Here is a 71,619-nt window from a genome sequence, read left to right on the forward strand (position 1 = left end):
AGCTTGAAGAGATGGGGACACTGTGGAACTGAACTGAAAGAGAAAACACGTAGCATCTGAAGCTTTAATTCTGCTCTTAGCTCTGGGTTCTATCATTTGTAAGACTCAGGTTCCCAAAATATAAAGTGGCCATTAAAAAAAAAAAAATCCCTTCCCCAAATACTTCGCAGCGACTTTTGGATGGTAGAGACTTGGTGGATGGAAAGGGCTTTGTAGAGGAAGGAGGTGTCATTTTAAAGCTAGCAAGGGGTGAGAGTCCCTGATCAGATTTTCTCCCCACCTGGGGAGGATTTAATCAGGTGAGAACTCTGAATGTTGAATATCCCTTTTAAAGTAAGTTGTGAGCTTCTCTTAATTAAATTCCTCTTTTTCCCCCTATCTAGAGGATTTTAGCTGCAATTTAGAAGAGTAGCCATTCCATATGTCCGCGTAGAAGAGGCTAGGGGCAGCAATTTGGTTGGCAAGTGGAACTGGGAATTTTGTTTTAAAGATGCTATTTACACAGCAAGGGTTGGGGGCGATGAAAAGATTGTGGGGATGGAGATGTCCCACCCCTCCCCCAAAGCCACCCCTCCCTGGCTTAGTGCAGCCTTGAGTTTCCTCTCCTTGCTTTCGCTTGACAATTTTCAGCACGTGGTCTACGGGCCTGTGGCCCACCACTCATCGTCTGCCAGATATTTTTCATTGCTTCCCATGACCAAAACCAGCACTGCATTTCTCCTCTGGCTTCTCCAGGAAAATGTGTGCACCGGGAGATTTCTTATAGAGACGAAAGTTTCCTGACCCTCATTTAAATTTGTGCTGTCTTTGGCGGGGCGGGGGGCGGGGGAGCCATCTCTGACTCTTCCTGCCCAAGGATTTAAATGCTGATTTCTAGAATCCTCAAAACCACTGATCAATTTTTAGTACCAATTGTATGTTTATTCTCAACCGTTGGATATAAGACTCTGCAGTTCTTCAGGGGGTGGAGTGGAGTCACTGTTCCTGGGAGGTTCTATAAATAGCCAGGGCATTGAAAGATTTGAGATTTAAGACCTAAGATTTAAGACTTGGGTAGGTGAGGTGAAGTGTCCTTCAGTTAGAGGTTGAGGTATTGACCCCATACGGAGCGGTGGAAGGGCCTGGGCGGGCCGAGATGCTATCAGCGTGTACTGAGGGTTGTTTGTCACATACGGGACCCCTGGGAAGGTCACAAAGGACCACAGCCTATTCTGAAGTCCCTGGGGTTGGATGTGCTTCAGGATTCAGAATTATGGGGATGTTTGAACAGCCGGCTTAGCTAGAGGCATAGGGTCCTGTGCATCCATTATAGAACACCCCCAAGCTGGGTGTGGCCATACCGTTGTCGCACACACTGGTCATTCTGTACCAACTGCATCAGCACATAAAGGAGGTTAAGACCCCAAACACCCTCACTTTACCTGAGATCAGCAGTGGCCACCAAGCAAATTAAGACCAAAGAAGCTAACCTTTGGGGATGCTGAGTTTCTGGTAAAGGATTTGTGGCCGATGGCAGGTGTCATGAGTAGAAGATAGTCTGGGTGGAGAGGTGACACGGGGTGCGTGCTGACACCAGAGAATGTGTCCTTCCTGCACTTAGATCACACACACACGCTCGGTAGACATGGTGCGCCGTATGTCCATTCCTGTCCCTCAAGTTAACACTCTCTCTGCATTGAAGCTTCTTAAGAGGATTGCAGCATCTCGGAAGCCCTTGTGTTAAGCCACCAGACTCTGGGCTTGTCTTAATTATTTCCTCTAGACCCGCAGCTCTTGACTTGTGCTTGCAAACTTCATAACCTGCAGACGCAGACAAAAAAGGACTGTTTTGTCCATACTTTTTTTTTTTTAAGTGAATAGGCTCCCCCAAATGGGGAGACTTCCCATATAAAGCAAGATTTCCAACTTCCCCTAAGAGTGGGTGCTCTGTCAAACTTGGTGCACATTTTCATGTGACTACACAGCCCCAAGGCTGAATGCAGGAGTCTCTCCTGGGAGGGTGTCTATTCACCTGCCTTTCCCTCCTTGCTGGGGTCCCCCAGCCACTTGGGTCTGGCTCTTCTTCCTTCATTCCACTGTTCACTGTTAGCTTAATGACGAGAGTGGCTAGTGTCAGGCAGAGAACTCAGAACTCTCAATTATATTAGTAGTTAGCACCTCCATGAACAGAGGTTAAAACAAAGCCTCTGCATGTATTAGATATTTCATACATCCATAGTCATGAGAAGCAAGGTTAATAAAAATGAGTCTTTGGTATATTAATTAGAGTGAAAGGGAATATTACTGAATTAATGGAATAAATGGGAAGTCTGATTGATAGAATTTTTTAACAACAATCTACTTTGTTTAAAAGTCAGATTTATTAAGATATAATTTGCATACAGTAAAATTCACCCTTTTGGGTACAGCTGTATATTTTGACAAATGCATGCAGTCACGCAAACAGCACCACACTTAAGGTAGAGGACATTTCTATCACTCCCCCAAATTCTTCTGTGTCGCCGGGTCGCCTCCCCACAGCCCCTGACAACCACTGATCCCTTTTCTGTCCTTGTAGTTTTGCCTTGTTCATAATTCCATAAAAATGGGATCCTGCAGCATGCAGCTTTTGAGTCTGATAGCTTTCGCTTAGCACAAGGCATTTAATAAATATTCACCTGTATACAATACAGGAGACTCTTCCGTTTTCATGATGCATGACATCCCATCAGACGACTGTGTCGCACTCTTTCATCCGTTTCCTAGTTGAGGGACATTTGGATTACTTCTAGCTTTGGTAATTAGGAGAAGTGTCACTATAAATATTCACAGACACGTTCTCACATGGACGCAGTGCTTTCATTCCTTTGGGGAAATGCCTCGAGCCGGGATCGCTAGGTGGTATGGTAACTGTGTGGGCAACTTCTCAGACTGCAAACTCTTTTCACTCATACGATTGTTTTGCGTTCCCACCATAAAGGTGTAAGAGTGCCAGTTGATTTTTATCTCCAGCACTGCTTACTGGTCACCATTTTTTTCTTCTTTGACATTCACAGTTTTAATAGGTGTGCAGTGGTATTTCTTTGAGGTTTTAGTTTTCACCCTTATGACCAATGATGTTGAGCATTCTTTTTTGTGCTTATTTGCCATCTTCTGTCTTCTTCAGTAAAGTGTCTTTTTCAAATCTCTGCCTGTTTTTTTTAATTGGTTGTTAATTTTCCCATTATTGATCCTTGAGGGTACTTTGTATATTATGGATGTGAGTCCTTCATCAGAGGCATGTTGACCAGAGATTTTCTCCCAGTCTGTAACTTTGGAAGAGCAAAGATGTTTAATTTTAATTAAGTTTGAGGGTAATTTTTCTCATAGTAATTTGGTGTCATGTGGAAGACGTATTTGCCTAGCCCGAGGTCATGAGGATTCTTCATGTGTTTACAGTGTTGTTCGGGTCCTTCATATTCCTGCTGATTTTCTATTTTTTCCTTCTGTTAGTTACTCAGAGGAGTGTTGAGATCTCCAACTAAGCTTTGCATTTGTCAATTTTTCATTGAAGTTCTGCCAGCTTTTCCTTCATGTATTGTTTGAAGACAGCGTATAGTTGAGTTTTGCCTGTTTATTCAATCTGACAGTCTCTGTCTTTTAATCATTATGTTTAGAGCATTTATATTTAATGTGATTATTGATATGTTTGTGTGGAAATCTACCACCTTGCTCTTTGTTTTCATTATATTACAACTGTTCTTTACCTTTTTTCTTCTTTTCCACGTTTTTATCTTGGATTTATGTTTTATGAATCCATCTATCTCCATATTCGCTCACTATTTATACCTCCTTACATATTAGTCATTGCTCTCAGGTTTACAATATACATCTTTAATCAAAGCCTACTTTCAAAATATGTTATGCTGCTTTATTTGTTGTGTAAGAAACTTAAAACGGCGTATCTCTGCTACTTTCCCCCTCTATGTATAATCCTTTTCAAGTGTATGCATCGTAGATATGGTAAGAGAATTTTTAATTAGAGATTCTTTGTATATACTCCGAGGAAGGATAAAAATTATGTTTCATTGGCTTGCCTTGGTTTCCAGGTGGGTACTTCTGGTACCCTTGAAACTGTTTTCTCTGCAAGACTTTGTTCTCTCTCCTGCGTGTGTGCTGAGAGGAACAAAAGTGTTTAAACACCTTGGGGATTTAGAAGTTAACTGCCTTTAAGGAGAGAACAAAGGTGAAATACAGCCCAGCCAAGTCTGAATTAGCAAAATTTCCAGGACAGTGGTTCTAGATACTCTCCCAGAGTGACTGATTCCTTGTCTTTTGCAGTGTGTACGTTTCTTTTTTACTGATTAAGTGGTATGAGACGAGGTAAGGGTCACACTTGCAAACGTCTGGGATACTGAGGCGGTTCAAAGTCTCTGTGTAGAAGACCATGTTTTCTTCATGTAAAATGCCTTCTCTTTCTTCCCCAGCACCCTTCACTTTGCAACACGCAGAGCTATCACTTATGGATTAATTCGGGAGGCTTAGCATCCTGGAAGCAGAAGCTTAAATCTGAGCCTTTGCTCTGCCATTCCCTAGATGCATTGGTCAGAAGCCTCTGTCGGCAGCAGAAACCTATCAGGGCCACCTGAGAAATAGGGCTCTGGAGCTCGTGATCGTGAAGGTAAAAGACCCGGCTTCCGAGGGGCCAAAGTTGCCTGTTCAAGAGTGTCTGTTGTTATCAAGGATGCCTTGCGTCAGGGTGTTCCGACCATTTTATTTGTTTTTATCCCTTTGCTCATGTTGTAAATTCTAGGGAGAAAGAAGCCCAGAACCCTGGCTGAACTGTAGAATCACCTGGGAAGCTTTCGAAAATGCTAACCGCCCCCAGGCCCCACCCCACGCTGACTGAATCAGTATCTTTGCTAGTGGCAGACCAGAGGTGGGCAGAGAGGCAAGGCTGATCATTTTTATTGTTGAGAAGTTCTTCTGGTGATTCTACAGGGTATCCAGGAATGAGGACAGGTTGCCTAGGCCCATCTCTGCCTAGATAAGGTAAAGGCAATCTGATGGGCATTTCTACCATTCCGTATTCAAGGGGAAAGGGCATTTCTCCCAGGGAAAAACTGAAGAGCTGTTACAAAGGATGGTGGGATGGGTGCAGGATGCAAAATCAACAAATGTCCATCTAACCTCAGTTTTATTAAGTGGAAATAACAATTCCCACTTTGTAGGATTATTGAGAATGTTGCGCGAAGGGCTGAGCAGGAGACCACTGAGGCCACTCTCACGGATGACCACAGACTGGGCAGCTCGATACAACAGAAACTTATTCTCTCTCAGTTCAGCCAGGAGTCTGAACTCAAATGTGAGCAGGGCCCGCCTTCTCTGAAGACTGGGGGAGGCTTCTTTGTTCTTCCAGCTTCCGTGACCCCAGGCGCTCCCTGGCCGCAGAGGTATCCCCCCAGTCTCTGCCCCCGGCCTCACGTGGCTTTCTCTGCCTGCCTTTTCCCTTCTGACTTAGAAGGACACCTGTCACTGATTTTGGCCCCCAAACCCAGGGTGATGTCATCCTGAGATCTTTGACTGACTTATACCAGAAAAGACCCGTTTTCCAATTGGGTCACGTTCACAGGTTCTAAGTGGACGTATCTCTTGGTGGCCACCATTCCACCTGTTACACATGGTAAGATTAGGCACATAGAAAAATTCAGTAACTCATAACTGGTCTTACATGCCAACTTACCAAAGCTGCAGAGAAGAATCACACAATATGACCCAATAGAAACTACACGTGGATATTTTTTAAATAACGGGGCATCACGTAAAAGAAAGAAGAACCACAGTGGACCTGACAATATCAGGGAATAGGAAAGTCCGGGCAAGGGCGAGGACGGCATTTTTTATCAGGCTTATATTTGGAGACACCCCGTGATGTACTTCATGCTTAAATGCAGCTTAGACCTAACTCCTTCTGGCTTGGTTTCCTAATACTCGCAAGGCAGCCCTTCTCGCCTGGGTTCGCGGAGCCCTCAGCACCATCTAGAGCAGCTGTGATGTCGTCTTGGCTTAATTTTTTCATCCACTGACTTTCCATCTTCCTTGTTCAGGGTGCCTGTCTGGCCCCTTAATTATACTGTGTGCTTTCCTCCATGTTTCCTCGCAGTCTGTGTGGGACTCAGATGCGTAGACGTGTGGATCTAACACTACCTGCTTTGGCTTATGGGGATCTACCAGCGGCTCTTTGAGGCAATAAAAGATTTCTTATTCTCAAAATAAACAAAGGCACTTTAAAAGCAGTAACCCCCACCCCCACCCCCACCACACACACAAAACTGAAGGCTCATTCTGCTCTTACCTTGGAGTAACCGTTTAGTGATGATTCGAAGCCGCCCCCAAACCTCAAACCATAAACAGGATGTGACCCGGGGAGCAGGTTTTTGTCTCCATTGGAAACAATAAGGTTGTGTTTGAAGCCCTGGGGCAAGTTTTCCCCACTTGCCTGAGGAAAGTGGTCTTTGAATATGCCCTGAATCACTCATGAAGTACTCAGGGACTCCTTTAGTTGAAATGGTGAAAAACCCAGCTTAAGCAAATGGTATCAAAGCCACACAATTAAAAAAAAAAAAAAAGCAAAAGAAAAAGGTGGGTAGAATAAATGTAGTTGCTCAGGTAGCTGAAGAGCCTGGGTGGGCTTCAGGCACTGCTGGATCCAGGTGTCAGTCAGTGCCACTAGACATTGCTTCTCCCCATCTCTTCTCTCCTGTGCTCTCTGTGTTGGCTGCATTTTTGGGTGGTCATCGTGGCCACTGGAGGCCTCAGCTTTACCTTCTGTTCACACAGCACACTCAGCAAACAGAAAGTGACTTCCCTAATGATTCTAGAAAAAGTTGATGGAGTGTATCTCATGTCGCTCACTGGCATCCCTGGCCCAACCCTGAGCCTGTCACTGTGACCAAAGAGAGTGGACCTGAGGATTGACCAGGCGTGGGACACGCTGGTCTCGGGAGCCTGAGGTCATCTCCGCCCCAGTGACAAGGGCAGAGAGTACAGAGGGCCTGGTGGTCCGGAGATGATTCGGGCAGTAACAGACACAGGGCAGGCAAGAGTCTAGCCAACCCACCAAATGAAGGACCCAAAGGAAAGCAAAGGTCAGTCGTAGGGCTGCCTGTCACAGGCATAGTGGGAGTCAGAGGAGCAGCCCACCCCCCGGGCAGTCACCCCCTTCCTCCAGCTGTAGGCTCACACGGCTAAGTGCAGGGCCCCACGGCCTGCCCAGCTCCCCAGGCACCTGCAGTGCAGAGCGGCCTTCCCTTCCTTTGTGTTTGCTTTGACTCTGCGTCTTCCGTCATTCCTCCCTCTGATGGACTTCCCTTCCGGGCTGGGCATGGACCAGGCACCCAGCAGTCCTCCTCGCAGACTAGGGGCCCTGCTCCCCCCCGTGACGTGCTCCCCGGGACTGTAAGGGGCTCCGGGCCGGGTTCCTGCAGGCTGCCAGACCAGACTGCATCAGCTGTGGAGGGCAGCCCTGAGGCTTCCGCTCTGCCGTCCTCGTTTATGGGGACAACTGTCCTGGGGGACGTCTCCCTTTTGGGGCAATTTGTTCTTCTCCAGTTCTGTTTCCCCTTTCCTGCTTCCTGAGCAGTGATGAGCTGTTTTCTTCAATTTTTTATAAATCTTTTGGCTCAGTACACGGCCTCGGTTGAGCATTTTCTTTACTTTTCCCCTTTTTAATTGTAGGCAATGACTTGACTCCGAGAGCAGACTCCTCACGTTTTGCCTTGAAACTCAGTGTTTTCATCGATAGCGCCGATGTCCTGATAACAAATTCCATTTTCTTGCTGGAGTCTGTCATTCCCAGCTCCTGGTCGGCTGTCTCCCTGGCCATGGCATGGCCCTTGGACACCCGCCCCCACCATCCGTGCCGTGGGTCTGCCAGCAGTAGCCTTGGTAGGGAGGTGGCCTGTTGGTTCTGGGGGGTCACTTTCTCATTCACAGGCAGGAAGTCTGCAGACATTAGCTTCTTACCAACCCTTGGGGTCGGAGACTTCTCGGTCAGGGGGATTTTTTTTTTTTTTAATTTTCTCTCAGATGTCTTAACTTCCTGTTCTCCAAGCACACACATTGCTAACGATTTGGTCCTGTCACTTCCTTATTCAGTCACTGCTGGTCCTGTAGAGACTACTTTACTTTAATAACTCTAAAGGAAGACCAAAATGTCCACTGTCTGCAGCACATAGCCGCTGCATCTTGGTTGGGGAGGCCCCCTTCAGACCCTTCTTGATAGGCAGCCTCTGTTCAGAATCCTGTGGAGACCCTCGTCACCTTCAGAGGCCGCCTTCTGGCCTTATCTCAACCCCCATGCCCTCATGTACACACTCTGTTCCAGTCCCATTAGCCTCCTTGCTGGTGGTCACCACCCCCAGATAGGCTCCGACCTCAGGGCCTTTGCACGTGACTGCTGTGGGTTCACATGCAGATATCCATGGAGACACTGGAAGACCACTTCATGTCTCTGATCACAGGTCTTTTTCTCATAGAGAAGTCCCCCTTTGTCTGTGCCGTCTGCCCTTATCCATTCTGGCACTTTCTGGGCCCCTTCTCTATTTTGTTGTTTTTCTTTGACTTACCATCACCTGGTCATCCACAGATGGGACTTCCTTGTTTATGCATCTTCCTCTCCCGTGGAATTTAAGCTGTGTGAGCAAAGAAAGTGTTTTCTGTCTCGCTCACTGTTGTATATATCTGTTTTGCTCAGCGGCCCCGGAGTCTGCCGCATAGCAGGCTTTCACTGCTTGGTGAATGAATGACTCAGTTCTATCTTTGGCTTCCCGTAAGGTCTTTCACACTGAGGGAATCTCTTAGATCTTGGTAAAGGTCAGAAGAATGGGGAGGTGTGTTTTTATGTGCTGGCCATCTCTAGATGGCCACCATTTTATCAAGGGTCTCTCGCTGAGCACAGAGCCCACCCTTAATCCTTCTCTCCACGGTCACTCCGGAGAAGTGACCCTGGCAGATTCAAGGTGAGAACGTTCGTGCAGGAGTGTGGTGCTCAGATGTGCTGGCCAGAGGCGACATTTTCAAGTCACCAACTTTCTTTCTATGTGGCCTCCTTTTCTGCACGTTTCTGCCTCTTCCTTTCTGGTGAGATTCGAGAGGGGCTCCTTTACAGATAATGCTTCCCAGAGATGGCCTCATGAAAGGAATCAACTTAAAACAGAGACCAGAATTTCACTGTAAACAGTGAAAAACATCCTTGATTAGGACTTTCTCTGAACAACTGAGTGGATTACTGAAATAATGGCAAGTGATTGCAAATGGATACGAGATATCTTTTGGGGGATGATGAAATTATGCTAAAATTAGTCATCAGATATAGCTTGATCCAGGTGTTCAGACATGACATCAGTTTTTGTTTTTTGTTTGTTTGTTTGCTTGTTTTGGTTCTTCTCTTCTCCTGTTATGGTGCGGGCTTCATTTTTGGGTTCTGTGGGGTGGCTCTTGGCAGTTCCAGGTTCTCCCCTTGCTGAGGTGAGGCACCCAGGACACCCAGGAAAGGCCGTACCGTGTCTCGTTGGCTCTGGTTTGGTTCTAGGACGGGGAGGAGTTTTTGAGGGCTCGAAGCGGGGTGCAGAGGAAAATGTGGGTGGTACCACCAGGAAAAAGATGAGTGCTTGGGGACAAAACAAAAATCAATGTTCCTACATTTCCAAATTCAAGGGTATGAGCAACACAGGGAGAGGAGACAGAGAGGAGGCCTGCAAGCAACTTGGGTCTCTTTGCTGCTCAGAAAGCTACCTGAGTCAGTGTGGATGAACGGGAGGCAGCATGAAGATGTGTTTGACTAATTGAGTTTGTGTCAGACTTGCCTGAACCGGGGATGCGCAAACATCGTTTATCACTCGCCTGTCAGGCCGGCACTCTCCACCATCCGGCAAAATCAGATGCAAGAGGTGTTCAGGGACACAGAGGCAGGATCCAGAAAAAGCTTGTTTCAGCAAGTGAGGGCCTTGGCCTTGGCCTCACCTGCTCGGTCCTAGTTGGGAGGCAAGAATAAGGCTTGGCGCGCCTGTCTGCCTGAGTGAAATCCCTGCCCCACTGTGTAGATATGGCCATGCTGCTTGAACCTGCAAAGCCTCAGTTTTTGGGTCTGTGCAATGGGGGTTGGAGTGACTGTAAAGGGGCCAGTGGGTTGTTGTATATTTGCCCACATTGAGGAGATAATGTCTTTTCTCTCCATCCTGCTCTGGGAGGCTGACCCCTGCAGAGGGCAGTTCCTGTGTCTGCTGAAGTCCTTCCGGGGCTGGCCAACGGGGCCCTGGGAGGAGCTGGAGAGCAGAAGAGGGAGGCTGGAGCATTTATGCCCCACCTGCTCCCTGCGCCTCTGCCCCCATGACCAGAACTCCTGCCGGGGGCCCCCTGCGTAAGACTCCCACTCTCAGTGGGCTCAGTAACACTCCCTTCTCCTCTTGCCCCCTCAGATGGTGACTGTGTCCCACTGTTTCTCATCGTTGGGCAGCCAGCACCATCTTTTCACTTTGTCCATGAGTGGTGCCTGCTTCAAGGCACGCCAGCCCCGAGTCCGATTCTCCTTCCTCCTGAGATGGACACATACACGAATAAAACCTACACACGGTGGAGAATAGTTGGAGGCTTCTTGTTTTTGCGTGTAAACAAGCTTAGACATCTAGAAAAGCTTCAAGGACAAGCGCCTAGAACGTTTGCCTGCTGAGCTTTTTTCTGAGCAGCTGACAAAATCGAGGCTCATCACCCCCTGAATGTTTGGCGTGTGTTTTCTCACCAACAAAGACAGGCTCTTGCGAAACTGCAACACAGCCTCAAAATCAGGGAATTAGCACGGCTGCATTACGGCCACTCCGTTTTAGACCCCAGCGCAGTCTCCCCCGCGTGGATAATCTCTTTCGTGACAGGTTTCTTCCTTTTTCTTCAGTCTTTTCTCGAATTTCATCACCGCGACACGTCTGAAGATTGCAGGCTGGTGACGCTCTGGCCGTCTCTCCATTCGCTTCGTCTGACGTTTCTTCGTGATGCGATTCTGATTATGCACCATGGTCAGGAGTGTCTCAGAGGGGTGTTCTGTTCTTGTGGCGTTTTGTCAGGTGGCGCATGATGTAAATTCGTCGCAGTATGAACGGTGGTCAGTTCGATCACTGGATTAAGGCAGCACGGGCCAGGCTTCTGTACGGCGAAGTCCCTCTTGCTCTCTTAGAAATTAATAAGTATTTCGTGGAAAGACATTTAGAGACAATGTAAATATCCTGTTCCTCCTTAGAATTCCAATGAATTTCTTAACAGAATGGGATCCTGGATTTCTTTTGTCTGTGGCTTCTGTTTCACCACTGTCACGATTCTGATATTCAGAATATCTTCCATTTGGCCAACGGAGCCATTGTCTTACCATAGTTGTGTCCTCTGACATGTCCTCATTGTCCTTTAAGTTCTTCCTTGCTTTCTGGGTATAAGACCTTCCAGGCACACCTTGTAATTTCCCTGCCCTGGGCCCAGAATCAAGCTGAGCTCCTTTTAGTAGAGTGTGGTATTTAGAAACCAAAATCTTGGCTCTCTGGGTGGTTATTCCTATTTGGGTGCTCCAGTCCTCTCAGGGGACAGAGGCAGGAAATGTCGTACACATATCACCCCTCTGCTCTCTTGAGTTCACCCTGAGAGTTCACATTCTAATTCAGAATCACAGAACTTAGTCCAGAGTTCTCCTCTCCTCTGTGTGTCACTCCCTTCCCCCATCTCCATACCGGGCTGTTCCCCTGTGTGCCCCCCTCTCAATCCACTCAGGTTTCAGCACCTCTTGCTGGCTGCCCTCCTTGCCCCACCAAGTCTGTGCTGCCTGAGGTTTCCATCCCAGGTAGCTGCTCTTCCAGCCACCCCACTCTGATACCCAGCCGGGGTCCACTGTGTCCACCCCTCCACCGCCTACTGTGCTAGCCCCCTCCTGGTGACGTTGTGCTGAGCCACTCTGAAAAGGGGCAGTGTCTGTGTTCTTATTTGCCTGAATTGAATGCTGTATTATTTCCTTAGACAATGTCTGTACATCTCAAATCAAAGGAATAGCCTGCAACTTCTCTATGTCAAGGTGTCCTTCTTTTCAGGGCGAATGAGCTCTCCAACCAGAGATGGCCGTGGGCCACACCACACTGACCAGAAACTCGTGGTCCACAGGATGGAGGAAGGAGTGTGTGATGCTGATTTAATGTTCCCTTGTACCCATCAGTGATTAGCAGGATGTACCAGGTGGGGAGATGCTAAATGAAGTCAAACAGTTTTGCAGATGCCGTACCCGAGAAAAAGGAAAGTATTTTTTTCTGTATCTAAATACGTTTTTCCCCTTAATCAAATATGTAGTGTTCTGGAGGGGCATTCTTCTTTGCTGACATATACCCACATTTATAAAGATTAAATTAATCTTCGCAAAGACCCCAAGCGATGGGTACAGTTGTTACCCCGATGACGGGGGGGGGCACGGAGGTCTTAATGATGCAAATAAACCAAGAAATCAGGATTTTTAAGACTGTGAAATGGCCCTGCTTTCAAGTTGTGACAACAAATCCAAAATATAGTAGACGCTTTGTGGGGCACACAGTCTGGGTGACGTCCTCGGGACGGCCAGTCTTGCACCCCTGTTTCTGATGGCTCAGCTTCGGTAGGGAAGGCGAGGTGCCAGCGCTGGTCCACTTTGGGCAGAGTCACATGTGAGCACAGCAGCAAGGTCCACGCAAATACTGAAGTTTGCATCCAGTCTGCATGGTTGGCGTCGGGAGAAGATTGCTCCCCAGGAGAAGGGCTGTTGGTCCTGGAAGAAGGGAGACAAGGGAGCCGAGATGCTGGACAAGAGACAGCGACGGAGAGAGAGAAGGCTCAGAAGGAGAATGTCGTGAAGAAGCTCGCTTCTTCTGTAAGTATTTAAATCGGGGCAGCACACCCCTCCCCCGGTAGGGCAACCCAAAATGTCTGCAGACATCGCCAAGCGTCTCCTGATTGAGAAGCCCTCGTTTGAATAACGCCTGCTACGTGTCAAGTACGTCTTGTGTCATCATGTTTTCTAACCTATCACTTGGAAATAAGTTTAGACTTTAAGAAACGTTGCAAAAAACAGTTCAAAGAGTCCCATATACTTTTCACGTAGATCCCCCCAAATTAAGAGTTCACTATGTTGGCTTGAAGCATTCTTTGTCTCTTTTTGTCTCCCTCTCTGTGTGTCTCTCTCTTTCACTTACATACACATGCATTTTTTTCTGACCTAATTATGAATAAGCTGCACATACGACCCCCCTTCAGCGTGTGTTTCCTTAAAGCAAGGGCATTTTTCTAGTGCCCCACATGGCAGTGATCAGAATTAACAACATGACACTGTTACAGTAGAGCTACCTAGTGACAGACTTTATAAAACGTTGCCGATTGTCCTGTTAATATCATTTGTAGCAAGATAAAGCTTTTCCTGGTTCAGAATCGCATCCAGGACTGCACGCTGCTGAGCCGTGAAGTTCCTTTAAGTCTTTAGAGTCGGAGACAACTGGGCTGCTGTGTCTTGTATAACCCTGAGGATTATAGGCCAGCTTTTTGGTGGAAGGTCCCTCAATCTGGCCGATATTGATTGTAACGCAGTAGCTGTATTCCGTTTGGATTGATCTGGCCCTTCTGGACGTGAAGTTTGAGTTTGGATAATTGTATTCACTGTAAACTAAGTGTCACCCATGTCCCGGGGTCCCTGCAGGATGCACTCTTCCCTTGCATGTCCCTGTTCACGTGGCAGAAGTCCCCACAAGCCTGCTTCCCCCCCCTCCCCCGGACATCCCCCAGCCCAGCAGAGACCAGCATGTGAATTTTCACTGGAGGTTCAAGAGCAAGGGGACAGCAGGGGACCTCTTTGGGGTCAGCTTTTCTGAATCACCCGTGGGTCGAGCCCGGCACAACCACTGTCCTGGAGTGTCCTGTGTTATGTAAGCTGTCTCTTTGGTGACCGTAGAAGGGAAAAGCACATCTTGTTTGTCCTGCCCCTGGCGTACCCAGCTCTTCTGGGCTTTCACGCTCCTGGAGAAAGTGCTTACACACACATGGGCACGCACGCCCTCAGGTCCAGACATTAGTTTTTAGGCACCAGGGACTCGAAATCCATATTTGTTAAAAAAAAAAAAAAAAAGAGTCCCTGTCCCTGGGACTTAGTCCTGTTAGTACAGCCATTTACATGAACTGACAACACAGCGAACATCTTTATCGGGTTTGTGGAGACTTCACAGTGTCTCCAAGAACATGGGGTACATGGTTTGTAGGGGTGCAGCCCCCCCTCCCCAGACCCACACACACCTACAGAACTCACTTTGGAGGATTTTCTGAAAGTATGCCCAAATGGGTGTATTTAAGTCCTCATCTTCAAAAACAGAAAATGACACGTGACTTTTAAATTAGTATTTCCTAATTTGCAGTCTGTCTATGGGACTCTCGATGATTTTTGCCATATATTAGTCTCATCTGCATTTCCATTTATTTAAAAACAGCTTTTCCCTATTTCAAATCTTTTCTTTAATCTAAGCTTTGCCCAAAGCAAGACTTGCCATGAAAGTCACTGTTTTACATGCTAATTGCATTTCTCCCCCCAAAATATTAAAATAAATACATAACTGATAACGTGCGTAAAAGCCCTTCTGCGTTTTGCCCAAAACCGTCTCCCACCCCACACGAGGACAAACACCGGCCCGCGGCGGGCGGCAGGTGGTGGCAGGCTGAGCTGATGGGGACACTTTCTTCTCCATCCATGGTTGAGTGTCCTGATAGCGTCCTCTGTCACAGAACTGGGAACCAGGGCTTCAGAAAAAGTGGACGAGTGACTTCCCAGAATCCTGCAAGAGCGAATCTGAAGACAAAGAAGGGAAGGGTCTTTGCAATCGTGGGAGCACGGTGAAGCCTGTGATAACAGGACCCTGCGAATCACAAGTGATGAGTCCTCCTACCCGGAGGTCCCCTGCATCGAATTCTCTTCGGACCAACTGACTCCTTAGCTGGGTGTTGGATTGTTCCAGACCGGGATGTCCCCAGGCTCGGGTCAATAAACCAATATCTAAGGCAGCATTTCCCAGCTTTAAACACGCTCTTTTCAAATAATTATAAATATCCGGAGATTTTTCTCTGCTCCTTCTCCCGGAAGGGCGGACTCTTCCTTAAGCACCTGCTCTGTCTTCTGCAAGCCGAAGGAGCAGCAGATATTTGAACTTTGCCTTCTGCGGTTCATCTAACAGAAAACATGTCATTTTTCAATTTACTAATAGGGAATATTGAATAGCAGGTTGAATGCTGAGTATAGCCCCAGGATCCTGATATGCACACACCCCACCCCCGGCCGAGAATCCCCATCTTGAACGGAAGCTCGAGTCATTTCACACTGAAGTCGGGCTCACCTGGGTGCTCCGAGGTGAGCGTGCTGCCCTCCCGGTGAGGTCGGGCACTGCAGCCAGCTCACCTGGGAGGAAAGGAAGCACCCAGAGGGAATTGGGGCACCTCCAGGGAAGGTCCTGAATTCCTCGCGTGCACAGCCAAGGACGGGTAAATCCAAGGTGCAGGAAAAGCCGTAGCTCACGGAGCCAGCCCTGCTCCTGGGGTCCGGGAGCTTGAACCCTGTCCTTCAGGGTTTCCATCTCCTCCCACGAGCTGCCCGGAGCACCTCTCTCCCAGATGTGACAACCAGAACCGTGTCTCCCCGAGTTGCCAGATGGCCCTGCCGCTGGGCAGGCAGGTGCTGCCAGCGTGGCTGAGAGCCGCGTCCCCTGGAGTGTGGGAGGAAAGGAAGGTGGGATGCCAGTGGTACAGATACAGGGGAAGGAGGCTCTGGAGGGGTTTTGAGGCCCTGGTTTGCTTCTTGTTTCCCCAAGCCTTGCCTGGGGCTGTACCTCGGCGTGGCCCTGGCATCCTTCCACGGAACACCTGGTGCGGGGGTCTGTCCGGAGGTCCGTCACTGGTCCCCTGTGCCCACTGCTGTGCCCTGGGGGCTGTACCTCTGCGTTCCCTTGCCCCCGGTTCCCAGATGCCTGAGTGCGCTCCGGGAGCCGGACAGAAGACTAAGGGAGATTGAACCACAGGGGCCTCTCCCCTTTGCTTCGTTCCCTGTGCTGCCTCTGGCTGGGGTGGGCTCTTCCCCGTGGCTCTACTGCCACTAGGCCGCCCCCTCCCGCGGGGTCCCATTCTGTTCCCCATGGTTGGCCTGGCCTCAGGAAGGCCTCCCCGCACTGTCCCTCCATCCCTCGGCTTGGCTGTGGCTCCCACAGCGGCTGGTGTCTGGGGTTCTCGCCGTCCATCTCAGCTCTTGTGTCCCCATGTAACCAAGCCCCTGTGTTCAAGCCCCTGTGTCAAGATGACTCTGATAGTTTCTGTTTTTCTGACTGGATCCTGACAAAATAGCCTTTTTCCCCCCTTCTGCATGTTCAAGGTTGCTTTCTGCTTCTTGCAGTCAAGACTCCTGACCAAAAAGGGTGCAAAGAAGTATACCCAGAGGGAGACCCTTGGTCACAGGCCTGCCTCCGTCAGATTCTCCCCCAGCCCCACTCCGAGCCTGTATTTGTGTCACAGTCCCCTGCCCACCTCCCATACAGAGTAGACGTGGGAAGTGGAGCTGTCAGTGTCTTCCCAACTCATGCCACTGGAAGGCAGGTTGTCCGAGAGCAAGGATTTTGTCTCTTTCGGCTCTTCTGAAACCCGGGCACGTAGGGCTGTGCTGGGCACACAGTAGGCACTTCATAAATACCCGTTGAAGGAATACTTGTGTAAGAATGCTGTCAAATCGATACAATAGATTGCTACCAGTGTTCCTTTTTATAAATGGAATAGAATAGAAGCTCTCAGAGTGCATTTCACATGGTAGGTCCTGGTGTTCTGTGTGTGTGTGTGTGTGTGTGTGTGTGTGTGCGCGTGCGTGCCGGCTTGCACCGTAAAGTGCATTTCTCACAATAGAGCTTGATTAAAAAGTGTTAAAGAGCCAACAAACAAGACGACAGGTCAGCCTTCTGTGAATGGTAAGGAGCTGTGGGAGTCTGACCGCACGGCATCTCCAGAATTCTCAGTGAGCCTAGAACATCCCTCTTAAGTCCGGGTTGCACCCACCTCTGTGCCTTCTGGCATCTCCCTGCAGTGCAACTCTCTTTTCCAGCCATTCCTGATGACTGACTTCTCTGATCGTAGGATAATCGATCACATAGAAATCTTTGCTTGTTTACAAAGTTAATAAGGAATTAAAAACTTTGGGCGATAAGAAACGTCACAGGGTAGGGTGGGTTTTAGGTCTTGTCTTTAATACAAAATATTACTCCCTTCTCCTTGGACTTCTGCATATTGGCGGGGAGGGGTGCAGAATAAGGGTATTTCTTTCGAGCGCTGGTCTGAGCAGAATTTCTAGGCCCTGAGGGGTGGTGGAGTGTGGCCATCTATTTGTAGGATAAACAGGATTCTTCATTTATTCTCCTGGCTGGCGGTGAAGACAGAAGGTGGAACTTGTTTTAGGTCAGGGGAAACATCTTGTTCGGGCTCCTGACTTCCACTTTTCTGAGTGGAACTACTCGTAAACTAGCCCGTCATTGTCTTCTTTGTTCCTCCATCTGCGAAGGTCAGGGGTAATTCTTGACGACGAGGAAGGAACGTTCCGGTGACAGTCCAGCCTCCCTCAGAACAAACCAGAGCGCGTATCTTGTGCACCCTCCCTGTCACCTCCCTGGGTTTTATTTTAATTGCCGTTCTCTTGAAAAGCACGATTCCTATTCAATTATTCATGGTGGTATAATGTTTATGTGATCAGAGTAATTATTATAATTATGCATTGTGAATTTTCATAATTAATGACCTCGCTCAGGTTTCATTTGGCACAGAGTATTTCCAGAGGGGAATCAGATGATCGGGTCTCCTGGGGAATCAGAGTGAAATAAAGTGGTGACCCATCTTGGGTTTTGCTGAGCAGTAGAAAGGTTAGGTGTTCACCTCTAGGAATGGGGCTGGGAGGCGTCTCGAGGAGAGGTGAAAGGAATGGACTCCATTTCACAGAATGTGTTAGAGGCCCCCGGTTCAGCATCTCTCAGTACACCTGCCCAAAGGTGTCCTGCCAGGAAAGTCTGCTGGAACAGCAATGATGGGGGGAAAGGCACGTGGCTCCTGTCCCATGCTGCTTCTGACAGAGACCGGGACTTGCCAGTGTCTCCCCTTACCCAGAACCACCCAATGGCACTCAACAACAGTGAAACCACTCCCTGTGACTCCTGATAGCAAGGTGGCATTGCCGAGGACTCGGGGTTCAGCTCACCGCCCCCACCGTTCTCGAAAGAGTGTAAACTGCAAGCAGGTGGGGAGACGAGTGGTGGCATCCCGAGCATGGGAAGACCTTGGATTGGATGCTTGTGATCGGTACTGTAGTCAGATTTCATATTTTTTATTTCAATGCCTCAATTCCCTCATCCTTGACTTGTATCTGAGGAGCCAGCTTGCTGTGAGCTCAGCATAAATAGATTGTATGGCTGTTTTGAAAGACCTTTCACGTGTATAATTCCACCTCAACCTCAGACCCGCTTGAGAGCAAGGCAGCTGCCCTTCCCATTTCATAGATGGGAACACTGAGGCTCAGCGTGGCACAGAGAAGCAATGATGACCTTCTGCGCACCTGCCCACCCCCTTCCCCACTGTGCCAGGTGCGATCTAACCTTTCACACAACTTCTCAGGCTTTTCCTGCCGTGTGCCTTTCAATTCCCTCAAAGAGGAGGCTACCGGAAAAGGAAGAGAACAGACAAAGCCCTACATAAACTCTTGCTTGGCGATTAGAGATCGGTCCAGACGCAGGGTTCGGCTGTGAGCGCCAGCCCCCACGTCAACTTCCCCTGATCTCCCTGCCTTGTCCGTTGGGAATGGTGCACTTTCCAGATCACGGCAAGTCATCCGCTCTTCCTTCCCCCCCGCCCCCCACTCTGTGGTTTCTTGAAGGCATGGACTTTGCCTCATTCGTTCCCGTATTTTCTGGATCTTTTGGAGTATCCAGTGGGTAAGAGTGAGACACTGCTTGAAAGGATGGACAGACCTTGTGTTCCTGGGGGCCTCCTCTGGCCCTTTTGCCTTCTTGGTGCCCACGTGTCTTGGTCTCTCTTGGTCCTGCTGTATTTACTGCGGGAGCACAATGTTTTAGGGAATATTGCTGATTTGGTCTGCAGAGCTCATGGCTGGAAGCCTGAACCCAGGAGCGCGTCCTTGGGGCACCAGAGTGTCCGGATCTCTGGCCATTCAGGTGTCCTCATCAAGGTGCTTTGACCTGCAAGTCATAGCGGCTCTTACGTTCCAGCTCACCCCCCAGAAGTAGGGCAGTTCCCGTGTTCATTGATGCTCACTGTGGCCATCATGGTCAACGTCATTCCGCGTCTCCCGGAACATCCTCAGGGCTGGCCTCATCTGAAAGCTCGTTGTCCTCATGGTCACAGGACAGCTGTCTGTGGCATTCGGGGTGCACAATTCATTTTACTATGTCTGGACGGTACACTAGGTTTTCAGGACTTTCTTTCAAGGATGGGGAGAACCACCTCTTCTTGTCTTGTTCATCATATTTAAGACTCCTAGCTGTTCCCTAGGCCAGTCACAGGGAAGGGAGCTGGATTAGCCTTGGTCAGATCAGAACCAAGCCCTGGGGCTGAGAACAGAGTTGGCTTTGGGCTGCTAGGTTCCTGGCTCTGACGGTGGGGAAGCAGAGGTTTGAATAAAATTAGGAGTATGCCAGGAATTAATGTTTTTCATTAAATTGACCCATTTCTTTAAAACTCAGGGTTGAATATACTTGCAATAATTTCTTCTAATAGACATTGAAATAAATATATAATAATAAAAATAAAAGCTTTGTATCTGTGTGCCATTTTGGGAATCGCCAGATTTAGATTCAACTTCCCCGCCTGCCCCTTCCACCGAAACTCATCCCGTGATCTTTGGGTGGAAATGGGGACGTGGGAGACGCAGCTGTAATTCTGCAAGTCGATGGTTTTTTCCTAATTGCGGTGGACATATATTAGTTTTTGCCTTTTTAAGCTTTCATGACTCAACAGAAGGAGTCCAGAGGTTGCTTTCAGGGATGGGACTAGCCAACTTTTCACTCGGCCCTGGCTTGAAATAAAGAGCAGCAAACAGAATAAATAACTTCAGTGCAGGAGATAATGTAGTATTGACTGCTTGCCTCTGGTTAATTTTCTGTGTGATGAACTCCGCGCGGACGCAGGGCTGGGTCTGAGGGCCCCCCACCGGTGCGGGGCCGGTGGCTGGGAATATTATCGGTTTGTAAACTCAGAAGGGCTCTAGCGTGGAGCCAGATTTATTTAAAGTCATAAATGGATTATTGGATTACCCGTCAATCATGCCTCTGAGTAATTTATGGCCCCGAGCGCGGTCGCAAGTCTCTACTAAGCTCCGCCTTCCGGGGTTGGGGGTCAGTGAGTGTCTTGCCTTAATTAATGTTGAGTCTCCCCTCCTTTGTGTCCCTCCTGCGTTGGGTTCACTTTGCACTAGGGCCTACGGTGCTGGCTTCAAAGGTGCCGTGGACTTGAACTCAGAAGGCGCAACTTAAGTTCTTTCTCTCAGTCCTTTTGGAGCACATAGAAATCTCCACTGATTGGCACGTGGTATGTGCGTGTTTTCTTTTCTTAGGATTCAGTGTCTCATCTGGACCTTTCCCTCCAGACACCCAATGATTCCAAGGGAAAACTCTCTGAGTAGAATGATTCGTTTGAATTTTAAAGCATAATTCGTAAACAGAGAGTGGAATGGTCATTGGATACCAGGGGTTGAGGGTGGGGGAAATGGGGGGATGTCAGTCAAAGGGTACAAATTCCAGTTAGAAGATGGGTCAGTTCTGGAGGTCTCATGGATAGCACAGCAACCACAGTTATGTGTCGTGTGCTTGGAAGTTGCTGAGGGCAGATCTTTTTTTAATAGATTTTTTAGAATTTATTTATTTGAGAGCAAGAGAGAGAGAGAGAGAGAGCATGCACAGGGGGAGGGGCAGAGGGAGAAGCAGACTCCACACCGAGCAGGGAGCCCGATGCGGGGCTCGATCCCAGGACCCCGAGATCATGACCTGAGCCAAAGGCAGCGGCTTCACCGACTGAGCCCCCCGGGCGCCCCGCCGAGAGTAGATCTTCAATGTTCTCGCTGCAAACAGAGAGTAGCTACGTGACGGGATGGGCGTGCTAACCAGCCGCACTGTGGACGTCACTTTGCAACATGTTTGTGTATCAAATTATCGCATCGTGCACCTTAAACCCACACAGTCTCATATGTCCAACAGGCCTCAGTAAAGCTGAGGGAAAAATAAAACGTCACCCTTTCCCCGGGGTCTGATCAAACCCCGAGACCCCGTGCACTGAAAGCAACGTCATGGTCCTTGCTGACTGTCTGCGGTCCACAATTAAAACAGTGCTTAGCTGTAGAGCACGTGGCAGAGAGCCAAAATCTTTATTTTCTCAGGATTCTGACGTCGGTTATCAAACGTTCTGGAAACCATGCCCCCCCTTCACGTTCGGTTCCCCGATGTTCTGGCTCTACTGGCCTGGAGGGTAACCGAGTGCTGCTCTAGCTACAAGCTGCTTTGGAAGGTCACAAAGCACTTTCAGATTTTCCTCCCACTTACCTTCTCAGCAGCTCTCGGGTAGGCCCTTCTGCCCAGGACTCTGTTGCGGATGCTGCCAGACAGCCGTAAAAACTGCGTCGTCACCACGCGTACCCCACGTGTGGCTCTCCTCGCTGGGGCATCCGCTCCAGATCGCCTGTGGGCTCTGGTCCCGCCTAACGCGCCCCCTTCCTCTACCGCAGCCCTGCTTCCTCCCCTAGGCCTCAGCTTTTAAAGGAGTGGATGTCTGTGCCCAGGTGGGTTGAGAACCCGCTTCTTTCTTAGAAATTTGGGATTTGGGTAGATACCAGGCTCCATTGGCGGAGATCTGAGCTGATGTCAAAACTCAGGGGCTGCGGGATGACCACCTTTTACCATGCACGTGGGGGACCCACCAAAAATGCCCCCTCTCCCTGTGGCCCTGGCATCCACAAGTCACTGTCTCGCACCCTCCCCCGCCCAGACCATGTCTCTTCCTATGCCTGGGTATTTGCCTTGATTTCGGAAGAGTCAGTTCTACATTATGGGATGGTAATATTGGTATTTTAAATCATTAAATTAATGAAATTTTATTCCCCATACCACCATCACCACCAAATGAGGGAGGAAGTTCCCAAGGATCAGAGGAAAGGGATACATTTCCTTTGCATTGATTTGGCAAAACGGGTCCAACAGTGGGTGCCCGGTGTAATGGAGCCTGTTGCCGCGGCCACCGCTGTATAAATGACCGTCACATGGTCGCTGTACGTTGAGCCTGACATGGATGTGCTGGGTGGAACCTAGTGAAGTATCAGGGAGAGGAGTCTGGGAGAAACTCTGTGTTTACCTATTGCATTGCGTCATTAGGACCAAACACTCTCAGGTCAGCTGGCCAGTGACGTCCACAGTGTTGTCTGGTGGTGTCGCTGTCTCTCTCTGATGGAATGGCCACGGCCGTGTTCCACAGGAAAGTGGGTCAAAGCATGCAAAACCAGGTGTCTCGATCACTCTGCAACTCCTGGGGGCTCCTCTGACTGGCTGCTTCCGTCCGCCCTGGAGTGCCACTTGGGGCACCAGCTTGGGCCAGAAGGTGCCGTTGGTGCTGTAGTCCAGCCCAGTCAAGAAGCGTCCTGCCCCTTGTCATGTCGCAGATTTGCTAACGAGATTTGCCAAGTGTCTACCGTGTGCGGGTTACTGTGCGGCGCTAAGGGAGGAGGGACTTTTCGGGGAGAGCTAGGGATGCTTCCTTGGAAGCCTGTAAGTGGGGTCGTAAGACACATCCACGGGACACAATGTTGAAGCGTCAGAGCTCAGACCTGAGTCAACATGAAATGATTTATGTGCATTGAAGACACGTGGGCTGAATGGTGGTTCGTAGTTGAAAAGGACCTACGCAGATGAGCTATTCCAAGAGGGTCCCTCAGACCTTGATTTGTGGACTTGGGGCACCTTCCTGTATCAGTTTATAAAGCCCCCCAAGAAAGTGCCTTAGCCAACAGCTTGGGAAGCATCTGTGGGCCCTTAGGGCAGATGTTCCCCCCACGGCCAGCTGACTTCCTCCCACAGGAGCAGGAAGTGATGGGGAACATGGTAGAACAGGCCACGGCTTTCCACCCAAGACCTTAGGATCCGTGCCCCTTCCTGGCCACAGGGATATTGATAAAGTCCAAGTTTTATTATTTGGCCAGACCATGTAGGTACAAACTTCTGCTTCTGGGTGTCAAAACAAGAGTAAGCATTCCATCTTCTGTTGTTTCAGCAAAGGGGAATTTGTTATTCTCCCAACAAGAGGGCCCTCTGACAGCACGCATAAAGATGTATCAGTAAACATGGGTCCAAGCTTTTGGTGGTTCTGGCACCGTCTCCGGTCAAACCCTGCGGGGCCTGCTTGCTCCAGGGCCCCTACTCCACAAGACCGTTCACGATGGCAGTGTGTTGGCAGATGTCCTGATAACAAAACAGCACAGGGGTCCCTTGTTTCTGACCCCGAGTCCCGATTTGCCTTGTTTGGGGAGAGAGGGCAAGGGATTGTCTTCATAGTTTTTGCAGAATTTCAAGCCTAGCTCTCAAAAGAACTCCTGACCATGTAGTCATCGGTCAGTCCAGGCAAATAGTAGGGTTGTTCATCCGATTCCTTGTAAGCAGCAGAGGCTGGGGCAAGAGGTCCGACCCATCGGTGTCAGCGGCCGTGGGCAGGTGGGCCTGTGGTGTGCACATTGGCTATCGTGGCAGATTGCAGAAATGGCCACAGTTCCCCTTCCCTCCGGGGATGCAGGCCGTTGTGCAGCACCCCTCACCACCAGGAGGACAGTCTTAACTCCCTGAGTCTTGCAGCCAGCTGTCCCTGTGATTGTGTTGGCCAAGGGAACGTGATGGGAGTGACATCATGCCAGTCAGTTGGGAGCCGAGGCCTTGGGAGGTTTTGTATACTCACGTCTCCCTCTTGGAACCTACCTGAGTCGCCATGTCAACAAGCCTGGGAGAACTTGCTGGAAGAGGCCGAGAGACCACCAGGAAGGAGTCTTCCCAGCTCAGGTCAATCTTGACCAGCCGGTCTCCACCAGCCTGATGGTCACTGCAAACACAGGTGTGTGAACCCAGCAGAGCCCAGAGATCTGAGCTAAATGCTCTGTTATTGGGTTATTGTTTTAGGCCGACTAAGTTCTGGGCTAGTTTGTTACACGTCAAAACTGACTGATACGGTTGGTGTCACCAGCAGTCATGAACCACAAGTAAGGAGATTACTCAGAAGCATTGTTGAGGGCATACACATCCCATTCCTCATAAGCAGCATATCCCTTTTCTTTATTTTTGTAAATGCATTTTTTCTCTTCTCTGTGCCCGAGAACACGTGTGGCCGGCCAAGCCTTGCTAGGCATGCAGAAGTGGGGTTTGCTGCAATTGCGAATGTGAGAGGTTGTGTGTGTGTGTGTGTGCTGAGCGTTGGAATAGCCTTCTGGAAGTGCTGGATATAATCTACTTGAAGAGAAAGTGTCGGTGCACGTGAAACAAACATGGGAAATTTCGGTGCCCATTCCAGAAGTCTTCCCTCCCTGGTTTCCACTCAACAGCTCCTGTAGCTTTGGAGGTTGGGAGGTGGAGAGAGGGGAGTCTGGCCAGTGCAGGCAGGAGAGGCCTCTGAGACAGGACAGGGTGGCTGGGAAGAGAGGCAGTTGGAGGGGCCAGGGCCCGAAGGAGGGTACCCAGGCCCGAGGTGCACTGGCTCAGACCAGCACGGAGGAGGCTGATGGCCAGTGGGTTTGGGGTGGGGAGAGATGGGGAACAGGGTGCGCTCACTTCGTGTGCCTCCTACCAAGACTTCCTTGGAGGCTCGGCACGTGATATCTCGGTCCCAGGAGTGAGGATCTCACTTAAAGAGAAAGACACCATTTCAGTTACTTGCATACAACCCCCATCTTGGCAGTTATACCCTTTCCCCCAAATGACGCAAGCCCCCCGGAAGGCCTGAATCCCAAAATCACCATCAACCCTGACAATGAAATACATTCTCCAAACTTAATGTTTGCCCGGTGCTTTGGCCGATTCTGTGAGTCGTGTCGTGGCTTTGCGGCTTTTCCTTTTTCATCATTATTATTCATAATTAAATTATCTGGAATGACGAAACCACAGCTGTTACACAGTGGGCATCAGATGACATTTAAACATCATTACCTGGGGCTCTAATGGAAGACTCGGCTGGTGCTTAAGAGCGGGAACTCCCCACAGCCGTCCAAAGAGTTGTCTTTTGCAAATTGCCTGTTTTAAGAAGACCTTCCCCACCCGCCTCACCTATTACTTGGTCTTTCAAAGAAAATGGAATGCCAGCACCCTCTGCATCTGGATTTTGGAAGAACTCTGTCGATTTTAGGCAGACGTCACTCGTGTGATCCTGAAGGTATGGTGTTTGCCAATGGAGACAGTGCCTTGACCCGACCGTAGCAGGTGATGTCTGTAAATCATGACGCCATCCTTATTTTGGACATTATCTCAAGGAGCTGGAAATCCACTTTCAGGGTCTCCTTGAGACTTAATTCAGGCACTCGGAATCTCGCCGGACGTGCAGTTGGCGGGGTCACTAACGCACTGGCCCTCAGTGACCATCAGTCCCGAGTTCCTCCACTGATGTCAATGTAAAGATGGCCACTCAGAGCGCATCCCTGTGTCTCATGGAGAAGTTCTGTTGTGCAGTTTGGCGGTTTACGCTTTTTCTTTCTGTCATGTTATTTTTAGAAAGGCTGGAGGGAGAGTCTGATGATGGCATGAGGGGTAATGTGTATGCGATAGCAGGATCTCCGTAGCCGTGTGAAGCTGTTTTTACCGTTCTGGTTTCTGAAGCCTTCAAGAAAGGCATAGAAAGAGAAGATGGGGCCTTTGTCCACGTCCACCGTGGCTGTTTCCCCATCTGTCCCATGGATTATGGCTGCAGTTTGGGAGGAAGGGAAAAACGAGGTAATGAGGGCTACTCTCATCTAAAAGTCTGTCCACCCCAAACCCATGTTGAAATCCCAGCTTCCGAGGTGATATGTGAGGAGGTAGGATCTTTGGGAAGGTGTGGGCTTCATAGATGGGGTTGGTGCCCTCGTAAAGGAGACACCAGGGAGCCCTCTCACCCCTTCCACCACAGGAGGACGCAGGGAGAGAACGGCCATCGGTCTACAACCTGGAGACGGTTCTCACTGCACCCCAACCCCACTGGCGCCCTGACCTGGGACTTCCAGCCTCCTCCCCGCCCCCCCGGGGAAGGATAATTCTGCTGTCTGTAAGCCCCCCAGGCTGTGGTATTTCGTGATAGCAGCCCCTAACGGACTAAGGAAAGGTAGATTGCTGCGGGAATGGGAGACGGGTGTTGTCTGTCTTTGCTGGTACTCTTGCCCCCCAAAGCAGGTCACCTGGCTGTCATGCTGGGAAAGTGTGCGTGAGTCTCGCTGTGGCGAGCACAGAGGGTAGAGGCTCGGCCCTGGGGTTGAGGAGCTGCTTAACACCCTGAATTATTACTACAGGATCAAGGGAAGGAACCACTCAAGCCCAAATGAATGACCCCCGTCCTTCTGGCATCAAGAATCCGTCTTTGGCCAGAATTCTGTTCACCACGGTTGGGTCACACGCCCACCGCTGGGAATGTGGCACTTTCCAGGGACCTCACCAGCTCTACGGACTGACTTTTCCACTTTGATAAGACAGTCTGGGAGGAGTGATATCCCCCCCACCCCCCAATGCTCCTCAAAATCAGGGTGCTGTCCGGGAGGGAGGAAGTTGTCAACATGCGCAGATACTCACCCCAACCAAGGGCCAAAATGTGCGTTAGAGACTTAGGAATGTTTGAGTAAAGATGTTCAGAATCACCTGCCCATAGAACTGTAAGCCTCGGCTCTCAGAATTTGAAAAAAAAATAGCGAGGCTGTTATCAAGGGCCCATATTTTAACGTACATTATTACATTTCACAATTGTTTTGCAGGATAAATTTCTATCAGGTGACATGAAAATGAGGCCAGATATTTCCATAATCTCCTGTGACCCAAATGTATTATGAATTCCTTCATCCAGTTTTAATATAACTCTAAATTATTCCTCGATGTCTATTAATAATTAAGGAAAGCAAAAACTGTATTATCTCTTAATGGCGTTTTGACTTTTTCGTTTCTTTTTGGAATAAACGTTCCTGGAGCATTTCTTACGATGTCAGGATTCCCAAGAACCCTAGATCTCTCTGTTCTATGACTTTTCACGCCCTTGGTGTCGGAGCCCGGCTGTCGCTTGTAAATGTCCCTGCCAGTCCGCACCCCCGTGGATCGCCCTCGTTTACAAGGGGCCGTCCGCTACTCTTGGGGGAACTGTCCTGCTTGCCTCCAGGGCCCTAGTGGGGGGTACCAGCCCCCAGGCTCCAGAGGTGGTCACATGACCCAGGCCCTGTGAGAGACGTGTATTTCGTGGGAGGTAGTGGCTGGCTCGGGGGTTGGCAGATTTTCAAAGTGGGGCCCATCAGAGGCAGTGAGTAGCAGTTCCTGGGACTTCGGCTGCAACAATTAGACATTTTTTTTAGCTGGATTGTACCTCCTGGAGCTGCTGGTGGCCCTCCTGCCTATAGACACAGCCTAGAGGCTCTCAGGACATCATCTGGGCTCCTAGATCCAGGGTCTTTTGGACCCAGGCATCCTCCTGAGACTTCTCAATCACAGGAGCCCATAAAATACCTCCTGGGTTATTAAATCTTGCTTTGTGTGTGTGTGTTACTGAGACTTATCAAACACACTGTCCTATTTCCTTTTAGTTCTGGTGATTAGATTCATTCCCTTTATCCCAGTCTAGAAACACACTGCTTAGGGGAGCAGACAGTCCTGAAGAAGGTAGTCAAAGGGAACACAGGAACCGTGTACAAAGGGGACTGGAATTGTGTGGGCAAGTCATTGGCACTCACACCAGGTTTGTGGGATGAATGGAAGAAGAGGAAAGAACTCGAGTATCAGAGGGCTGCTGTCCCTCCAGCAGGAGGAGGATGGGCAGGGCGGGGCGGGGAGGGGCGGGGCGGCAAGAGAACCCTTTCCCTGCCCTTCCCATCCTGCGGTGCAGCTGACCTTTCCCGAGTGTCCGCTGAGCACCGCGTGCACACCCTGGAGGGTTGCTCCCCTGGACTTTTCCGTGGCGCCCGGACAACTCCATAGGAGATGCTCAAAATCTTCCGGTGTCATCCATCTCCGTGGACTGAAGTGCTTCCTTCATGTGAACTAATTAGCTCTTTGGTTCAATTACCTGGTCTCCCTTGGTCCCCATGGAAGGAAATGGTATTTTTAAAGGGTGATGGAAAGCATTTTCCCCCGGCTGTGCTGACATGGATAATTGTCATCTCTGTGCTGGGTTGAGGCCATCCTTGGGGAATATTTGGCATGTCTGTGATGACAAAAGACCCAGGAAACACTTGAGAGGCATCATGTCCTTACTCAAGCAAAGCGAGCGTCGTTCCAGTAATGTCCCATGAGGCCAGTGCCTCCCTCCCCCAAGACCTGGTGTGCAGGGCTGTCTGGGTTCAGAGCCAGGCTGGATGCTGGTGTTTGCGAGCCGCGCCCAGGAATGAGAGAGAGGCCGGAAAGGAGAGGGATGCGCGTCTTGCTCTTTGTCTTTTTACCTGGTGACAGTGGGCGAATTACCTGTCCTTACGGAGTGTCAGGGTCTCTTTGCAAACGAGGAATGCAGAGCACGTGGCAGGGACCCGCACGTGCGTTGTCCTGTAGAGCCGAAAATTCTCACAACGTACGATTAACCTTCTTCAAGGGCGCAGCTCAGTGGCGTCAAGTGCGTTCCTAATGCCGTGCAACCGTCAGGTCTCTGCAGTGTCCAAACATCTCCATCACCCCGGGGAACGCGGGTACCCACGGCACTCGCTCCCCACCCCGCAACCCCTCGTCTACTTTCCGTCTCTGTGCCTTTGCCTGTTTTGGGTGTTGCACATAAACGAATCGTGCACTACGTGACCTTTGAGAATGGTTTCCTTTATGTGGCGTGACGTTCTCGGGGCTCATCCGCGTGGTGGCACGTGGCCTTCTTCATCCCGCGGTCCCCCGTCCAGATGTGCCAGACTTTGTGCAGCCTGTCCTCGGTTGGTGGGCCTCTGGGTTGTTTCCACCTCCCGCTAGGACGTGTAGCGCTGCCGTGAACGTTCGTGGACGAGGATGTGCATTTTCACGATGGCGAGTGCTATTATTAGTCATTTCTATGAACATAGAATTAATTAAATACCACGTAATTGATAAGTAACCAATAGCATCATTAACCATATTCACAGTAACTCTATAATCCCTCTATGTTAATACAATCATATTGGTACTACTTGTAATAACACACCCCCCGTGACAGCTGGTAGAGCCAGGCCCGGGGCGCTCACCCCGGACTTGCCCCCCACCCCGTTCCCCCGTGGTGCAGACCCACGGTCTCCAGCGCTCTGATAAAATCAGGTCCCCCCTACTTTGCAGCTGCGACCTCAGCCATGCTCGATGCAAAGTCCGCACGCAGGGTGGGCTCTCCTCGTTGCTTTCCTCCCCTAAACTCGGTGTAGCTGGGAACATCACCTACTCAGCTGACCAGAGGCTGGGCTGCTTTTCCGCGATGAGCGTGCGCCCTGGGGAGTGGATCCTCTGGCCCCCCCCTGCAAACCACAGCACTGGTCAAAGGGGCCGGCATCTCTGGCCCTCCTCTCTACTTTGGTTTTCTAAAGGTAAAAGTCGGAAAATGCGGCCAGAGTGACCGAGCTACCACCAAACACCAATGGAGTTGATCAGATTTGCCCGGAAGCGAGTTCCTCACCCGCATCACTTTGAGGACGGTTATGCCGTGGGAGACGGTGGCAGCACGAGCTGTAGGGGTGCTGCCCAGACGCTGCCCCTTCTGCATGGCCCCTGCAGGTGATGGCACAGCTCGGTGCACCCTTGCCTCCCCGGCTTGGCCTTCCCATCCAGCAGGCTCCGGAGAGGCCCCCTTCTTCCCGGCATCGCTGGCCCGTCCCAGTGTCTGCAGTTGCCTCTTTTCCAGGGGTGACTCGGACTCTGAAGGGGCGTCGAACCCCTGGCCTCATTCTAAGCTTACCTCACTCTGAGTGCATCAGGATTCAGTGGCAGGGGCCGGGCGTCCAGCGTCACTGAAGGGATCCACGGGACCTGGTTGACTCACTGTTAATGCAGCCCAGCAGTGGAGACCATTCCCGGCACCGTGGGCCCCGGGTACCAGGGGATACCTGCCCGAGTCTTCTTCTGGTCCCTCTGTCTCCGAGCTGCCCTCCGTGGTGGTAGGCTGCGTGTCTCCCCAAACCCACGCTTCCTGGAAGCTCATTGCGTGACCTTACTTGGAAAGAGGATGTTTGCTGCGGTCCTACTGGAATACGATGGGCCCTGGGGTCATTAGAAGGGAAAGGAGAGATGGATTTGGAGTCACAGATGCACAGGAGAGATGCCACATGACCACGGGGCCAGAGACTGCAGTGATGTGGCCGAAGACACCAAGGATGCTGGAAGCCACCAGGAGCAGGGAGACAGACTTGGACCAGACCCTCCCACAGGGCGTCCTGGAGGGGCCGGCCCTGCCCACACCTTGATTTTGGGCTCATGGCCCCCAGAACGGTGAGGCGGTACGCTTCTCTGCCAGGTCGTGGTCACTTGTTAGAGCCGCCCTGGGAGAGTCACAGCCGTCATTCACTGCCGGTTCGCACCAAGCAGAATCTTGGTGCTGTGGCTGCTGCCCCTCCCCCCACCTGGGCCGGCGGGGTAGCGTGCCTTTCCCCTTGCTGTTGAGTCCGCCCAGTGGAGGGGTTGCCCGGGCCTCCTGCCCGCTCAGGGTCACTCGGTGACATTAAATCCAGAATTAACCTCAGCACCGGGCTCCCTGTCTCCCTGTCTCCCTGCCAGGACTCCTGCACACGGTCTCCCGGATGCAGACCACAGACTCAGAAAAAGCGGGGGATTCTTTTTCCGGAGGCCGGAATTGCCCAGGATCGTGACTAGCTTTTCTCCGTCTTTATTAACAGTGAGCCACGCGCATTTCTGATAGCAGGATTGTGGATTACCTGCCGCAAACAGGCACAGAGATTTCCATTCTAGGAGGCCCTGGAGGACCAAGGGTTTCTTTTTACTATGATTAACAGATCAATTAGGACGCAGCCCCTGGGACTGCAGATGGGGCCGGCAGAGTGGAGTAGATTAAGTGGTTGAACTGGGACCCTCCAGGGAGGGCGGCCAAGCCTTTGGATGTTTGTATCCTACAAGGTGATTTCCTACCACAGGCACTGTGAGCAGAATTACAGAGCAAACACAGCGTATGGACCGAGTGAGTTATAACAGGAGGGGGCAGGGATGCCTGAGTGTATGGGGATTCATTTACTTTATTATATTTCTTCTCCTAGGAGAATCTTTGAGTTCCCACAAAGAAGAAAGACCTGCCCCCCTTGTTTGAGGCTAGATATTCTCTTTATACTGCAAGTTGTCTGAGAAGTTGATTAAATCCATCACTCAAGGCAGAGAAGAAAGGGGTGGGAACCCCCACAAATGGCTGGGGTCCCTGGGAGACACTTGAACTTGGAATCTATTTAATAACTGTTGGCACGGAAAGCAAACAAGAGTCTCCCAGAGATCAAAGGACTTTTATCTCGCTCAGCGGAGAAATCTGTTACTTCAATCACTTATTGTTTGAGCCAAAAATATCCCCGGAGTGGGAAAAGAGGAAGAAATGTGTTGTCCATTTCACTCTTGACTACAAATCTGAGGGGGTGCTTTTTAGGTGGTTTCTGAGTTTTATAAGGAAAAAAAATGTGATTGGTGCAGGCACAAATTAATAGCTGACTTCCGTACCCCTGTCCGGGCCGTTCAAAGTTAGAGTTCAGAGTGTGTCGTTGGTGGGGGTTGGGGCATGGGTGGCTTGGTCAGCTGAGCATCTGTCTTCTGCTCAGGTCATGATCCCAGGGTCTTCGGATTGAGCCCTGCGTGGGGCTCCCTGCTCAGCGGGGAGCCTGCTTCTCCCTCTCCCACTGCCTTTCCTCCCACTCGTGCTTTCTCTATCTCATAAATAAATAAAATCTTTAAAAAAAATAAATAGAATGTGTCACTGGCAGAAAGCGCACTCATTAATCGCTCAGTGCTTAATTGAGGACCTACTACGTGCCTCCCCTCTTTGAGAAGACTTGGTGGTAGAGTGCGTTGAAAAGTATTTCCCCAAATTCCATGTCCGCCCAGAACTCCAGAGTGCGGCTCTATTTGGAAGTACAGTGTCCACAGATTCATGAGTTAAATGAAAATGAGGTCCTACTGGACTGGGGAGGGTCCTCAATCCAGTGACGGTGTCTTTGTGAGAAGAGGACACGGAGACACGCACACGCAGAAGAGGAGGAACGTGAAGATGGGGGCAGAGGGTGGGGTGCTGTGCCCACAAGCCCAGAACCGCTGAGGACCGCCAGGGACGCCAGACGTTAGCATTCTCCCCCAGTGCCTTCCCAGGGAGTGCAGTCCCACCGACACCCTGTTTTTGGACATCTGGTCTCCAGATCTGTGCAAGAATAAATTCCTGTTGTTTCAAGCCTCCCACTTTGTGGCGCTTTGTTCCAATGGCCCCAGGACAGCAGCCCAGTGGCCTCGCAGCCGGGTCGCCCTCCTTCAGGGAACAGGGGTGTGTTGTAAGAAGAAACAGAGAAGCCCAAGCAGGGGCAAGGGGTGTGTTTGGGGGGCACGGCGTGCAGGAAGAGCCTTGTTTTTCCTTTTGTCACTGATTCAGTGACCTGTGTCACCGGGAAGCCCCGTGGCCCTGCCCACGGTCAGGACAGCCCTGGGTATGTGGGGACCAGGTGTCTCCACGTGGAAAGCCTCTGGGGCAACCTTGCCCTCCGCTTCCTCCCTCAGTTTCCTTGTTGTCCTCTCCCAGCAGTAAAACAGACCCAACAGACTTGTTGGAGGGTTTTCGGTTGATTTTGGAGACATGTCTTTTCCATCCTAGGGAAGGGAGGACAGTGGGCACCGACCGTCGTTAGAAAGGACCCAAGCTAAGGGCAACTGTGGCATCTCTGAAGAAAGCTGGGCTTTGCTTTGGAAATGCAGCTTGAGAAAGCTGGGGAGGGACACTCTGTGGCTCCCGGTGTCTCAGACTCGGGAAGACCAGGGTGCAAATGGAAATGAGATGCTCCCATGAGCCTCTGGGGTAGAGGGAAAAGCAACCCTCTCTGCTTCATTATTGTCAACCATTTCTCATTTGCCTGTTTCGGTTTTCACATTCTAATGTGACATCGTCTCACCTTAATTTTTTGTTTTATTTTCATGATTACTTTTGCCCACAGGAACAGACCTGGCTTCATTGTGACACACTTCCTTCTCTGCACCCTGCGTAACTCACTCGTATTTATACGGTTATTTCATTAATTATGTTTAAATAATGTGATAAGGACCGGCACACTCATCACCCAAAACCAAATCTGGGACATTGCTGTATATCCATTTAACCTGAATTTTTTAGAATCGCTGTCGCCCACAAGCTTTTTCAAAAATGCAGCTAGATAAATACTCTGAAAGCTTGAATTTTTCCGTTTGCTCCGTAACCAAATCTGTGTCACACATATCTATAGTTCTCGGGTGGGAGTTTTCCGTGTTCGAAAACAAATATTTTTCCATCATCTTCTGGGTGGACTCTTCTCTACTGACCTGCACCAGATGCGGTTCTAGATGTTTGTTTGTTCTTCCCTAAGCAAAACTTTCTCCTTTCTTCACTGGTTTCTCTGAGGAACAAAGCCAGGAGCAGGTTGCCCTGTGGTTATATAGCGGAAGCAAAAAGAGATATTCAGTAAATTCAACCACTAATAATTTTATCTTTTCAAGCCAGAAACGCGTATTAAGTGTGTGAAGTTTCAGATCATGGTAGTAGGTGTTCAAATACCAGATGATAAAAGCATGAGAGGGTTAAAAATAGACAAGCCAATATCTGTCAAGTACCAAACCGACAAAGAAAAGAAGAGTCAGGAAGCCTAAAAGAAAGTTTGATATCCTCTATGTTTCTTTTCTGTTTCCCTTTACATAACTCCCTTGGGGGTTTCTAGAAAAGCAGCGCTCTGTAGGAGAAGGGGGGTTATACATCGGTGAGGATTGTAGAGATTTTAGCAGCAAGTCAGTTCTGGCTATTCTAGGATCTCGGATGCGATATCAGAAATATCTTGCAGGTAGTGTGGGACGTTTGTGAGGTCATGCATGCAGGAGGTATGTAGCGGGGACCCGCGAGATTCCACACTGGGGCTCCACCTTGAGGACACCGTGAATGAAACAGACATGGTACCTGCCCTGCAGCTTGCCGCCGAGGCATCAAAAATGGAAGTTTGGAAGGGATATGGAACTTGACTTGTGTTCGAAGGTAAATTCCTACAGGGGCACTTCTGAGTTCCTCTTCTGGTGCGTTGTACCTCAAATGGCTCTTTATCAGTAATGAGAAACGATTCCAAGTGTCTCACTTGCTGAGTCCCAGGGAGCAGGTGCTTGAAAACTTATGCCTTGCATTTCCCTGGCATTGTAAATGTAACCAACCTATTGGCCAAGTGCCGTTTGAAATTATTTTATGTACTTAAATGATAAGTAAAAACACACACTCCCCTGGAGGAATACTTGACTTGCCAAAGGACTTTGTATGGGAACAAGGGTCATTATGAGTCCTGGTGGTGGATAACATCAGTGCAACCTCAAGAGTTAATTACATTCTTAATTACAGCTTCGTATTGAATCAGGGAACCGTCATCCATAGCGTAATTGAAACCCTGCTGAGATCACGTCTGTTGCCAGCTAATTGCATGCCATTTTTTAACCAAACTTTAAATAAAAACCAGTATTTCATTTGTCTGTGCTTTAATTAATTGACAGGAGAAACTTAATCAGGGTGGGGGGTTGTCAATAGATTGAACGTTTTTAAATGATCACTGAGAGATGCATGTATTAGACTGTGAAGGCGCTCATGTGAAATTTAGGAAAGAAACCCGAATAGAAGTAATTTGTTGCTCTGTGAGAGGCAAGGTTGCCAGGAGAAAAGTGGTAACCAGGAATGAGAAGTTGAGGGCTCTAGGGTTGAAGGGTCTCCATCTCAAGGATGAGCGTTGGGTAGGTCTTAAAAATCCCTTTGGACTCAGATATCCTACCTTGGTGACTTTGGGTAAGATGCCCAACTTCAGGAGGGTAAGATATGATGATGGCGATGAGACAAGGTGTTTGGGGTCCTGAGTCACTGGTCTACAGAGTAGAGCTCCTGGGTGGTCAGCAACAGAAACTCCATGATAACCTACCGGAGAAGGAATTCCAGAAAAGAGGCTAGGATGATCAGCTTTAGCAAAAGCCAGACACAAGAGCCCTGCCGCCGGTCTGGTTAACAGAAGCCCAACAACCCTGCCAGAGCGTTGCTAATGGAATACGGTCTCCCTGCATGTTTTCTTTCTCTACCTTCACTCCGCTCAAGCTTCAGAATCCGTCTGGAGGGGCTGTTGGGTCACGCAGGGTGCACATGCTGTGTCTCGACTGAGGGGGGACAGGACGTTTCCATGACAGCGCTGTCCCATGTCACACAGCGTGGGAGAGGCACCTACCATGATTAGAAATGGTGATGTGGTAATCCAAACAAGGGGTATTGAATCCTGTTCAGCAAAACCAACAAACCGCACTGTCCTTTCCCACCTTGGACCTTTGCAAACATGTAAGGGACGCGTCTGACGTCTGTCTGAGAAAAATCCCTGCTCTGTGTAAGAGCTTGGACACTTTCAGGAGGTAAAAACCTTAGCATCGGTGTTTAGAGAAAGATTGCCGGCGTAAAGACCGTGGATCTCAAGGACATTAAAAAAGAAAAAAAAAGAACCTGACTTCTTTAATTAACTTGCCCAATAGTCTAATAAAATTCAACCAAAGCCCCAAAATTATTGTTAAAAACACTTCTGTTTTTGCTCCTGGGGGCTGTTCTATCTAAGTGTATTTTCCTCAGGTGAATTGCCCTTGAAATAAAATCAACTCATTTTGTTTCACTCATCAAGATGCAATGAAGTGTGAGACGGAGCGAGATTCTACCTGTAACCTTTCTTTCCTTGTTTCGCTTTTGCATTTTGAGTACACGTAGATCTTCATTTGAGAATCGTGCAAGTCAGTTTTGTTTTTGTTGACTTCTGTTGAGAGTGTGACTTTACCTTGAATTATTCGTTGTGCCAGTAATGTAGGATCTGTACCGCTTTTCTTTCTATTCCTGTACTGATTCACACCTGTCTTTTATTTTTTATTTTTTAAAAGACTAATGGACTATTCATCCACTTGAGAGAGAGAGAGAGAGAGAGAGAGCGTGCACGCGCGTGCGTGCGCAATTGGGGGGGAGGGGCAGAGGGAGAGGGTGAAGCAGACTCTTCACTGAGCGGGGAGCCTGACATGGGACTCGATCCTAGGACCCTGAGATCCTGACCTGAGCCGAAGGCAGACAGTTAACCGACTGAGCCACCCGGGCTCCCCTCTCATCTGTCCTTTAAGGCCAGTTGGCAGTGACACATCCAGAAGGTAAAGATATGATGATTAAGATAATACGGGTTTTTAAAATAAGTTCCCGAGAAACTGGAGACGGTTATCAATGTCCGTTTCTTGGACTGTTGATGGAAAGCCCTTGCACATCAAGGGCAGTTCTTGGGTAGCCTGCATTAGGAACTGGTTTGGGATCATAGAAGCAGAAGAAAACCCATCTGAAGCCTGTCAGGGCCTCATAAAAGCTGGTGTGGAAACCAGGACAGACTGAAGGGCCCTGCAGCCATGATTTGCAGTAGGTTGGGGCATTCAGGGAGCCATTCCTGAAAACAGACCAACGACCCCAGCTGTTTCTTTGGTCTTACGTCGTGGTTTATAATTTGAAATTCTGAGAGAACGTGTCCTTCAACAGGGGAATGGGTAGACCAACTGTGGTCCATCCTTTCCACAAAATACTATACGGCAGGGAACAGGAGCCAGCTATGGAGCCGTGCCACAGTTTGGGCAAATTGCCACGAAGTATGGAATGATAAAGAGCCATTCTCACAAGGCTCCCTCCTGCACTCTCCCATCCGAATGACACCTTCGGAAAGACCAGTTTTGGAAATGGTGACTGCGTTAGTGATTGCTGGGGGCTGGGGTTAGCAGGTGTGTGTGGTTATAAAGGGCACCGGGAGGCATCCTGGGACCGGAGCTCTGCACCCTGACTCTGGTGGTGGATACGTGAACCCCAACATGCGGTAACGCTTACAGAGCTCAATGCAGACGGACATAAATGACCAAATTGGGGGCGTCTGAATACAACTGTGTGTTGCTGTGTTGTTTTGCAAGATGATGCCATTGGGAGGAACTGGGTAGAGCCCACGATCTCTCTGCATTACTTCTTACAACTGCATGTACATCCATAATTCTCTCCATAAACATTTCAGTGTAGGAGAGGCATTCTGGGAGAGAGTGCGCACGTGGCCGACTACCTTCCCCGACAGGACGGAGGAGAGGGTGTGGTGGAAGAGTCATCAGAGACACTACGGCTTGTGTACCAGGAAGCCAGGACCTTCGCTCATTCAATGTGGCAAACAGATCTCCTCAAGACGACTCTTCCCAAACCTTCCAGAACCGTGAAGAGGTGGGGATGATTTCCCTCCCCCTTGAACCTGGGCAGCCTCGTGATTTATATGACAGATCGAATATGCTGGTGATGCCAGGTGACATCAAGACCAGATGGTAGCAGGTGACATGGCGTCACCCCATCTCTCTTGGGTCGCTTGTCCTTAGGACCCTCCATGCTGTGCAGAAGCTCAGTGCATGTGGAGGGGCCACGTGTGTGCGTGCTGGCAGCAGGATCAACTGCCAGACATGTGAGTGAGCGTGAGGGTGATGCTAATCCCCAGCTTTGGAACCGCCTGGACCGAGGTCCTGTCGAGCTAGGGCCAGGTGTCACGGCTGAGCCCTGCCCGGGTGACAGATTCATGAGCAAAATGAAAGTTGTCGTTTTAAGCCAGAAATTTGGGGGATGGTTTGTGACAGAAATGCGGAAGCAGACCACCTTCTTGGCAAACAGTGCACGCAGGGGGGGAGTGGGAATCGCCTGCCAGGGGGACACTAGAAAGAACGTATGGCTGGTGTCCTCTCTTCGCGTGCCGGTCACTTGTGAGAGCTCACTTCAGGGCTCGGGGGAGTTGGGAAGACACCAGTGGCCAGAAGAAGTCAGACCAGGAAACCGCCAAGAAGACCTTTCTGAAACATCCAGAAGGTGCTGTTTTATTTACTGTTTGGGCATCGATTAAATGTGAGCACTGAGTAATCTCCAGGTGAAAAATCCCCGTTTTCTTGAAGGCTTCCTGACTTCCACACAGACTGTCGGTTCGCCCTGCTGCTCCGTCCGTATTGAGGGAGAGATACCCATAAAATGATATGCAGGAATAGACTCAGGGAAGGTGAACTATGCAATATCATTATGCAAACTAAAGCAGAACCCATCCATCCATTTAGCATATATTTTCAAGTGCCTACACCGTCTGGGACAGCAGATAGACCTGTAAACATGTTGGACGGGGTTCCTGCCCTGTGGGTCCGAGATCCTGGTGAGAGCCACTGGGACTCACAGACAAGCCAACCAGCTACTATCTGTTGTTCTTTGGTGAAACATTGAGAGCATCAGGGAAGAAAAGTTCTGCAAAAATGCAGAATTCAAGTGCCAACTCCAGGAGAAATACTCAGTGAGGTCCTGGCTCCGTGTGGGCAAAATGAAATAGGAACCAAGAAGAACTCTATCAGTTCAGAGCGGCTGAGTTTCCCGAGCCTGGGCTGATTGGGAACGTGGGAGACAAAGTGTTAGGTCCATCAGCTGAAGATTGGCCCCGAGCCACTGTGCGCCGATCGGAGAGCCCACCAGCCTACAAGGCGAGATTGTCAGGCGTGACAAAGCAGGAATTTTAGCCGGAGAATATTCACAAATTGCAGACCAAGAGGGAAGTGGGGATGTGATCTTCTCTTCGCAGCTTTGCTCGTTGGGGAACTGGCTGTCCTTTATTGTTAATATAAAAATCAATATAGCAAGAGGCGAGTCTTTGCTGCGATAATATTGGCTCCTTTCACCAAGCGTGTGGAATTAGATTACTGATAGACGCGCCTCTGTGCCTCCCCAGGCTCCAGATAGAATCTGCCGGCTTTGCCAATAAGCACAGTGACAGAACGTGGATCATGGGCCAGCGGGTGGCCAATCGCAGCAGAGAGAATGTAATTCCCTTGCAAGACACCATCCTGGAGGGAGCCGGGAGGCCGCTCGCCCGACTGCCTGTGCGCGACTGCTCGGGGGCTGGAGTCTGCCCCAGGAAGCTTGGTGCCTGTGTGCCGTGACAACACCCTATGCAGGGGCGCGGCTGCCACTGAGGCAGGGAGAGGAAGACAGAGAGAGAGAAAGAGAGAGAAGGAAGGGAGGGAGAGAGGAAGGAGAGAGGGGTGAGAGGGAAGGAGGAGGAAAGGAAGGGAGGGAGGGGAGAAGGAAGGAAGGAAAGGAGAAAGAGAGAGAGAAAGAAAGATGAGAAAGTAGGGAGGGAGTCAACGTGCAGAAGGCAGGAGCACCTGCCAAACAGTGCTTTGAGAAAAGCTGCTCCAAAGACCTTGGTTAAAATGTGGAACTTAATTTTTTTATTTTAATTTTTTTTAAAGATTTTATTTATTTATTTATTTATTTATTTATTTATTTGAGAGAGAGAGCGAGAGCGAGCAGGGGCACAGGCAGAGGGAGAAGCAGACTCCCCGCCGAGCAGGGAGCCCGGTGTGGGACTCGATCCCAGGACCCTGAGATCATGACCTGAGCCGAAGGCAGACGCTTCACCAAATGAGCCATCGAGGCGTCCCAAGATGTGGAACTTTATTTTATTTTTATTTTTTTATTATTTTTTTAAAGATTTTTATTTATTTATTCAACAGAGAGAGACAGCCAGTGAGAGAGGGAACACAAGCAGGGGCAGTGGGAGAGGAAGAAGCAGGCTCCCAGCGGAAGAGCCTGATGTGGGGCTCGATCCCATAACGCCGGGATCACGCCCTGAGCCGAAGGCAGACGCTTAACCGCTGTGCCACCCAGGCGCCCCTAAGATGTGGAACTTTAAACAGAGGGGACAGATCATGTATGCATTTGCCCACACCTGCCCAAGCCAGGGGGAAGCTCGTGTTTAAGCAGACGCTGTCGGGCTCCCAGAGTCCCTGCGGGCCCCTCTTCTTCGGCAGGCCAGACACCGTTCTTGATGCATCTTCCCTAAGATCAGAAGGCCAGGCATCTGGACGAGGACCACGAGGCAGGTTCCAGACCAAGGTTGAGATGAAATGGGTGTTTTTACTGTCCGGGTTTTTCAGATTATAAAACTAAAAGGATGTGTGAAAAATAAAATAAAAACCAAGGGTTGTCCCCGCTCAATAACACTGACCGTCAATAATGTTACATATTTCCTGCCCGTTTCCTTAATCTAGTGCTCCCTTGCTTACTCTCCCTCCAAATGTGTACGTGTGCATGTATATAAAGATATGGTTTGTTTGCCAAGTTAAACCAGATGGTATCTCTAGGTCCTCGTACAGATTTCTTTGGGCCGTTTCATATCATTTTGTGAGCATTTCCTTACTTCCAGAAATCATCTCTGAGAAGAAGACTTTAAAGATCATGTCTTCTATTCAATCACATTAACAGACACTTGAATCATGTCCAGTTTTTTGCTGTTATCATACTCTATAAACAGTGTTAGTTTAATTAGTCCTGATTCTTTTTTAAGCCAATCATTATAAATCCCGAAAAGTCAATTCCTTAAACCAAATTCTTAGCAGCAGAACAACCGAGTTGGAGTCAAGGAAAGGGGGCATCCAGCTGCTGTGCGGAGGGGACTGGTCACCCTGCAGGAGAGGTGGGGTCGGCGGCGCCCGCCAGGCTGGGTCCGTGGCCCGTGAGCGCTCCTTCCTCTCTGGTGTCCACTCCTTGTCTTCCTCATGTCTGCTCTTGTGCTATGCATTTGACATAGAGAAATACAAAGAGATCAACGAAGAGTAGCCCATAAATTCAATGCCCACATAATCCTCTCGGGCATTTAAAGTACCCCACCCCCACCCGTGTCTGCATCTGGTCCACAGGTTGGACCGTGGCAAAAAGGTAAATGCAAACTGAATCCCGCTGACATTGCAGATAATCTTCCCCTATGCCACCATTAATCGTGGACTATGTAGCTGTGTAAACAGTATGAAAGAACGTGTCTACGCACGTATGTAATCTTTTAAAATGGTACTTTCAATGGGCAGTGTGTACGTCGTCTTTGCCATGGTATTCAATATGCCTTGGAGATGTTTTCATTTCGACGTGTACTTCCCCGCACGGTTTTCGCATCAGTGGCCAGACAAATTGTGGTTATTTCCAGTTCGGGGCATGACTAACAGGGACCTGATGTCCCCCCAGTACCGTCCTGTAAGTCCCCATTCGGTGACCTGGAGTGGTCTGGGCACGCTCTGTCCCCGGCGGCCTGACCCCCAGGCTGCCCTCCCAGTAAGAAGAGTGTTCTGGTGAATCCACTGGCCAGCCGCATTGTGGTTGTTGGGCGACTGAAGTTTTTCTCTGTCTTCAGATCCTGATTCCTGGCCTCGTGGCCCTACAGGGACGGGGCAGATGCGGTCCCTCCTGGCATGCTTGTGGAGTCCTGGCTTGGTGACATTCCGGGGCTCAGGACATTGGCCGTAGCCACTCAGTCAGGGGACGAGTAAATGAGTGAACGAATGAATGAATGCATGTGTTTTCAAAGATAAACATCACTTGGGTCAGTTAAGTGGAAAAATATCACCTGTGACACTGTGTTGCATTTTTGATACACGTAAATTCATTGCTTAGCAAACTCCAAAGAAAGCTTCAAGGCAAAAGTCTGTCTTGGTCTCATATCTCCGTTCATCCCCGCTGCCTCCCTAAGCCAAACGTCCTGCCTCCTCGGACCCTCTGTGATCTCATCACATCACGATACATTCTTTTTTTCTTTCTTAACAACGCAGTAAAACAACACTCAGGAATTAATTGTACGTTCTCTCAAGTACAGCCTCATTTTTCTGTTTTGATAATTGATTTTTACCTTGAATTTGCTTAATTCTGGGAAGCTTAAGATTGAGTCCCTGTGTGGTAGGGGAAAAAAATGTAAAAAAAAAATTTGGAAGTTTTAGTGATTTTCTTTTTCCCTTTTAGTTTTCTTTCTTCCCAAAACCCATTGGCTGTCACAGATGATATCGTAAGGCAGATGGGATCGGTGGCTTGTCATCCCATTGATTCACTCCTTCCTGGGGGGCATGCCGCCCCTGGGGAGGCAGGGAGACCGCTAGACAGACAAGGAAGTATCAGGTGTGATAAACAGTAAACAAGGAAGGGGACAGAGAAGGCAGGATTGGGTGGTCATGCTTTTAGAATTATTTTTAAGCTGAAGTATTTCAAAATAACTAGCCCGTCAAAGCATTAAAATCCTGTAATTGCTGAGAGCAAGGCTGATTTTTACATGAGCTGATGGAAAAAAAGAGTCACGTGAACGCTACGGGCTGCATATGGCTAAGGTCAGATTGGGACTCAGGGCGCCTGAGAGAGGGGGGTCACACAGTTGCTCACTGCTACGGAGGCAGGGGGACCCAGAACAGGTCTGTGATTTAAGCCAAATACAAAACAGCACAGTTGCTGGGACCCCTGCAACCCAGATCTCCCCTCCACACCCCGGGAGCCTGGATCTGAGTACAGGTTTCCATTTGTTGCTGTCCTTCCTGCTCTCTGCTCTTCTTCCTGCGGCCCTCCCTGCTGGTTTCCATGGGAACCCCCATTGCTGATCTCCTGGGTCAGACTTCTGCCTTGGCCCTGGGGTTTCGCAAGGGAAGGGGCAGCCCTGCTTCAAGCGACAAACCCAACACCCCTGAGGTAGTCCTCCCTGGCCAAGGAACACGCTTTGGTAACCCACGGATTTGAAAAGCATTTCTACTTGTTTCGTCGAAGTAATGCTGCGTTTTGCCCTGAAAGAATCCAACGTGGTTGAACTTTGGGATTATTTGGGAGATGAAAACTCTGTTATTAGCTTAGTTGGGTTTTTTTTTTTCCTTTCTGTTTAAAAAAAAAAAAAAAAGTTTTTTTTTTTTAATACCCTGATCTCAGTACCCTATCAGGGAGTCAGAAGACTGAGATTAATCCTTTGAGGATCCAGGGCCATGGAGCCTTCTGGCCCTGTGAGTACAGCCCAGAGCATGGGGTCGGGGCAGCTCTGCGGCAAAGGATTAACTTTTATGTGTTTGTGCACATATCAGTCTTGCGAGAAGTTGAACAAAGTCGTGTTTTCCCTGCCTGGGATCTGTGGAGGAGCCGGGCCCGCTGTTCTTTTCTTCTTTGTGTTTAGAGACAGGGGATGGTTTAAATTATCAACCTGCAGACGGATGGCCCTTGATCCTCAGATGGTATGCAGGGGTCTGGCAGCCCTGGGGGCTCGGAGCTCTTGCGGCCTCCCGCTGTTCCTGTAACGGAGACGCAGCGACATTGGAGGGAAGGGGGCCCAGAGCGGGACCCCATGGAGAAGGCATGTGGAGGCCATTAAGCTGGGCCCAAGATGTCTGGGCGACTAAACGTTAATAAGGAAAAACGTCCCTCACGTATATAGAGCCAAATATTTGGTTAAGGTCACCCTCATTAAAGGTGCCGAGGTTTGATTTATCTTGTTGGATGGGAGCTTGTGACATGCAGGGGTGACAAAGCTCCTGACGGCCTTGTGGCTCAGGAGCGTGTGTGCGTGGGCTTCTTTACCGTCCACGTGGCTTGGAACCGTCGGCTTGCCTGCAGGCGAAGGGCCCCTTTTGTCCCGGTCGTGTCTGGACATCACCGAAGAGGAGTGAGGGATTACGCCGGCGCGTGGTGGAACGGAGCCTCGCTCTGGCCTGCCATGCGTGCTGAGCCCTAAGAGAAGGGACTGTTTGTGTATGTGACTTCATCTCGGTCCCCTGGAAGGACAGCAGCCTCCGTGGAGTAGCCGCAGCCCACGGGGGGTCCGTCCAGGTGTGTAAGCACAGGTGCACGTGAGCACACGCGTGTGTAACGTACCTGGCCGGTGGATGCCCCCAGCTGATGCTCTGGGGAGCTCCGCAGAGCCGTCTACACGGTGGCCCTCCCATCTTCCACTGTCACGACAAACAGTCCCATTGCATCCACGGACATGGATTGGGAATCTGATGTCGTCCCTGTCGGCTCTGTGTCAGCAGAACTAACCTTAAGCACCTTGTGCTCACGCAGGTCTGAAGTCTCTAATACGTTTGTGGGAGGGGAGCCGTTCACTTTATAGATTGTTTCCTGACTGCCCTGTTTAGTCAGAGTCCCTCTGTTTTCTTTTGTGAATCACATGCACGTGCCTGTCCTCACGTGGGATTCGTGTTCCCACGCTGGATCTCGCCATGCGTGGAAAATATCATCCGTGGGTTTTCAATTAGGAAGGAAGAATTTAAAAGGGAGCTGTTAGAAACGTCAGATTTCCATATGCATGACTGTTCATCCCTGTTATAAAACTGAAAAGAGGCCTCTTAAAAGAAATGGCCATTAAGGAAGACAGAATAGCACAGAGAACGACGCAGTGAACATTCGTCACGGAATAGCCAACGCTAATACTGCATGCTGTTTGCTTCAGATCTTCAGATGAACCACGAAGGATACATCAGCGCTGATGAGGTGGAAGTCCTGTTCACGCCTTCCCCGGAACATGGCCCTGCCCTCCCTCCACTTCCATCCCTCGGTCTCCGGAGGCGGCGGCCACCATGCATCATGCATCGTGTGTCCGTCTCTCGGTCCCTAACTTTGAAGCTTTAATCTTATAGGCATATCCAAAAGTAGAGTTGTTTAGCTTGTTTTGAAACTGGACAAACGGAGTGTCTCTGTGTGTCTTTCTCCACCTTCTTTGTTCCCCCACCGTGATGACTTCATGCTCGCGCCCTGGGTCAAGGCCACGCGCTTCTGCTCTTGGCTTTGACTTCGCTGCCTCGTGGTGCCTCGCGCGTGCAAGCAGCTGCTTGCAGACACGCACGTAGGTTAGGCCCGGCGTGTCATGAATGCACTTGACGGTGCCCCGCGTAGCGTGCCCACATGGGGGCAGGGATTAGGTCCTCGGGGGGATCACTTCAGATGTTTTCGGAATGTCTCCAAGACGCATAAGCCCCGTGCAGTCCTCTTGCTTCTTGAAAGGCAGAGCAAGGTGATTTGCTCAAGAAGTTCGGCCTCGTTGCTCCTCCGCTGTCCTTTTCCTGTTGCTAGAAGAGCTGTTTCTGCACCCAGCCCTGGGGTTGTCATCTGGAAATATTAATATTAAGAAGCACGTCAGTTTGCTGTCTTGTGTTTCACGATTGTTAACAGCTCTTCCCTGAACAAGTATTTTCTCTCCCTCATTCTCTCTCTGCTGTGAGCCACACTGGTTTCGTGGAAGTGATAGACCATATAATTCTCACATGTCAAGGTTCTGAGCCCAAATCCTCCGACACTGCCTCTGATTTTCCTGAAGGATTAAAAATAGGCGGCCATGACCCTGTCAGCGGCGGCCCAGCAGCAGCTCCTCGGTGCACCTGCCGACGGGACACTGTGGGGACAGCTCCACGTCCTGCGCTGCGGGGCACAGTGGCCCCGGAGTGTCCACGGCGGAGGCCGTTGGCCGTGTCCCAGGGCCTCTGTCTCCCTCTGTCTCCTGCAGGAGGGGGATTGGGCGGTTCCCGGTCGTCTCTGAGATTGTCTTTATTCTTCAAAGAGCTGCAGTTGTCTGAGCCTCTGCGACGCTTGCCAAGTGGCCGGGGATTTTGGAAATCAGCCCAGTGGCTCTGTGGAGGCCCTCCACCCTCTAGACAGCGCAGAATCCGCTGCGGAAATTGTGGGTCTTGGAGGCCGGTGTTAGAAAACGCGCCAAGACGCCTGTACAGCGTTAGGCTTTGAAACGTTAGGTTTACAGGTCTCCTGGTTATGTGTGTGTGTGCACGTGTGTGTGAGCTGTGTGTGCTGTGTGCTGTGTGTGCATGTGTGTGAGCTGTGCGTACATGTGTGTGAGCTGTGTGTGCTGTGTGTGAGCTGTGTGTGCTGTGTACATGTGTGAGCCGTGTGTGCTGTGTACATGTGTGAGCTGCATGTGCTGTGTACACGTGTGTGAGCTGTGTGTGTGCTCTGCACATGCATGTGAGCTGTGTGTACACGTGTGAACTGCATGTGCGGTGTGCATGTGTGTGTGCTGTGTGCATGTGTGTGAGCTGTGTGTGTACATGTGTGAGCTGTGTGTGCTGTGTGTCTCTGTGTGTGAGCTGTGTGTGCGTGTGTGCATGTGTGAGCTGCGTGTGCTGTGTGCATGTGTGTAAGCCATATGTGTTGTGCGCACATGTGTGTGAGCTGCGTGTGCTGTGTGTGCGTGTGCGAGCCATGTGTATTGTGCACACATGTGTGTGAGCTGCGTGTGCTGTGCACACGTGTGGAAAGGATGAGGTGAGGAAAGGAAACTGCTCCCCTCTTCTCACTGGTTTTCACGACTGCCTCCTGCTCAGCCCAACTCAACAAAAATCGGAAGTTTCTGGATTTCAGGCAAGGCTGGAAGAGCGATAAAGACCATCTAGTCTCAGCACACGTTCAGCTGTATGACCTGGAAAGGGCCAGTAGGTGCAAAAATATCAAAGTGGCCACTGCCCGAAGCCCCCCTCCCCAGTGTCAGCCCAGCCTCTCCTGGGGCCACCGTGCCCACCCCTGTCCCCAGAGTCATGGTGTCGAGACCCCTCAGGGCTCAGGACCCGCTTCATCTCTGGGGCCGGTGCTGGAGCCCAACACGTGTTTAGCGTTTTCTGTCTCCCTGTGGCGCCTCATGGTTTCCAACTGCATTCCACAGAAACGCCCGGCCGTCTGCAGATACATAAACACGTCCTTCCAGTGTCATTAGCAAGACCCTTTTATCGTGCTTAGTTTCTTGAAATTAAGTGTTATTCGTTCATTGGCAGTCCATGTTACATACGCACCTCCGAGGCTAGAGACTTCCCTGTCTCGCTGCCCAGGCTGGGCTCGCTGCGCTCTCGCCCCTTAGCTCCAGAGACTCGGGGTTTCCATTTCGATGAGTGTTTATTTCACTCAAGGGTTTGGATGCGTCGTGACTGCTGAAGCTATAGGGCTGGGCCAGAACTTTTTTGAAAAGCATATTCTTTTTTAAAAGTATCCCCTTTCCGTGTCCTCAGCCCAGATGCCGCTGCTGGGTGAATGACGACGATGCCTTTGGTAGTAGTGTGATAGCGGGGTAATTTTATGATTTTGGGGGCACCAGCTGACTTTTTAGCTGTGGCAAAGAAATTTCAGCTATACGTATATCTGTCCTCTAAAATAGCCTCATCTTTCACACTGATGAGTGCTATAATGAATCATTTTATCAATTTGGGTTTTTAAATATTTTATATATTGGCATTTGATTTTTGAAAAGAGAGATCAACTACTAAGATTGGTCATCACGGATATATTTTGATTTTCTATCAGTATATCCAGTGAGGTCAAGCAAGATCAGTAATAACCAACATTGGTTCAAATGCTTACTACAATTCAGCAGCACTCACTCCTGCAACATCTCATCGGGTTATCCTGGTAGCCTATGAAGAATGGCCAGTGGTTATTCTCATTTTACAAAAGAGGAAAACTAAAGCAAAACAGATAAGATCACGGGCTCCCTCGGTGACTGATAGAGCCAGTCTACAGATGGGCATATGGAGGCACAGAGAGGGTGAGTTATTTGCCCCAGGACACCCAGCAAGTGACGGGGGGCGGGGGTGGAGAGCAATCTGGTTGCACAGCTGCAGCTCTGAACCCCTTTCCTGGATGTACAGGTGCGAACCCAGAACTCGTGCCTCCCCGACCCCATGTGTTCTTTCTGCCCCTTCAAGTGGCCTGTCCTGGAATTACTCTGTGGGAGATGCAGAGGGTAGGTCCTCTCCTAGATCTGACCCTTAATTATACACAGTGCTTTATCCCAGCTCATTAAGTTAGATCAATGGGGGGGGGAGTGTTATTTTGCCTCTGTAGTATTGGAGTTTAAGTGATCAGGGTAATTTTCCATTATAATTTTGTGTTTTAAATAAATAGAACCGGCTTCATTGTGAAAACATTTGTCTAATATCGGGCAATAAATGTTTAAGTGATTTTGGCTTAATTACTACTCATACTATTGCACTGGATAAAATAGAATTGTTTTTGAGTTTGTTCATTAGATGGGAAGACGTGGAATTTATAAAAATACATGTGTGCCTTTATTACTACATTTAAATATGTGCATATGTAAACAGATGCTTACTTATTTATATACATGGTCATTATAGGGCTTTGTGGGAAATAGCATTCCCTCGGCACAGTCAGTAGTTCTGGGGGGAGGATTGTGCTGACACGGGCGCCCGTCTCATAACGGGGTGTCTCCAGTTAGCTAATTATATGATGAAGACGTCCCAGCTGCGACTCTATATTTAAAACCAAGCTACTATTTCCAGCAAGACCATTCTTTTGAAAGGTTGATAAGCCGTTCCTTTTGTTTCGCTCTGCAGTTTAAATACCACATACGCATCATTTTTCTCAAATAGGCAGCCATTTATCCACAGGGTCTACTACTGTTTTCACGATGCTACAGGGTGAAGTAAGCCAACCGTGAGGAGAAGCCATCTTGGTGAGCCATCTGTCTGTCCCTAGGCTGTGGTGGCATTTCCTCTCTCTAGCAGCGGGAGGGAGACACTAGGTGGAGTGCCGTTTATTATGCAAAAGTCCCCATGATCCAGCTCGTCGCCAGCATTTTAGGGAGCCTGCATCTCCACCGTGCTCTCTCCTCCCCTTGCGCGCGTCTAGAAAGAGCGCCTCGCGGCCCAGTCGCTGTTTAGTCCAGAGGGGCCTCCAGAAGAAGGTGACACAGAGCCAGGTGGGTGCTCACCTCTCCTCTGGGCATCTGGGGAGCTGCTGGTCTGAGACTGTATTGCTTCTAAGTTGGACATTTCCGAAATTCATGCACGGTCCGGCCTCTTCCCAAGTTGGCGTGACAAGCTTGAGTCTACAGGCGTGGAAACCGGGAAACCGTCAGCCTGGGGGACGAGGCTTGGAGAGAGCAGGAACACGCCCTAGAGCGCGAAGGGGGAGAGCTTCGGGAGGAGATGGGCTGGAAGCTTCTTAGCTTCCTCCTCTTCTTCCTCCTCTTGTCTGTGTTCATGGTCTCTGATCTCGTTAGCATGTTCTTTCATTTTCTTTCATTACTACAGCTGTTTCTGCAACATTTTGCCTGAAGATTATAGTGTCTGGTTTATTATGTTCAACAGGGAAAAACAGGATAACAATAATTATCACTGTGCTGGGGCTTGGCTCTTTGATTATATTTTTCCATTGTTCCCAGATCCTCACGCTGTGTTCAGAGCTCAGCCTCGCCCGTAACTGTAGCTGATGCTAAACCAGGATGAGGCTTCAGAAAAGAGTGTGGATGGATCCGAGGTGGGCTTTCTACCCCATTTCCACCATTTTTCTGGTTTCTCGGGCTGGAATGCCCCCAGTGCGAGATGTCTTTAGGCCACACGCCCTTTCTGGGACGGAGCAAAAAACTAAGAATCTTACCACCTGGCTGATGGAATCCACATTAGCCTCTGCACTGAGCATTCTGGAAGCCCAGTTTCTGCTGCCAACAGACAGAGGGTCTTGGGTCTGGATGTTCTTTGCACTGTTCCGTGCAGCCCTTGGCAATTACAGCCCCCTCTCTGCTGTTTCTGTTCTTTGGGAGAGTTCACTGCACCCCTTCTCATATTTCAAAAGCTCTCTGTCGGACTTTTTATCCTCATGTTTGGATGATTTCCTGTCTGCTTAATTCTTTCCTTGTGGAGCTCTCGAAATGGATGCATTAACGTGAAGGTAGATTTTTTTTCTTTATCCCAGTTCACAAACATGGGAGACTCGGATGCCGTCGTAACACTGACGAGTGTGGCACCCCCGGGAAGGTCAGCTGCGTGGTTCCGGAAATAACCAGGAACTCGAGAGCCTGCGGATCCCCAGCCTTGTACTTCTTTTCTCTGCTTTGAACTCCTTGCGCTCTGAGGCAGCCTTTCCACCTGACTTTTTTGCCTTCGATTTTTACCTGCTGCCTGGAGAAGTTCGCGAAAGCAGTACGACCGATCTGTTCAAGTGTTTTCTCTTTGACGCGTCAGACCAGTGGCGCGAGCAGCTGGTTGGGTTTGCACCTCGTGTCCTGTAGGTTACAGCGAGGGGGACTCGTGCACTTGGAATCGCAGGGACGTGTGCATTCTGACTCATGGAGGTCTCATGCTTCAGTCTCCACACACACGAGACAGACTTCTCCAACAGCTTCCACAAAAGACGAGGCTCGTAATTCGTTTGGGGCTAGTCCTGTTCTGTTTGGACGTTAGGAGACTTAATGGTACCGTGGGCCTCTTATTAAAACCTGTTGATGGTGGTACATCTGTTTCTCTTTGCAAGGAATGACCTCACACCACTTGGATGTGTGAGTATCTGAGCCACTGTCTGCTTTTCCAACCCCTTCTGCTGATATGTATTACTTCCTACCCCTGTCTTGAGGGGGCCTCGTGGGCATTCTGGCCTTTTCAGCCCTAATCATCCCATTTTAATTTTGCCCCTGAAAAGACAAATGACCAAGCGAGGTAGAATTGCTTGAAGGAAGTAAGAATAAAGAAAGATTGGGACCTCTCTTCCTAGGTGTTTCTTTCGGAAATCAAGTCTGGTGCTCTTTAAGGAGAACTTTCAGACGCTCAGACTTTTTGTCTGTTTTGCCTGTTAATGTTTGGGACCAGTTTCTGCATCGGGACAGATTTCACAATGCACCTGTCCAGATGCACGAGGTCTTCGGATAGGGTATGCTAGCAGTGGCCCGAAGTTCCAGAGGGAGCGTTTCTTGGGTAAAAATGTGGAGAGGAGAGTAAAAGATAAACTGTTTAGAGAGGAAATTTATGGTGACAGCCCTGATCTGCTGAGGTCCACTGTGACCACAGAGTTCACATCAGGCACTTGTGTGGAAGGAAATAAGATGTGTCCTCAGAAGCCTGTGGATAGAAATGCAGGTTGGCTCTTGATGGCACAGTGGTAAACCCAAAGGTACAGGCAAAGTGACCCATCACTGGCTTTCTCCCAGAAGGCTCCCAGGCTATCACTCCTAGGTTTGGGAGGTGTTATGACTTCATAGCATTCTAGCTATGCCAGTGTGATGGTCACATCCTCCCCGCGCCCCAAAGATGCAGCATATCCACTTTATCCAACTTACATACAAAGAAGGCAGTCGCCGGGCTGCAGAATTAGATGTCTCGATGTTTGCATGGCTCCCTTCTTCATTCTCATCAAGTATCTGTTCACTGTCACCTTCCCGGAAGTCACCCCGATTCAAATTGCCGCTTACAATGTCTGCACACCTATCAGAAGCGCTCCGATCCCGAACACCGACTACGCCCAGCACAGCGAGGATGTGCCGCGGCAGGAGCGCTCACGCGTGGCTGCTGGGAGCGCAAAGTGGGGCAGCCTCTTGGGAAGACAGTTTGGCGGCTTCTTACAAGGCAAAACATAGGCTTATCATCTTATTCTGAAATCACGTTCCTTGGTATTTGCCCAGGGCAGCTGAAGAGGTGTGTCCACACAAAAACTTGCCCACGAATGGTTATGGCAGCAGTACTCGTAATTGGCAAAACTTGGAAGCAACCAAGACGTCCTTCAGTGGGTGAACGGAGACACGAGCTGTACCCCATCCAGACAATGGAATATTATTCAGTGATAAAAAGAAATCAGCTGTCAAGCCTTGAAAAGACACAAAGGAAGCCTAAGTGTGTATTAGTAAGTGACAGCAGCCACTCTGGGAAGGCCACCGATTGTATGATCCCAACTCTAGGACATTCTGGAAAAGGCACAACTATAGAGCTAGTGGAAAGACCAGTGGTTGCCAGGGGCTGGGAGGGAGCGGGGAGGGGGGAGCAGGTGCAGCACAGACGACTTTCAGGGCAGAAGACTATTCTGTAGGATGCTGGAATGGGGGCTACATGACATTATGCATTTGACAAAACCCGTGGGTACGTGCAGCACAAGGAACGAGCCTAATGCAAACGGTGGACTTCAATAGTGATGTATCCGTACGGGTTATCGGTTGTGATGCAGGGACCACACTGATGAAAAATGCTAATAATAGGGAAAAGTGTGTGTGCATGCGTGTGTGCATGTGTGTGTATGCGCGTGTGTGTGTGTGGGGGGAGAGGAGATACGTGGGACTTCTCTGTGCTTTCCACCCAATGTTTCCATAAACCTAAAAATGCAGCTGGTGGAGGTCCAGTAAACATCGCTTGGTAGATGCAAGGAGGGAAGGGGGTGGGGGGAAGCTCTTGAAAGCGCGGACTCTGCGCACCCCCCCCACCCCCCGCCCCTGCCGAAGCCTTTGGCTGCCCCTGGCTATAGCTGACTGCACCCAGACCCTGCTCTTAGTTTGCTTCTTGTAATTATATATATATTCTCCCCTTTTTTCTTTTTTTTCTGCACAAAAGATGAAATCCATCCCAAGGTCTTAAGATTTATTAACTGTTTCCTGATCCCTTTCACATGATGTCAGGGGAGGAGGTGAGCTGCGTCTCCACTTCGAAGTGCCCTGCACAAAGGGCTTTGGGTAATTCCCTCGATTTTGTAAAGACGTTGGTTGGCTTAAATGATTAGCAAGCCATCCTTAAGGAGGGCTTAACTTAAAGCATGTAAGGATCTTCCGTGGCTCTCTGAGCGCCCCTCTTGGGTTGTCTGGATTTTCACATCTGGAAGGCAAATTTAAAAAGGGCTTCCAGCCTCTCTTCTTCCCCTCTGCTTATTTTTTTCTGAGCCGTGTTTGAGTGTGTGTCTGTGTTGGGGGAGGTTCCCCTCTTCAAAGCGCTGGAGGTCAGCATGTGGTGTGTGCGAGGAGACTTGCCAGGCACCTCTGGCCTTCCTGCTCTCAGAGGCAGATGGGATCAAGTTACAGAGCTTTCTCCTTTTAAGCACATCTGGCAGGGCTGGGTGTCCGCCCAGGGGGTGGACGTCTGCCTGTCTAGATCTAATCTTGCCTTTGCTGGGTCATCTGGAGGCGTGGGAAGGTCAGAGCAAGGAGGGGTGCCCTGATGTCATCTCACTTGCATATCAAGGGCTCTGGTTCGGAGCCCCTCAAGTTCCAGGAGGTACCTGTCCTGCTCGGAGTAGGCTGAGAGGCCCCTCTCTCCCCTCCCACGGTCGAGGGAGGATGAAAGGAAAGTGACCACGTCCAGGGGGACGTCGGGTGGTCCCTGACATTGGCCACTGTGGTCTTGGTGTTGTTTATTGACTTCCCGCAAAGATGAGGCATGGAAAGGGGGTTCTTCATCCCGTGCGCCCCACCGTGGGTCTCTCCACTACTCAGTGGCAAACACCAGGGCTTCGGAGACACTGGGGCAGCGTGGCCTTGTGCTCTGGGCCTCTGAGAAGTCATCCTTCGGAACGTGGACCCCAGGCCAGGGCAGAGGGAATTGTCAAGTCTTTCCCCCATTGCCAGCAACTGCTGGGCAGCTCGGGGATGTGGCTCAGGGTCTCCACGCGCCGGTCTTGGCAGAACAGTGTCCAAGCAGGTCCCCTCTGGAGGACGATCCGAGCTACTCCCTCTTCCTGTTTCTACAGTACGAACACGGTCGCGGGTGCCAGTCTCATGCAGACAGTTGGAAAGCAAAGAGAAGAAGATTTGAATCCTTCTTTCAAGTTTATGGACAGCTTCCACATACCTTCCCACATCCGTGCAAGGCACTGGTAGCTTTTTCAGATGACTTTCAGCTGTTCTTCCTTTGTCTGCTTTTTCGTTGAAAGAGTCACTCTGTGAGAAGTATGGGGATGCACTAAAGGTCTTCAGAGTTTGGGAGCACAGGAGTCTTAGCAATATAAGAACTTTGGTTAAGAGGGAAGTTCACACAGAAAGTATGGTTGGTTTTCTCACATGTGCCTGGTCCAGAAATCATCATCTTAAAGTTTTCTGCCTAATTCTGTTCAACAGCTTGAATACCCAAATGGTGGTTCTTCATTCTGAATTTTTCTTAAAGACCCATTGTTTTATGAAAGCTTATGCTGATTTCAACAGGAAGACAGACGTGTTTTGTTTTTGCTATATAAAGAGCTGTTACGAATCAATAAGGAATGTAAACGGCGTCATAGGGGAAAAGGCAGGGGCACGAACAGACAAAGCAAGGACCTAGTATGTTAGAGGCATGAGTGAGTCCGTTCGTCTGGGATTTTGGCTGTGACTGCACTCCTCACTGAGCCAGACTATTAACCATGTGCTGGAAGAGGGTTCTGGGAATACAAGACGAAGCGTACCATGTGTGGGGAGGCGTGCCGCTCACGATCTCGGTACCCTGGACTCTCTCTCCGTGTCTCCACAGGTGAAGCTCTGACCGGATTCCGTGTTGCTTTTTGTTTGTTCCCTGGAGGTTTAGGATGGAAAGGCCATCTGACCACTTTTGTTCTCTTTACTGGTGGTCAGGAGACTTCTCAGTGAATATTTTAATTTGGAGTCGGAAAGGAAGATAGAAGTAATCTATTGATGTAAAAGAGAAATGACTGTCATTACCAGCCATTTACCCCCAAAAACCCTAAGGTGTTTTATTTTAGTCCAAAGGACTTTAAAATGCTTTAGCCTGATGTCATACACACATTTTGGACTCAGGCAAACATGCATAGTTTAGGGGAAAAGACAACATTACTCACCTCTCCCCCACCCCAAGCTTGGTGGAGCTAACTAATCTGTATAACAGACATAAATGGACATGGACTGTGCACCTTTAAAAAAAACGATTTATTTATCTGTTTGACAGAGACAAAGAGAGAGAGAGCACGCGTGTGCACAAGCTGGAGTGGCAGGGAGAGGGAGAGAGAATCCTAAGCAGTCTCTGTGCTGAGCTCATAGCCTGATGTGGGGCTCCATCCCAGGACCCCAAGATCATGACCTGAGCCATTACCAAGAGTTGGATGCTTGACCAACTGAGCCACCCAGGTGCCCCGAGTGTGCACCTTTTAAGAAATGTCTTTGAAAGGACGGGGGCAGGCTTCTCCTTTTTTTTTCTTGCTGCTGGCTAGAACGTAGACACAACGGCTAGAACTGTGCAGCCATCTTGGGCCATGAGGTAGACATCACAGAGAAGGTCATGTGAGTTCCAGGGTCTCTTATCCCACCAGCCCTGGACTGCTTCACTTCTTTGGACTTCAGTGAAAAAGAAATAAATGTCTGTCTACTTTATAAACAACTGGTGCTTTGAGTTATCCTAACCTATATGTATATATTATATTTCATCTCTCTGGGATCACAGTACCACAGTCAACACCATTCCCCTTGTTAAAAGTTCCCCTGACTGCACTTCTTTGAGGCTGTTTGGTAAGAAGAAGGAAGAAAATGAAAGGATCCTTTAGTGCTCAGCTCTTTGTCAGCACGCCTTCCTAACGACCCCAGAGTGGAAGTATTAGGCCAGGAGTGAGTTATCCTGATGGCATAAGGCAGAGAGGCTCCCCCAGACCTGCGTGAAGCAGGAGGAAGGAGCCGAGGTCCTGCTCGGGGCAGATCCCCTGGCTGCAGTGTCACTCGTCGCTCTCAAGGAGTTCGATCACCAGCTGCCATCCCCTCCTTCCTTCTGTTCCCTGGAGCCTGCTAAGTGTTGAGAAGCCTTTACATCTGATTACGCTCCACGAACCAAGGCTCCTCTCCAGACCAGATGGGTTTTGTTTCATCCTGCTTTGATCCTTCCCAGCGATGGCGGAGATGAACTTCTCCTGCCCGCTGCTGCTGCTCTCCTTGGCCCTGGGGTGCCCGCTGCCTGGAGATGGTTTCCATTAGCGGGCAGGGAGCCCCCCCCTTCCTTTTCCCCATTGTGCACGTGGCGGGCCAGCTCTGGCCGGGCCTGTGTGAATGCACACTGATGGCGTCATTGAGAGGATGTCGATGGAGGGCAGCCTTCTTTGCAGTCTTGGGAGGGTCTGGACCTCTTGTTTATAGTGCGAAGTAAGCAGGGTCCCTGTGCTGTCCCCAGGGAGAAATTTAGGGTGGCAGATGATGCCAGGTGGTGGCTGGAGAAAGTTCAGGGCAGTTCAGTGGTTCCTGTTGATATGCTTAGGGATTTGAGAGGAAGCTACTTTCTTATTCTTTAGATAAAAAGTAACTCTATCCTGTTCCAAGTAACCTTTTTCAAAAGGTTGGTGCACTGTTGGACCTCGTGGACTATCCTGTGGTCTAGGAAGTGGTTGAATCATTCCACTCATTTTTAATGTGGTTTATTAAGAAGTTTCCTAGCAGCCCAAGTGAAAAGGGAAATGTGATGAGACACGTGATCATCTCTGTTCCGAGGAGACAGGCCCCGCCACACGGTGGCAATGAGGTTTCCCAGAGCCAGTCTCGGAGCCACGAGTTTCTTACAGAACGGAGGTGCCCACCCAGCCGCCACCTGAGGTCCCTGCAGTCTGCCTCTCCTGACAGTTCTGCCCATGGTGTCTGCTCCAGGACAAAAGCCCAGGGAATGGCAGCAGAGGGCAGCCCAGAGAAAGTTGTGCAAGTTAAGGTTCTTCTTCTCCTTGGTTCCTTCTCCCCTCGAGGCTGTCATCGGGTGCGCGCTTCTTGTGAATGGTGCCGCTGAAGGGTGCAGCTCTCCCTCCCGCAGAGCACAGAGTGGGCCCCGGGCTCTGCGCCCTGTCTCTGCCCAACTCTGGGACCTGGGCGGGGTGGCTCAAGCTCCCCTTGCCCCCTAGGGCCAGCCCAAGGATTAAGTGAGGCTGCAGGAGAGACATGCTGGGACAATGACTTCGTTATTGCCCACACCCCGCTTTTCCTTTATATATAACGAACGTGGCATTATTCTGAGCTACCCGAACGGAGTCAGGCATTTAACCCATCAAGGTATTAAAACGGTGGATGCTCTGATGAGGTTTTACACAAGTGCAGACGGTCAGCAAAGAAGAGAGGTGGCTGGATGGGGCTGTAGCCTGTGCTGACCGTGATGGATGACCGTGATGGATGGAGTTGCGTCTTCTGGGAGGCTGAGTTTTGTGGTCCTGGGGGAGGTCAGTGCAGCAGGGAAACCACCATGATCTCTCACCTGGACAGTTGCGAGAGCCTCCAAACTTGTTTCCTGCTTCTATACTTATTCCCGTTCACTCTACATGCAGCCTGAGTGATCCTCTTCTATCCCAGCTCAGCTCTGCCACCCCTCTGCCCAGCACTCCCCGTGGTCCTTACGGTCACTTCCAAGTCATGGTCCACACCTCCCTCCACACAGACTCTTCTTATCCCCTCCCCTCCTCCTCCCTGCCCTCCTGGGTGGTCCTCAAATGCTCCAGGCAAGCTCCTACCTCAGGACCTTTGCACGTGCTCTCTCCATTGCTCACAAAACCTCGCGTACTCTATTTTGCCTCTTCTGGAATGTTACTTAAATCCCATCTGCTCTGTGAGGCTTCCCAAGGGCACCGTGTTTAAAACGGCCTCCCCAGACTCCATTCTCCTTTCTGCCTTGTCTCTAGCTCACCTGCTATATATTTTATTTACGTATCTTGCTTGGTGTTTTCCACCGTGAGCAGTTCATCTCTGCCTGGGGAGGTACTCTGTTTCGTCCTCTGCTATATCCTTGGCCCCCAGAACAGTGCCAAACATCCAGCAGGCGCTCAGCAGATCCGCGTTGGGAGAGTGGAGGAGGAAATGAACGACAGCATACATGAATTACCCTCGAACATCCTTAGGGCTTGAAAATTTGAATTTTTTCCCCTCTACTCTTGGGATTGATGGCTTTCTCTCCAATGGAGCTCTTGAGGAAATAGCTTGTATTTCAGGGTCATGTTGAATGAAGTTGAACAAAAACTGTGTCTTTAAAGACTAGAAAGACCAAGCAGCAGGGGAGGCTGGCACGGAAAGAAGCCGGGGACCCGACACCCAGTGAGTGAATACAAATCCAGGTCGTCTACCTCGGTGCTCCCCCGGGCACACAGTCACCGTGCCGAGCGGTGGCAGCACGAATGATACCCTAAACCGTTCCCTTTCCTGGACGGTAGCATCTTTGCAAACAGCATTCAGTGGCCCCGCTGTATGCACACCCACGCACCCACGGAAACATGCCCTCGGAACGCGTTGCTTTCTTGCCTGTGCAGTTAGGAGGAAGCAAATGACTCTCTGATGGACACGGGCTCCCGAGGGGAGAGGATGTGTCCACCCAGAGAGGACAGAGTTAAAATGGAAAGCCGGAGGTGGGGGTCTGTGCATTCAAATGGCTTCAGCACGATAATTAGTGATTTTCCAGCATTGAACAGGATGCTTCCTGCTTTCATGGGAAAATCAGGTTGCTGCTGACCATCTCTAATTTTGGGAGCGCTGAGTAACCAGCCTCTAATTCGGTTGTAATGAACCGTGTGTTAATGTTACAGCCGTCTGCCCACTCTGGAGACCCCACGCCACGTCTGGCCTTGTAATGAGTCTTGTCAGCTCTGTGGTACGCCTTTATTGGGAGGCTGCTTTTGTTTTTCCACTAAAATTGTGCTTGTTTCCACCTAAAATAGAGATGGTTCCTACAACTCACCCAGGATAAATATAGGAGATAGAAATCTCATTTGTATTTAAAGTTTATATAAAAGTCCTCTCCCCCATCTCTCCCTCCCTCTCTCCCTCCCTCCTTCTCTCTCCCTCCTTCTCCCTCTCTCTGTCTCCTCCCGCCCCACACATGTGCCATTATACACACACACACGCACACACACACATGCACACACATCTTAAGCATCTCCATACATTAGCTGAGAGACCCACTGAGTTTCAAATGAAATAGGTGTTTGGGGTCCATGCATTCAACTTGGACACATGGGTGTGAGAAGGGGAGTTGAGTTCCTTTGGGGCAGAGGGCAGACCTGTCACCCGCTGCACCAGGGGGCCCGCCATCCCGGCCCCGGTGCAGGATCCCCATTGTGTCTGTGATTTCTTACCACCTCACTCTGGCAGTGGCCACCCCAGGACACTCCCCCACCAGCTCCGTCACCCCCAGTACCCGTGTGTGTTCTTTGTTCCCACGTGGTCAGATTGCTGAATTAAGAGAGATCTCGAAGGTGCCCCTGCCTCCAAGGGCATGGCGGCTTGAGGCCTGTGCTGCTGTGTATTGCTTCTTCTCTGCCTCCTCCACCCCTCTCCATGGCCCCCTCCCCTCCACAGCGCAGTTCCCCTTGGGGACCTGCAGGACGCGGGGATGGCACCCGGGGACGGCCCCACCCAGGGGCTGCCTTGCACTCCGTGTGCGGGACTCATGCATCAGCATCACGGCTGCTTCCGGGGTCTCGGGTCTGCGTGTGCAGGAATGATTCTTGCCAACAAATCGGGTTCCTGGGAGCCCCAGAGGCCAGGCCTGCACCCCAGAGTGGAGAGGCCCGGAGCAGGTAGGTTCCCCTCCCGGGGGCAGGTTTTCACAGGGGTGGGAGGATGGAGAATTTACAGAACGATGGCGATGGCGGAGGGAAAGCTGTGGCCCCAGGTCACGATGACGCAGAGGAAGGAGGCTTACAAAATCTCTCTTGTAAGGAAGCAAGCATCGGACCCCTCCACAGCATGCTACCTTAAAACTTTAAAGCCTGCTTACCCAGCTCAGCATTGTTGGAGAAGAGCCGTTCCTGGGATGCCTTCTACGTTGATGAGCGTTCTTCAGAAGCAAAAACAATCTCTGTTCTGTTTCACATTCTCTATTGTAAGAAGTGGATTTTTTTTTCACGGAAAACCCTGGTCGTGAGTGCTATGAAATGATACCAGAAGAATATCGTGACGGCTTTTAAAATTGTGTGTGTGTCTGAGTGTCCCGTTGAACCAGTCCCAGGTGTGAGAATGGAGGTACACGTCTCCACCACCCAGGACACTGGAACAGGGCCCGGGACCACTCCTGTAGCCCCCAGGGCCAGGGGACAGGAGCTTGTGCCGGGACCCCAGAGCCCTTCAGGGCACGTGCAGAGGGCCTTTGCATTGGACTCATGCAGTGAACACACCCGAGGACCATCAGGGCAACACACATGCAAGCTTGAGTTGTGCACAAAGCCTTTTGAGAAGTGGGGTAAGAAAACCGACTTGCACATTGATGATACTTGAGTTCGTTCCCCATCCTTCCAACCAACATAGGAAGAGAAGACACAAACTGGTACAAGCCACGAATGTGGCCACAGCAAGCACGTGGCAGGTGTTTACGTGGCCAGTCGCTGGGCTGGAGGTCCTACTGTGTGTCAGCTCATTTCATCCCTCCCACAGCAAGGGACATAACAGCATTCCCATTTCTCAGATGACGAAACTGAAGTTCATAGAAGCCCCAGGACGCACACGAGGCCTTGGAGGCACCACGGAATGGGGTCAAGGCTCACCCCCAACCACGATGTCCTTCCGCCTCCTGGCCTTTTTGCAGAGCTCCTAAGACCTTCTGCTTTTCATTTTCTATTGCTGCAGGAGAAGCAAAGCCACATGTTCCTTCTGAATGCAACTTTCCTCCAGCCCTATTCCAAAAAAGAAATAATAGCCAAGGTTCGTACTCCTGTTGGGGTTTTCTGAGGGTGTTTTCCTCTTGCAGACCCTCCCCCGATGCCACATAGTCTCCAGCACCTTCCACGTGGCAGCCCGGCAGACCTCCAGCACCTCTGGAGCACCTCGTGCTTTTCCTTGGGTGGTCATGTGAGGATTGCTCATCAGACACCACGCGACAGGACCTTGATTGGTGCTAACTTAAAGATAGCGGCTAATTAGTCTTTATAGTGAGATACAACTAATTTGAAGCAAGCTAATGAGAGTGATGGTTTATAGCAGAGACAGCAAAATATCAATTTAGAACCCGAGAGGACTGGTGATGAAGGATGATTTAATTTTTTAGTAATTTCTGTAAAATTGCAAGGAGAATGATAAGCATGGCCGTGGGTTTGAATGTCACTCCTGTTTGTCTGGGATTTACCGAGCGTCTGCTCGGGCTCACCTCTGGCTCAGCACCGGATACACAGCGGTCATGAGAGCAGCACTGCGTGCTCTCGGTGATCTACGAGTCTCATAGAAGAATCAGGTGTAGATAAATCTGTAACAGCCCTTATAGATTGATGCTTGCCAAGCACGCACGCACACCCATGCACACCCCCACACCAGGCAGGATAGCAGAGAGTAATAGTAGGCACTTGAATTTGCTGGAGATTTGCACTGCCGTCCAACCGAGCTTTCGGTGATGTGGGACCGTCCTGTGACTGCGGTGGCTGCCGGACACTTGACATGTGCCCAGTGACACTGAAGAACTGGATTCTTCATTTTATTTAGTTGTCCTTACTTTCGATGCCTACTGGTCATCCCCTTACGTTCCCGAGGGACGTTCCCTCCTGTCCCCCATGCTTGCCCTGTGTTGTCTCGAGAACCTGGCCTCACCGCTGACTCCAAGGCAGAGCCCCCATCACAGGTCTGAACCAGGACAGTATGGAGTGACTTACTTGGCCGCAGTGAATGGAGTGAAGAGCTAAGTCGATGGGATGCTCTCTTCCGGGTGTGGGAATCTTCAGCAAGGCTTGGGAGCTGACTAGCTTGGGTTTGGTACCCCGAAAAAATGCTCAACCAGTGTAAGCCTTTAGCTTACAGGGGCTCCCCTCAGCCGTTTTGTTCCATACCTCCTTGCACATTCCTGACACCCCCCCCGGTGCACCCCAGTCCCGAGGGTACCCCGGTGCATCCTTCCTCTGCGTGCACGAGCCGAAGTTGTCTCCCTCTGCTTGCAAGCCCGGACCCCGGCTCAGCGTGTTCCCTGGATGACCACTGATGCCATTCTCTTATTCAGCACGCAGAGAATGAGCGCCTACTACGTGCTCGGCCCCACTCGAGGTGTTGGGGACCCAGAAATCTGCACTTTATGAAGCCCAAGTGCAGAATCAGGGCAGAGAGGACATCATGGGCCCGAGTCTGATCCTACTTGTTCCCATGCCACTTACCTCGCTTCTGTGGGCTTGAGTTTCCTCCTCTGTCCCCCAACACGCTGCCCAAGGTGGAGCAGGAAGTTCCTCCATCTTCAAACCGGCATCACTACGAAGCAGAGAGAGGGTCGGCGTGACCAAACTTCTGTGGTGTTCGTCAGGCAGGGAGGAGACCAGCTGCAAGGACTGCTGTGTGCACGGCCCACCCGCTTGCTGGAGGATCCCAGGACGCCCGTGCACCTGTGTGGCGCCAGGGCAATCCGAGGGTAGCTGCCTGGTCCCCGCCGTCGCATCACCCTGGGCAAGAACAGGCCTTTGAAGCCTGGGCTTCCCCAGATAGCAGTGTCTCCGTCGGTGCTCTCGCGACATCGAGCGATCAGGAGCAGGAAACGCGTGTGACTCGGGTGCGCGACGGGCAGCAGCGTGAACTGCTCTCGGGCGCTTCGGGCTCGCCAGACACCGAAACGTCGCTCTCCCAAGGGCTCTCTTTTACATTTGCGTGCACCTGTGCGTGTGGCGAGAGATGGAGGCCATGTGCTTCCAATCCCGGGGGATTCCGTTCACCAAGTGACGCGCCGAGAAAGGCGCTTGTCGCACGCCTGCCGGGGTTCTTGGTGCCCGTGGCCCCGGAGCGGGTTACCTTAGGAACAGGACACCACCTTCCTTTCCTCCCATTAGGAGACAAATGTGAATCACAGAAAGGTTTGACACTCTAAGACCGTGCGGCCTTAGCAGGTTGGGAACGCGGGCAACCCGTTCATCAGAGTGATGGGAGATGAGGAAGGGGGGCAGTCTGCCCCGGATCCTCCAGGGAGGGGCCCCTTGCTCCAGACCCTACAGTCCTGCCCCTCCCCCCAGGATGCTGCCACCTGCACCTGCACCCCGTTGTCACCTGTGAGATGGCTGGCGGGGTGAGCAGCGGCTACCGGCTCAGCTCCACGCCGGCCCGAGGCCTCTCCCAAAACATGAAAACATCACAATGGACAACGAGCAAGATGTCCCTGACCTCCCAAGAAAGACAGTGAACGTGTTCTGGAGGCATGGTGCGGGGTGGTCCTCGTCACCCACGAGTCCTTGCAGCTTGTCACATGGCGTCTGAGCAGCCCTGTGTCCTGGTTGGATTGCCCGTCACGAGACTGTGACCAGGGGACACTCTCCACAGGAGAGTTTCAGGATGTGACTAGTTAAGAGGCGAGGGGAGTGTCCCTCCTGTCACGGGGCGAGAGTCTTTTCTTGGCCCCCCTCTTACTTGGGAGTATTGGAAACATCCCCCCACGTGACAGAAAGCAGTGCAGTGTTTTCCAAAGTGAATCTGCAAATCTCAGAAGGTGCAGGGTTTCCTGAAGTCCTTGAAAGTGATTGTGGGGGTGAGTCACTCCCAGCAGGTGCAGAACCCGTGGGAACAAGCCCGGGGAGGTCTGGAGGGGCTCTGCCGCTCGCAGCCGAAGACCAGGACGGGGAAAGGGAAGGATTGACGTCTCGAGAGAGGGCCTTAGTAAAACCGATGAAACAGGCTAAGCCTTTGCAAGAAAACCCAAACAAACAAAACCCCCCTAAAAAGTCCTGCTTTATGACTGAGCTGCAAAACGTCACATATAAAAACATGTTTATAGCACCATCACTCAGTCTTGTAGGAAGAAGTCAAGTTGCTGTTTTTTCACTGAAAATAAGATTTGTTGCATTCTCTGTTCTAAAAGTGAGCACGTGGTCTTAATTAAAACCTGCACTTTGTTAAAAGGCAGAGCGAATATACATATTTTTCCTAAAGTTCACTTTTCAAGAGAAAGCCCCAGACAACGCCTTCTCATCGTACCCCACTTCAGCTGTTTCCTGTGGGGTTCAAGAACTGGCAAGTTCTCACATTAAAATGAGCCACTCGAGGGCTTTGATGCTGAGACAGTAAGGTAGAGGACAGCCGGTGATCTTTCTAAGGTGGGGACTTGGGGGGGGGGGGTCCATGTGGAGTCACACTGGTGGGCTCCTGCTCGGGTCTGCCCCTCGGTGGACAAGCGCCTGCGGTCCCTTTGCTCCTGGAATGAGCCCAGTGCCCACACGCAGGGTTGTTAAAAGGATTAAGATTCCTTTCCTTCAGATCGATTCCTAGAACATGAACTCACCATCTCCAAGAGATATCTGCACTCCCATGTTCACCGCAAGAATGACAACGGCCAAGACACAGAGACAACCCAAGTGTCCACCAAGAGAGGAATGGTAGAGAGGCTGCGGTGTCTGTGCACAACGGGATACTTTTTAGCCATTTGCAACATGGATGGACCAGGAGGGCATTATGCTGAGTGGGAGAAGTCATACAGAGGAAGGCGAACACGCATGAGCACACTTAGATGGGGAATCTTCCAGCACGAACTCCCTAGAAAGGGAGAGTAGAGGGGTGGTTACCAGGGGCTGGGGCACAGCCGGTGGGGAGGTGTTGGCCAAAGGACCCAGGCTGCCAGTAAGTCTGGGGAATGTAGCCTTCAGCGCGGTGACTGGGGACCGTTAACAACACTCTGTTGTTTGCTAAGAGAGATCTTTAACGTTCTTATCCCCCCCACCCCAAATTTTAAAAAAGACACCTATGCCAAGGCAATACATGTGTTAACTAACCTTAATGTGGTTACCACGGGACAGGACCCGGGTGTCAATTTGTCCCACTGCATGCCTTAAACACATACGATGTGATACGTCAATACTCTCAATAAAGCTGGGAGAGAGGATGAGGGAGACAGCGGTGTCCGAGTGTCTGGATGTCTGGCCAGCTTTATGGGAATGCTCAGTGACGTTGTTGCCCATTCCTGCTGCTGTCAGTCTTACTATGCTACCATAAATTATACTCTGCAATTTTATTGTTGCCACTATTATTAATTTACCAACATAACATTTTTACTATTAAGTGGTCAGTGGCTTGACTCATTTAAAATCATCATTATCATCTTCACACGTTTTGGGGTTTTTTTTTGCCAACCATACTACACCTCTCTATTCCTTTTTCTTAGAATCCAAATCCTAGAAATCTCTGAAGCCTAGAAATTTCTGTCCACTGCCTGATTTTAGCCCTGGGTTTCGGAGCACAGTTTGAGCAGGGGGTGTGACTTCCATTGAGCTCTAAAACCAAATAAAATGCAAATCTCCCCTAGAAGGATGGCTCGCCTCCCTGCCCCCTTGGTTGTGGCTGTGCTGGAATGGTGTCTGCGTTTCGTTTTTACAAGGGGCCTTTAAAAAGCCCTGGGCCCCCTGGGAAGCCCCAGCCCCCTTTGTCCAGATGGGACGGAGGTGGCCAGGCTTCCCCGGGGGATTGTGCTCCGAGGAGCCCTCCCCGGGAAGGCTGTGATTTATACGCCAAGGCTTGTCATGGGGTGAAAGGAAGGGCCACTTTTTCATTTTGATCAAATGTTAGGTTTGAAAGCCACCCACTGCTGTAAACTCAGCTGGATCCGAGGGCCAAGATGAAACACATTGCCCGCTTTGTTGCAGAGATGGTATTTGGGAAGGCGCTGTGAATGGGCTTCCCTTTGCCCCGCGCACAGAGACAAGATGTGTGCCGAGGAGGCCGAGGTGCCTGCCCCCCCCCCCCAGGGCGCCGTTCCTCGTCTCCACACACTTCTCCTAACAGTGCGGACCCCTGATCTGCTGGCTTTGCTTCCCCCGCCAGACAACCTCCCCATGTGCCAGTCTTGGAAGGAATGGGGCTGTTGGATGCAGTTTTCCCAGTGTGGACAAGTGCACATCACAAACTTACTCCCCTTGGCGGGTCCTGCGGGGTGGGGTTTAAAAAAAAAAGGCACCAGTGTGTCCCCAGAATATGCAGTCCCTCTTAATGACATTCCAGCTTCCCAGCTGGACAGGGCTTCTCATACCCCAGGATCACAGAGCTCTTTGATGCTGTCCTGGATCCCTGGCGTCTTAGTAAATGGGAGAGGGGAGCAGCCCTTGTCTCCCTCCCGTTGGCTGCGCTTGAGTTCGTGTAAGGGACGGGCAGCGGAGAAGGTGGGAGTGCCCTGGGGGTCTCAGAATCCTCACCTGTGACATTTGGCCATTGCACTAGACAGGCTATAAGGCGCTGTGCGGCTTTATTCATTCATCCGGGGTGCATTGATTAAGCCCCTATTGCATAGCAGGGTGACGTGTTGTAGAATGGGGAACACTAACCTGGGACAGCTAACTGTGGGCAGAGCCGGAAAGTAAACAAGCGTATCAGTGATCAAGGTGAACTTAGAGAAGTATAACAGTGGAAGAGAAACCAAACGGGTGGCGTGAAGGTACCTGGTAAAGGGTATGGACTCAAAGTTCCAGCAGCAGAGAAGGGCTTTCTGCAGAGGTGACATCTGAGCTGACACGAGAATAAAATGAAGGAACCAGCCACAGGAAGAGCATCCTAGACTGCAAACGGAATGTGCAAAGGCCCAGGGGCATGGGAAAGTCAATCCCTGGGTCCCACAGAAGGGCCACCAGTGTGACCGGGGTTTAGAAGGTAAATAAATGGGAGTGGAGGCCTCCAAGACCAATTCCTGAGGGTTTTGACAGGCACGTTGGTCTGTGTCAGGAGCAGAGGACTCCAACGGTGTGTCCATTCTTGGGACCAGCCGCAAATAGTGTTTCCTGCAGAAACTACGTACGTGGGCTCTGGGTACTGCGCTCGTGATGCAAAATGGCCAACTTCAGCGGCGAAAGCTGCCTGTGCTCGTGGGCTGTTTTTGGCAGCTTGATCTGGTGGCAGTCCCTACTTTCAACCCAAAGGGCTGGAAAATGACGTATGAATTCACAACAGTCCCCTTGGATGTGCTCCACCTGGGCCCGTGACCTCTCCAGCATCGTCCAAACTCTCGGCAGACCCCGCTCCCATCCCAGATAATGACAATTCCCCGGTCAGCCAAGCCAGACACCTCCGAGTCACGTTTGCCCCATCCCGCCTCCCGTGGGCCACCTACCCTGTTGATCCAGCCTGTCTGGTTTCTCTTGAATCTTTTCTTTTTCTGACTCCGCTGCTCTGTTCAGCTCCTCAAGATTCCTGCCCGGACATTTAGCTTCATCCTCTTAAAAAAAAAAAAAAAAAAGATACTTTTATTTTGACACGATTCCAGATTTAAGAAAAGTTGTAAAAATGATATATGGAATGGAATCTGGTACACTCTTCACCCAGCTTCTCTGTTGCCCATGTCCAAATGTTAACATTGTACCGTATTTGCTTTGCCCTTTCATACCCCCTCCGTATGCATGTGCGTATAAATGTATATACATATATATAATATATACATAACCACACACGTTTTTCTCTGAACCATTTGAGAGCCTATTAAAGACGTGGTGCCCTTTCACCCCTGAATTTCATAAAAACAAAGACGTTCTCTTCCATCATCACGGGATCATTCAAATTAGGAAGTTCACATTAACAGAATATTATAGTCGATCTGCAGACTTTATTTAGATTTCTCCAGTTGTCCCAGAAACGGCCTTCCGAGCAAAAGAAAGTCCCGGGTGACGTGCCACGTTCAGTTGTTAGGATCCCTTATTCTGCGTGAGTCCAGAACAGCCCCTCAGGCTCCCTGGGACGTCACGGTCGGGCCACACCTGTGCACCTGCAAGGAGAAGCGAGGTGTTTCCCAGAATTCCCCTCTGTCCAGTTTCCCTCGGGTTTCCCTCGGGCAGATGCAGGCTTCGTGCCGGTGGAATGCCAGGCCGGGGACGTCGTGTCCTTCTCAGCGTCAGGAGGCACGTGCTGCCCCTTCATCCCGTCTGGGTGCCACGATCACTCGGCCACTAGGTGTTTCCCTCCGCAAAGCCCCTGCTTCCCTCTGTGGCAGGTAAGTGCGTTGTGGGGAAACACAACAAGACTGGTAAACGTCTAGTTACTCCTCTGTTCTCTCCTGGCTTTCTCATCCACTGATGACTTTTGCCTAAAATAATTATGACTCTGGTGTTGGCAGATGGAGATGTTTTCCTAATGTGTGTCTTCCTATCTTCCTTCTCCACTTATCCTGTGGTTTTCTGCTGTAAGAAAGGGCTTTCTTTCCCTTGTCTCTCATTTATTACCTACTTCTTTGTCTGCTTATCTGTTCCTATGAGCTCACGCAGGCTTGCTTTAGTCAGTGGCCACCGGCCTCTAGAAACTGTCCTTTTTTCCCTCAAAACCACATCCCCCTCCGTCTTCCGGGTTTTGACTTAACGTTTTTACCCAAACACAGATACGAATTCCTCCCTTCCCGGTGCTCATCCTGGCTGCGGCTTCGGGCCGCCTGGACTCTAAAACCCGGAATCTCAGCGATTAGAAGTGAGAGAGCGGGTCCCACTACAGAGGCCTGCGGGCCCCCTAGTGACATCTGCTGGTGACCCTGGCCCTGCTCTACCAGGCACTGTCGAGCCCTCGCGGTGGGCTAGTCGCATTGAGATGAGCTGTACTATCAGATACACCCTGCGTTTTGAAGACTTTCTATGAAAAGGGATGATAAAAATCTCATGGATAATTTATATAATGATTGCATAGTGAAAGCACCATGTTTTGGATAGGTTGGGTGAATTAAAATATGTTATTCATTTTACAAGTTGCTCTCTACCTTTGACTGTGGGCCCCAGGAAATTCTGTGTTTTGGCCTGTGTAGGAGTCGTGCACTGTGTTTGTACGAGAAAGCACTGGTCTAGCAATCTTACCGCACTTCCATTGCACTTGAAGGGGGAAGGAGGCAATATTATGTAGGACTTTTCCAAGCTCTCCCTTTACACATGGCAGCTTGGCATGAATGAGAAAAAGCTGCTTCCTCTGTGCATAATAAAAAGGAGAAAATCCCCCTTTTCCAAAAGGACGCACTTCCTAGCCAAGGGCATGGCTTGGAAAATGGAGCAGGGAGCATCCTTCAAACGCCACCTATGCCCTCTTGGCGAGGAGCCTTTGTGCAGTTCACAACCTGTGCAGCTGTCCCTAGCAGCCCAGGACTGATTTGTCACCTGTGCCCTGCTGAATAGGCAGAACCAATATGGTTTGGTTTGGGTTCCCAGGGAGCCTTATTAGAAGCAGGGTAGCCTAATGGTTAATACTGTCGTCTGTAGGGTTAGACATGCCTGAATTCTGGTCCAGCTATGAAAACAAAATACCAGACATTGAATTTTGGATGGATTCCTTAAGCTGAGTTTCCATTTCTTCACTTGTAAAAGAGCAATGACAGTGATAGGGCCTTGTGGGTTTGATGAAGGGATTAATGACTGTCCCGTGTGTCCAGACCTGGTGCACAGCAGTGGCACCATAGCTGTTCATTCTTGTTGTGAGGTCGAGTATCCTTGTTGTAGTTCAGCGGGTGGGTGCAAGGCATGAAGTATGAACGGATGAGCTTGATGACACTTCTCTCTGGCTTTGGAAGACTCTCAGTCCGGATTACTTTGTCTCCCACAAAATGATCCTATGAAATACAGACTGTATTTGCTGTTCACCATGTTTATCTCACTCCCAAAGCAGACATTGTCAGTGCATTCCATAGATAAGGAAACCGCAAGGCAGGGTTTCCAACCCCAGAGTCCATGCATCAGGTTAGAGGAGAAAATGCCGAGGGCAGGAGGACAGGCTTTGGGGACTGACCTTCCCCTGAGGCTGTAGAGAGCTCGCCACATCTTGCCATTTAAGGATGATGGGGGGAGCACTCCAGGGGTGTGGTGTGTGAACACAGGCTCCCTGAGCTCCTTGGGGGCCTTTCAAGGGGGGCCTGTGACCCGGTGGTTATTATTTGTTGGCTTTATTTATTAGGCTACTACTACGATCAGAAAGCCACTTAATTTTCATGACGGCGCAAGGATGTTGATGAGGTGAGGTGGTCACTCATGGTCACTCTTGTTTTATGAGCCCTTTTCCCAGATGCTGTCTTAAGCACCTTACACAGATTATCTCAGGGACACTCGACACAACCCCCCAGAGGTTCTGGCGCAGTCCCCCCTTTACAGCGGGGCACTCCGCGTGCACGGGCAGACAGCTGGGAGCAGGTCTCAGATCTGCACTCCTGATGTGCGCTAGGCAGGTGCCGCGATCTCTTGGAGCCTCTGTCTTGGCATGTGTAAAATGGGGTGATCATGGCATTGTTGTAGTTATAGGGCCAGTGAATAGGAAGTGGGGATAACGTCAGACAGGCGGAAGGTGCGGCCATTACTGCCACCTGTCCTTCCCGCTCTTCCGCTGGAATGAAAGGCTTCAGGGTTACCACCTGCATGGAAAGTGACTGCCTGGGGCATGGTTTCCGTTCATGAGTCTAGACCTTAGGATGGACATGTCCCTTGTCCAGTGGGGGTTTTCACCCTGTCCTCAGGTGGGCTGGACTGGGGTTTGAAGCCGTGCTCTCTTGGAGGTGTATCGACGTGGGCGCTTCGGTCCTCTTGAGCACTCATTAGGGTTCCTGACTTGTTCCTGTTGTAGAGACCCTCATACCTGATCCTAAATTAATATATGCATCACGATGGAGCCACTCACATATTCCCAGGGCTTCCCTGGCTACCCCTCCACCCCAACCTTCGTTTGGGTGTCAAGTCCAGAGTTGGACTCTCTACTCTGTTGATTGCTGATTGAGTTTCCATTTCTTAAAACACTCTCCCTTCTTCCCTGACTGTCCCCACTCTCAGCATCCACTCTCTGCTGTGTCCACGGACATCTTCGGGGCCCAGGCTTAGACCGGCAGATGCCCTGGCCAGCAGGCCTTGGGCTAGAGCCAGACCTAGGAGTGCGGGAAGATCCATGCCCTCTCCATCAGTCTTATGACAGGTGCGCGATGACCACACAGTGTCCCGGTTCAGAATGGTTGCTTTCCTTTGGCCCCCGTAAATGCAGTGATCTCAGACAGCTCAGGCCAGCCAAAGTGCTCGGATGAACACAGGCATGGGAGGGATTATTCCTGTATTAAACAGCATCCCAGCAACAAACGGAATTTGCCCAGTATGGTTCAAATGAAGCAGGTTCATTTGTTAAGTTTTTAATTTTAATCCCAGTATAGTTATCATACAGTGTTATATTAGTTTCAGACGGATGAATGGATAAAGAAGACATGGAATATATATATGATGGAATATTATTCAGCCATAAAAAAGAATGAGATCTTGTTGTTGACAACACCATGGAGAGAGCTAGAAGATAGTACGCTAAGTGAAATAAGTCAGAGAAGGACAATGTGATTTCAGTCACGTGTGGAACTTAAGAAACAAAACAAATGAGCAAAGGGAAAAAGAGAAACCAAATGAAGCGTCTTGAATGAAGGGACTGTTGACCGAGTTGGGGCAGGGTTCAGGGAACAAAGATATTCCCAGGATACGAGCAGAGGGAAGCCAAAGCATTTCTTGTTCCTAGAGCCAGCGATGTTGAGAGCGGCAGAGGATGGAGATACAAACCAGGAGGCAAGTGGCCACTGCCGGAGACACAGCCTCAAAAACAGGAGGGACACGGAAAGGGATCCTGATCCCGTGTTCCTCCCATGCTGTCTCCTCCCTTGCTCTGAGCGAGCATGCCTGGGGTCCAGGTGACCCAACTGTAAGCAGCTTCCCAAGGCACAGAGAAAGGCAGAGATGAATGGAGGTGGGGAGGAAAGGCTCCTCAAACTAACTGTTCCATGTATGTTCGGAGAGCTGAGCCTCCCCTGCGGAATACAAGAGTGACCGCAA

The sequence above is a fragment of the Ursus americanus genome, chromosome 30 (assembly GCF_024610735.1).
Source record: "Ursus americanus isolate L20-20 chromosome 30, mUrsAme1.1.p, whole genome shotgun sequence".
Lineage (NCBI taxonomy): Eukaryota > Metazoa > Chordata > Mammalia > Carnivora > Ursidae > Ursus > Ursus americanus.